Source organism: Solanum lycopersicum, chromosome 12, assembly GCF_036512215.1.
Source record: "Solanum lycopersicum chromosome 12, SLM_r2.1".
NCBI lineage: Eukaryota > Viridiplantae > Streptophyta > Magnoliopsida > Solanales > Solanaceae > Solanum > Solanum lycopersicum.
The window spans coordinates 52,276,351-52,348,439 of NC_090811.1; the positions used below are offsets into that span (position 1 = coordinate 52,276,351).

The window sequence follows — 72,089 nt, forward strand, 5'->3', positions numbered from 1 at the left end:
GAGACCCTCTTTATCTATTCTTTCATATTTTTATTTTGTTGGTTTTTGGGCCTAAGCCCTTGTCTTCCTTTATTTCTCATATTATTTATTTATTATTATATGTTTAGTTTAAGACAGATGGAAATGAGTAAAAAATCCAAAAACAGGTGGGTCCAAAATTCCAGTCAAGGCAGACAGAAAACCCAGATTTGGACCCAACTCTCTTTTTCTCTCTCTCCCTCTTTCCCTCTTTTACTTTATTTGCTTATCTGTTTTTATTTGTCGTTAGTTTAAAATTAGAAAACTCTAAATCCCCGTAGAATGCCATAGTATTTTAGTAATTTAAAATTGGACTGAGTTTAAATAGTTTTAAAATAATTTTTCAATTTATAAGTTTCGCTTAGAAAAAACCAAGAGATGCACTTTCAAGCAATTTCCAATAAATTTTATAAGTTAAGTTTTAGCCAAATTAAATTAGTTGTCGGATAACCGCAAGTAAGCAGATGTCTTAGGTGCTTTCAAAACCCTCCTAAGACGTTAATATGAATCCTCGAACCCCTTTAAAGTTTTCAAATGATTTTCTTTGTTTAAGTCTTTTGGAAACAAGGTTTTTCTTGATTTTTCTAAAAAATTAAGTGGCGACTGCCAGAAGTAAAAAATTTACAAAAATAATATTTTTCGATAAAACATTAGCTTTATCAGTTGATTTTTGGGAGTGTAGCTCATATTTAGGCCTCCCTATATAATTTTCTTTTTCACTGTCAGGGGTTGGAAAAAGTTGACTGTATTTTTGCCTCCCTATATAGTCTCCCTGTTATTGAGTTCTTTAAATTATGATTGCTGAATGATTGCCAAACTTGCCTGAATTGCATTTTGACTGTGCTTTTGCGCTAGATTAATTGATTTGTTAGTCAGATGGACCTCCTTGTCTATAGAATAGGTCCATTTAACTGTGCCACCATCAATTTCCATAAAAGCATTTACTATCAATTTCCATCAACTTCTGCTAACCTGTTGTATCTTTTATCTAATGAATATTTTTCTAATAAATCTATTAGTAGAAAAAAATATGAATTATATTTGATTATTCTGTTGAGATTAAGAATGTAGAATTACTTCAAAAATTCGATAAAAATAGGACAAGTATTGACACAATGATATTGTTTTAGACAAATTTCTCGATGAAGAGCTGAAGAACTTCTCGCTGACGAACACGATTTCTGTTGTAGCTTGTTTTACTACTTATTATTAGGTAAGGACACATTACTTTTTCTATCATTTATCCTTACTAACATGTTCTTATAGTTATACAATTGTTCGGATATGTTCAAGATCACAAGTTTTAAGAATACTTATGGTCTACTAATTACCTACAGATAAAATAAAATATATTTATTTAATTAACTTCTGGTGTATTAATTTTATTTTCCTTAGAAGTATCATCAACATTCAAAAACATTTGTTGAGGATTCAAGATCTGATTTGACATAGAAAAAGTGTCATGACTAGGTAAGAAATTTTTATCATCGCATAACACATGATTCTAACAACTTACTCCGTTACTCGTGATTTTTAAAACTTATTTGTGAAGTAGTTTATGATTGTTACTCAAATATAAAATATGATATCTTATTTTAGGAATTCATATATCTCATCCAAGGATTGGATGAATTTAGCAAGGTATAGTAAAGAGTATATCGATGGCATTGAATCATTTCTAAATTTTGCTTACTCTTATGGAGATCCTCAAGGAGAGGAAATTTAGTGTCCATGTGCAAAATGTTGTAATATTCATTGGACTCGAAGGAATGAAGTGTATGATCATCTTATATGTTATGGATTCATTAAAGGCTATACACAATTGATCAATCACAAGAAATGGGATATCAAGTTGAATGTTGACGATGATATGGATTACTCGGGTGATGATATTGATAGGGTTGTTGAATGATAAATTTAGAGATGTTGCACAGGTTGAAGGAGTTTATGATGGTCCACATGAAGATGCCAAGAAATTCTATAACTTAGTTGAAGAGGCAAGCCAAGAATTATATCCTGGTTGTACAGGATTCTCTAAATTATCATTATGACTTCGTTTATATTTGTTGAAGTGTCTACATGGATGGAGCAATTCAGAATGAAATAGTACTTACAATTCATCATGGATGCCAATTTTATTCAAAAGGATGAACTTCAGAATCGCCAAAATTCTGGAGAAATAGCTGATGTGCCATTTAGGACAGTGTTTGGAAAGAAGCAGCCTGGTCGACTAAGGTGCTATGGTAGATCATTTACAACAAGTTCTTTGAATAAAGATGAGAAAATTAACAATCTAAAACAAAAGAATGCCAATGAAATCACTTCTCTAATGGAAGAATTGAGAGAAGAAATGCAACATTTATTCACTCAATTGTTGTAAAACAACCCCGGATTGAATTTTTAAGACATACCAACGTGTGTTGGATCTGACCTTGTTTCACCTATTGATTCAAGTAGCGCACAAGCTGTAAGAGGCACAAATATTCCAGATTCTTCGGGTTCAGCTCATGATTCAGTTCTTCAAAAGGTATTCTGTATTTAAGATTCTCTTATAGTCTGCATATTGTTTTTCTTCTATTTGAGTTGGTGTTCTTGGTAAAGAAATTCTTAACTTATTTTACAATCTTGAATCTTTGAAAGTTCACTCTGTATTTTGTTTTAGTTGTATGAGTGTTGTATTGTGTTGAAGGAGGACTTTAGTGATTTTTTTTGGAAGTTGTGTACTTTTTTTCCATATTTTTTTACTGCTTTGATAGTCTGCATATTTTTTTACTGCTTTGAACTTTGAATGTGGATAGATTACTGTCAATGTGAGTGTTCTCATGCCCAACATTTTTTCAGTGGTTGATTTATTATATATTTGTGTCTCTATATTTATTGAATTATTCTTTTCGCTCCTTCTTGATTGTTGGTTCATCCTGCATAGAAAGATCAATGAAATTATTAGAAATAGGGACTATAAAATTAGTAGTTATACCTTTGTGATGAGTTTGTTGTTGCTGCAATGTTTCGTTAAAAGATTTTGGTTTGTCCATGCTATGTTGAATTGAATATTTGAAAGAGATTTGATTTTAATTTGATATGTTATTTCTGATGGTATTTATAATTAAGGTGTATTATATTGATATTGATGGTCTGCCCATGCTATGTTCCCTCTCTGCATAAAATAAAAACATTGTTGTCCAACATGTGATTTTGCCTAGAATTTTTGTGAGTAGTGGTTGACATTGGGTAAGTGATAGTCTTTGTTGTCCAACTTTGTTGTCCACCGTGTGCCATCCATATAGTGCAATGAAGTAGAATTCTAAAGGCAATGTAATGTTTTTTTATATGGTTATGTATTGTTTAATCAGTCATTGAGATCCCCCCTTAGATCAGCACAACCGGTCTTGTTGGTTGTGCTGCATTCTCCTGCTCCACTGACTAGTTTGGAACTCCCTGTTGGCTAGCCATTTAGTAGTGGATTGTAAATATTCCCATTAGGCATTGTGAATGGTTTGCGGCTCAGACTATTTTTTTGCAGCTAATTTATGTTTCACGTTATGAAATTCTGCCTCCTTTTGCAGTGGTGGGAATTCAACAATAGACTTCTCAATTATCTCTTCTTGTAGTACCTCTTGGTTTTGATCTTGTCTAGTTTGTCATTGTTGTACTATTTTCTGAGGCAATTTCTCTTGTTTTGGGCCCTCTCCTTCTCTTGTGTTGTTGCTTTAGGTTTGGATTGTTTTATACTATAATCATGTCCAACTTGTAAACATGTATTGAAGTACTATTAAACCTAATCATACCATACCTCTTGGTCAAAAACTCTTCAAGTAGGATCTTGAACTTTGACTATTTGTGTAAGAAGAATTGTGACATCCATCTCTATAATTAAGAACACTGGCATATGAGATTCTCTCCTGTTTGCTTGTACTTTTATCTGCATACACTGGAATGCCTAAGGTACTTCTTATTCTGCTAAGTGAGTCCATGCACAATCAGTTGAATGGAAGGTTTGGCAACTTGACCCACAGTGGTACAACATTTAGTACCGCATTGGCAAGATTGAAGTTGGGTTCCCACACACGCACAATTAATGGCTTAGCTTGTTTGCGAAGATATGTGGCCCTGAAAATAAGACTTCATCACTGTCTTCTTTGCTACTGAATCTAACTGTGAAGTAGTCATCAGTGTGATAATAAACTTTTGGTTTAGCTATGTATTTCCATTGACTAGCTATATATCGTCCAAATGTGCAACTTATAATTTTATTTTGAATATGCAGGAAAATATCGGTAATTGAATTTGAATTTTGGCCAAAAGTAAACTCGATCTATTGTAGTGAATGATGAAGAGTTTTTGTACTATTGTTATATACGTTTGAATGACACATTTGTTTTTTTGGAATTTATTGACATTAAAGATCTTTAAGCAATCACTTTCTAAGTTTTGGTTGTACAAGACATGTTTCTTGAAGTTTATTTGAAATATATAGCTTCGATTTAATTGTTAGTTAATATTATGCTATAGGTCAGTTCTCTCTCTCTTTCTCTCTCTATCTCTCTCTCTCTATCTTTCTATCTATCTATCTATCTATCTATCTATCTATCTATCATACATACATACATACATACATATATATATATATATATATATATATATATATATATATATATATATATACAGATATATATATCAAATGTTAAAGTTACACTTTATAAGTGTTTCTCTAGATGAGATATAAAGTTATACTTTATAAGTGTTGCTCTAGATGAGATATAAAGTTACACTTTCTAATTGTTTCTCTAGATGAGACATAAAGTTACACTTTATAAGTGTTGCTCTAGATGACCTATAAAAGGCAACACTTTGTAGGTGTTGCTCTAGATGAACGATAAAAGGCAACACTTTGTAGGTGTTGCTCTAGATGAACGATAAAAGGCAACACTTTGTAAGTGTGACCAATAACACTGCAAAGGTAACACTTTTTAAGTGTAGTCTAATAAAAATAGGTGTCGTTAATGCATCGCAACAAAGCGTGCACTTATACCTCTTTGGCTATGCTTTATAAGTGTAGCCAAAGATGTTAACATTTAAAAAGTGTTGCCTAATGTCAAAGGTTACGCTTCTTTAGGTCATCCCTTATAAAGTGTTGCTGAAAGTTCAAAAGTGTAGCCTTTTATCAAAGGCCACACTTTTTGCTAATGTAGCTACACTTTAGTGGTGTTGCGGTAGACCTAAAATGGTGTAGTGTTTCACTATGTTGGGTATTTTAGTCTTTCATTTACTTTGGGTTTTTCTACTTTTGTCCAACTCCATCTCTCCTACTTCTTTGCTTAATAGTCAGGTTTTAGGTTAGGATACCTAGCATAGTGGTTCAAGTACACACACACACATATATATCAATTTTTAAAAACTTTATATGTATATATCAAATTTTGATCTCACTAGTCCCGGTCAAAAGCTTAGCCGAGTGGTGAAGGGGGTTCAATTTTCCCAACCAACACAGAATTGAATCCATGTTTCCTCCACACACACTCTTGTCCTCTATATATGTGTAACTTTTGTCATTTTAGTTGGGATTTTTGAAAAAAGGTGATAATAAGGTTTCAAAATAAATGAGCGGTGACATAAGTCTTAGGTATTAGGTGTAGGTGAAAATTATGTGATTAATGATTGTGGAGCTGCCCTCAAGTTTATAAGTTGACAACTTGGTCCACTGAATCAAATGAAGGGTGAAAGGGTAAATTTACAAAACCTAATTCAACCAACTTTTTTGAGAATTAAATGAGGGGTAAAAGGGTAAATTTACTAAACCAGCCCTAATTTAAAATTTTTTTGTAGGAAATGGAAGCCACCATCGAGCCAAAAGGGGAAATAAAAGATCACCCCCGCCTCCAGTTGTCGTATTCGTTCTCTTTTTCTTCTGCTCTCGTCTTTGCTTGCTTGCCTGCCTTTCTTCCCGCTCTCTTCATCTTTTTCTTCTTCTTCTTCTCGTACATTGTAAGTCTTGGCTGCTAGTGCTTCAGCTTTCTTCTTCTTGAATCAGATTTAGCTAATCAATAATCAGTGGACCACATTTTGTTCTGTTTCAATTGGAATTACTTCATAAGTGATTGGGTTACACACCATTGTTTATGGTAAGTAAAATCAATAGTTATTTGAAATCATTCATTATCATCTCATCTGCGTACCTGCAAATTTTTTAATAATTAACATTCGCATATCCAACATATGGCTATATATGTTGCAACAATTGAATATTGTAACATATTATAGTCATACGTAGCAACAAAACTGTTATTTCAATCGCAATAAAATAGTTATATGTTCTTACAAATGACTGTGATGTTTTTACAAATAAATCACATATGGAAACTTGTTTATGTTATATGTAGCAACAAAAGGTTATTTCAATCGCAACATAATAGTTATACGTAGCAATATATGACTTACATTTCGCAACAAAAAATCCATATGTGGCAATATATAACATAAACATGTTATCACAAGTGACTTATTGTCACAATAGAATAGTCATATGTATCAACATATAACTTATATGTTGCCACATATGATTTATTGTCACAACAGAACATTCATGTGTATCCAAATATGACTTACATTTTGCAACAAAAAAACCATATGTGGCAACATATGATATAACATAAACATGTTGTTACATGTGATTTATTGAAACAACAGAACAATCATATGTAACAACATATGACTTACATTAAAAACCATATGTGGAAACATATGATATAATATAAAAATGTTGTCACATGTGATTTATTTGTCACAACTGAACAGTCATATGTAGCAACATATGACTTACATTTTGCAACAAAAAAACCATATGTGGCAACATATACTTATTCTTCATAATTACTAATTGTTTTTAATCAATTTCTTTAGGTAAAATGTCATTATTTGAAGGGATTAATTTTCGTGGTGAATGGATCGAGAAGAAAAATTAATTAATATGGCGTTGGGAGGATAGTAAAAAACAAGGAGTCAGTTTAGTAGGGATGTTTGTCGAAAGAAATATTTTTTTTGATGATTTCGTCAATTTAGTCGTTCAAAAGTCTGGATACAAGTGTAAACCTCAAGATCCGATCATGAGTTACATTCCCCATCAACCTAGTATGTTTGTTTATTTAGGAGAAGCAGAGAAATCACACATATTAAGAGTCGACGTGGAAGAAAATCCTATCGAGGAGGATCATAAAGTAGACGAAGGGCAACAAGATATGTTAAATGAAGAATTTGATCCTAAAGACATGAGTAATACCGATGATGAATTTGGAATAGGTTTAGGTGAAGGTGAAGTTGAAGCTAAAGGGTCGGACCTTGAGAGCACCTTTCCTCCTACACCTATGATTGGCAGCAACAATCCACGTTCTTCTCAGTATTTACGAGTGAATAATGTTCCAGATGATGAACAATTTTTTATAAGGGAATGACATTCAAGAAAAGGCAAGAATTGACAAATTCATTGAAAATTGTTTGCTTAAAAAAGATTTTAGACTAAAAAAAGTGATCAATTCTCGTAATGTGTTTTCCTTTAAATATTCATATCTGGATTGCAATTGGTGGCTGAGGGTTGTGAAATTTACAAGTAGCGACAGTTTTGCCATTAGAATCTATGAAATGTACCATACGTGTGGTTCATAGCATTTTACAAGCCATAATCCCCATGCCGTGACAAAAGTCATAGGTAAGTTCTTTGAAAATAGGTTTCCCAATGGTAAATGCCCATCCACAAGAGACATGTCAAATCAATCCGCACAGAATTGAATTGTAAGGTAACCTATTGGAAGATTTATAAAGGCATGGAGTATGTTAAGTCTAATGTCAGGGGATCACATAACCACGGGTATACAATGCTTAATGCTTACTGTTATATGCTTAAAGTTGCGAATCCAGGAAGCAAGAAGACATTGTCGCTCGATGAAAATGGTAGATTTCAATACTTCTTTGTATCATGTGTTGCTTGGATAATTGGTTTTCAAGAAATGAGAAAAGTAATAGCCGTTGATAGCACATTCTTGAGGAGCAAGTATGGAGGAGTTTTGTTATAGGTGGTGGAACAAGATGCTGAGGATCATATATTTCTAGTGGCTTTCTGTGTCGTGGACAAGGAATGTGATGCCTCATATCAATTTTTTTCAAATTATGAGAAGTTTCGTAGATGATATGATGAGTTGTGCATTATCTCTGATAGGCATCTAAGTATACGAAAAATGGCTACGAGAATCTACCCTGCATCTCATTATAGTTGTTGCATGAGACACCTCGGGGAAAATATTCGAAATAACCTTCACAATTCGAAGGTACTGTCTCTTTTTTATAAAGCAGCAATGGCATACGATAGATGTGAATTCAATGTCCATTTCATTTAAATAAAAGATTTGGTACCAAAGGTGGCTGAAGCTCTTGAACGTATTGGATTCCACACATGGAGTAGGAAATTTTTCCCGGGAAATAGGTACCATCTCATTTGAGTTTATTTTTATTTTATGTATTTTTTTATTTTTATATCTTTGTGTAGATATAACTTTATGATGTCAAAAAACATCGCAGAGTCGGTGAATGCTATTATTGATATTAGAAGAGTTGTCGCTTCATTTGATTAAATAAACAATTTGCATTGTGATTTCACTAGAGGCGTATGAAGCTGGTTCACTCTGCAAATAGATTTATTCCCTCAATTGAAAAAGATATATCGGAGTACGTCAACGCGGGCAACAAGTTGTTGGCTCATCAAATCGCTTACTACAAGTTCAGTGTTTCTAGTCATGGTGATGTTTCTACTGTGGATCTACAAAGAAGAACTTGTACTTGTAGAATTTTTGAATTGGACAAAATACCTTGTCCACATGTCATGGCAACACTTCGACCCAACATGGTACTGATTTTAAAAATCAAATTAACGAGTACTCCTCTCCATGTTATCCGGTGAAAAAATACATAATGGCATATTGTCAAGAAATTCACCCGTGCCACCTGAAGATTCTTGGATTAATCCTTTGGATATCATACATAGAGAAATACCTCCACCATATGTTGATCCAAGTAAACAAGGAAGAAGGAGATATAAGAGAGGCGTGGATTTGTGAATCATTTACAACAAGAAATAATAAGTGTTCCGTATGTAGGGCCTTTGGCCACAAAAAAATTACATGCCCAAATAAAAATTCTCCATAAGAAGTATTGTTGAATTTTAATGAATGTTCTTTCTTTTTTGAGGATGATCTCTATCTTCTTATCTTCTTTAGAATCAACTTATGTGATTTTATTTATATATAATGTCTGATTTATTTAAATATGTGTTGCTAGTTACAATAGAATGTTTTATTTGTTGCAACATATGTCATTTGTGGCAACATATGTCAATTATGTGTTGCTACTTACAACAAACTAATTCATCTGTTGCAACATATGATGATTGTGTTGCCACTTGACACAGAATATTGTATCTGTGACAACATATGTCAATTATATGTTGTCACTTAACAAAAATATTGCATTTGTGGCAACATATGTTACTTATGTGTTAGATCTTACAACATAAAATTGAATATGCCCCAACATATGTCAATTATGTCTTATAAGTACCACAAAAAATGAACATGTACCAACATATTTTTAAAAATACTTACGTGTAATGTGATGATATCACTACTGACATTGAAACAACTTTCATGAAGAAAAAAAAACTTTAATGACACGACTCTTCAAATTTTACCCTTTTTTTAAAAAAAGTACACGCATTTGAAAACTTCTCCTTGTCTATTCTCTTCTATTCTATTCTCTTCTATTCACTTCTCTTCAAACTTTTCAAATTTCACTGAATATTCAATATTAATAAGAAATCTTCAAAAATCACTATGACTAAAAAAACTTCATTGAATCCCTTCCGACGGAAATACTAATTGATACCATTCAAAGGGTTGCTCCTAATCCCTACAAGATTTAATGAGGGCAAAATTTAGGTATGTTGCATTAATCAATTTTCGCTTTTAAATTTCATTTCCTAATCATTTTATTTCATTTTTAAGCTCAAGGTTCCTCAATGAAGTAGCTAATGAACGTTCTGTATATCAGAAAGTAAATTTGCTCAGGTTTCCTTATCGTAGATGGTCGATTTTTCAACAAGACATTTCTTTCTTGGAAATCTATAGAGCATCAGGGAATTCAGAAGTCTTTTACACAAAATTCGTGATAATTTTTAATATTTTTCTACTGTATTCACTTTTTTAAAATATTACATTTTAAATGTGTTATATTTTCTGTAGTATAATTTTTTCAACCGTAGTGATTAAACTTCATTGGAAATGATTAATCAAGTAGCAGACGATGGCCACAGTGGAGCTGAGTATGTGCTTGTCATAATGTCAATCTTCAATGGCAGTTAAACCATGAATGAAGGCTTAATGCTCATTGTCAACATGAAAAAACTGAGTCGGTAATAGTGAAATGATGTCGAATTCAGTTGTGAAACATTTATGTGGAATGTATGTGCCAGTACCTCATTTGTTGGGAAGAAGACCCATTTGTTGCATTTTTCATCAATTTGAGCGAACTAGTCGCAGGAATGATTTTCCTTTGAGAATACACTATAACAAATATGATATTTGTGATTTATGTAGGTGTGATATAGAACTAGATGATCTTGTCAATGTTCTGCCTCATACGAGGAATTAATTAAATTAACATATATGACAAAATATGTAAATAATTTGCAAATTCACGGTGAAAGATGTTGCCCTTGTTAATTTTGCAATGATTTTGAATTTGATCGTTAACTCTGAATAAAGATGTGATCAATTTTGAACAAATTTATTTATGTAAACATATGACAATTATGTTTTACATTATACAAGAGAATATTGCATATGTCACAACATATTTCAATTATGTGTTAGATATTACAACAGAACGTATAAGTACCAACATATGTCAATTATGTGTTGTATATTACAACATAACGTATATGTACCAACATATGTCAATTATCTGTTAGATATTACATAGAATATTGCATATGTTGCAACATATGTCAAACACATTTTCAAAATATAATTACGCATATGTCCCAATATTTTTTACAAAATCATTACTTGTAAGTCTTGTCAACATATAATTAATCAATCAACAATTATTGTCATTGAACTAGGTTTAATGAATAAAAAAATTACGACTTTAATTTTTTACCCTGTTGTGAAAAGTCATCTCTTCTCTTGCAACTTTCCAAATTTCTTGGCATTTTATAAGAACGCAACATAAGGGAGGGAGAAGTCAAAAGTTGTCTTCTCTTCTTCTTCATTTAATTTTCTCAAAAATGATTTCAACTAGAAAAAACTACATTGAATCCATTCCGAGTGAACTAGTAATTCTTATTGTTGAAAGTGTTGCTTCCTATTCCCTACAGATTTAATGAGGGTTAAATTAAGGTATGTCTGTATTAATCAATTTTCGCCTTTTAATTTCATTTTCTAACCATTTTATTTCATTTCTCAATTCCAAGTTCCTCAATGAAGTCGTTAATGAACGTTATGTATATCAGAAGGTAAAATTGGTCAGCTTTCCTCCTGAACCTAGATAGACGATGAATCAACAAGCCATCTCTTTTATGGAAATGTGCATAGTATCGGAGAAAAGGCATGATAATTATAATATTTTTCGTATGTATTCACGTTTTCATCAATGTATTTTATATCTTAAATGTGTTATTTCTTTTGTAGTATGATATTTTTCAACCATAATGATCCAACTACTTTGGAAATTGTTGAAAAAGCAGCACGCGGTCGCCACATTGGTGCATCCTATGTGCTTTGCCTAATTTCAATCTTTGAAGGCGGTGAATCCATGAGAGAAGGCTTGATGTTCATCGCCAACATGAAAAAAACCGAGCTCAAAATAGTGAGAAAATGTCGACACCATTTGCGATACATTTTAAATCAAATGTGGGTGCCAGAATCTAATTTGTTGGGAGAAACACCTATTTGTTGCACTATTCATCAATCCCATCAAATCGCCCGCAGGAATGGTTGGCCCAGGGGAAGCGACCATGAAAACGATATTCGTTGTGAATTGTGCAGTTGTGATTTAGAACTAAATTATCTAGTTAAATTTCTTCCTCATAGATTGTGTGTGATTAAATTAATCTGTGGCAACATATGACATATCATGAAAATGTTGTCTTTTTGCCTTTTGTACGTATTTTCAAATTATGTGGCAACATATGACATATGGTGAAAATGTTGCATCTTTATCTTTTGTACTTATTTTCTAATTATGTGACAACATATGACATGGTAAAAATGTTGTATTTTTGTATTTTGTACTTATTTTTGAATTTTGTGGCAACATATGTACTTATTTTGTACTTACTTTCAAGTTAAATTTGTGGCAACATTAAGTAATTGAAAATTTTGGCATTCTTTAGAACTTTCTCTTCGTATCCATTACATTTGAATTATATTATTATTTATATGAGAAGAACACAACTTAGGTCTTTTCATATAATTATCTACAAAATGGGAAGAAAGGATAAGAAATCTTCAAAAATGACTCTGAGGAAAAAAAATTACATTGAATCCCTTCCGATGGAACTAGTAACTCTTATCGTTAAAAGGGTTCCTTCCTACTCCCTCAAAGATTTACTCAGGGTTAAATTAAGGTATGTATGTATTAAACAATTTTCGTTCTTTAATTCGACTTCGTGATCATTTGATTTGACCTTTTCAGTTCCAGGCTCCTAAATGAAATCGCTAATCAACCTTCTGTATATCGAAAGGTAAATTTGCGTAGCATTCCAATTTTATCTAGACATCTTCATTTTATCGGAGATGCACTTCTTTCATTGAACAATGTAGTCAATCGGGGAATTTAGAAGTCTTATACAGGAAAGGAGTGGTAAATTTAATGCTTTTCATAGGTATTCACATTTTCAGCAATGTATTTTGCATTTTAAATGTCTTATTTCTTCATTAGTATGATTATTTCAAGCATAGAAATTCAAATGAATTGGGAATGCTTAAGCGAGCAGTAGAAAGTGGTCATCTTTGTGCAGGATATGTGCGTGCCATAATTTTAATCTTCAAAGGGGGTAAATCCATAAGAGAAGACACACGTTTCATTGGCAATATAAGTATACCATGGCGCAGAAGATGTCAAGACTATTTCTGATATAATTTACATGGAATGTTCCCATAAAAACCTCAATAGATTGGAGAAAGAGCAATTTGTTGCACTACTCATCTATTCTCTTATGGTCGATATCATTGTGACTTATGTCGTTGTGATTCTGAATTAGATAAAATAGTTAAATCTATGGGGTACTTCCTAAATGAATAGAATTTGGTCCAACTTGATGTTTCATCTTTGCCAACATATGCAAGTTCTGTTGGCAAAATTGCAATAGACCTAACATATTTGGAAACATATACATATCATAAAATGTGTATTTTGGGGTTAATTTTATTAAATGGTCAATCATAATTTGTTAACTAGAATATCATCCCACTAGTTCATCATACAACGACCAAGTAAATCCATATGATAGTTATATAACACCCTTGTAAATCGTTGTTTTAAGGGTTATACCTTATATTTATTGCTTAATTATGGTCTAAAGTAATAAAATTCTGTCCAACCTTTCATTTTTCCATTTCTAAATCGATCAATTCGTCGATTAGTCCCTCCTTGATGTTTCATCAGTTCCAACATATGCAGATTATGTTGGAAAATTGCAACATATCTGACATATGTGACAACATATACATATCATAAAATGTGTCTTTTGGGGTTTAATTCAATTAAATGGTCACCATATTCAATATCTAACACTAATATATAGTCCTACGACATGCCTAAGTAACAAATTATGGTCCAATACAACAACCTTAATTCGATCCTATCAGTTATATTTAGAAAGACTATCATCTCACTAGTTCATCATATAATGACCAAGTAAATCCATATGATAGTTATATAGCACCCTTGTAAATCGTTTCTCCAAGTGTTATACATTATTTTTATTGATTAATTATGGTCTTAAGTAATAAAATTTGGTCCAACTTTTCATATTTTCATTCCTAAATCGATCAATTCATCGATTAGTCCCTCCTTGATGTTAAATCTGTGCCAACATATGCAGATTCTATTGGCAAAATTGCAACAAACCTGACTTATGTGGCAAAAACTTTTAAAACGTGTAAGTACTTTATAAAATTGTCCCAATCATACGCAAGCCCATTTTGTAAAACAAAAACTAAAATTGGCCCAATAGACCAATATATATATATATATATATATATATATATATATATATATATATATATATATATATATATATATATAGGTTTTCATTTTCATTTCAAGAATAGTATTTTCAATTTCTTCATCCTTGCCACATCAGTCTTGGCACTTTTTTTCTCTCTATCTATCTGATACAACCTCTCACTTCGCATGGATCTCGGATCTCTCGGGATGTAATGATATTATTTCATTTTTATCATTCTTTTATCTGTCAATCTTTTTTAATCTTTTTTTAACACACAACTAATTTGATTGGCCTTTGGTTAAATTAAATTTCAGGATTTTCCCATATCTGGTTGTGTAACAATGTGATTCTTTGAAATATAGATCTAATGAATGAGTTTTGTTTGTATTTGTTACTTTTGATATGATGTCAAATGCAATAATAAATCAAATTTGTAGTGATGAAAATGATACCATGTTGAGTGCGAAAATCTATTGCAAACATGAAACTTACTTTTAATGCAAACTTCATGGTCGAAGGACAATATAGGTCGAAGATTTTGGTCTTGTCCACGCTATCGTATATGTTCATTTTTACATATTATTCTTTTGGATACTTCAGATCTCTTTATTTTATTTTTTTTATAATTTAAATTTCTTTCTTTGTGGTGTGTATTTTAGGAGAATACATGCAACTTCTTTAGATGGAGGGTTCATGAAGATGTTGATATACGATCCAAGTTCGTTATTCTCAGATTGGCGAACAAAATTAGGGGGTTGAAAACTGATGATGAAAGTCATATTAAAAGAAGTATCGAATGGGGGATGAAGGAGAAGAAGAAGACCAAATGTTGTAGCATGTGAAAACTAATCTTTGTGTTATTTCTCTTGTATTATTAAGCATTACCAAGAAGAATACTATAGAGGATAGACAATTCTTATATAGTTGTGTACAACCATTAAAATCATCTAAAAATAATTCATTATTCCACTCTACATCAAAAATTTAGGTAGCAACTTGAAGACCGATTGTATGTATGTCAAAAATTTGGTATGTTCCATACCCTTCAGCAGACATTTATAAGCATTCATGTGACCATCGTGCAAAATTATCTCGAGAGTCACAAAATGGATATTGTTCATGTTCATGACTGTCAAAATTCTTTTTGCACCAATCCAATTCATGCCTCCAGGATATGGCCTAGTGCCCCTGACGTAGTCAATCATATCTTCATCCCATTCAAACTCATCTACTAATTGTTTAATGTTTCTACCACCAACGGTTGTTGCATCATCGCTCAGTTCTTTATATCTTTTTAGGAAGTTGGTATAGAAGTTAAGATCTAGAATTCTATTTGTGGGATCATAGTCTTCCGAGTATGTCTCATGCCTCTGATGCATGAGGTTAAGAATTTCATCAATATGCTGAAAAAAATAATATTAAAGAGTAAAGAAGAGTAGTCATTGAAAAGATAAAACAGACATGCATTATAATTTGAAGAATTACCCAGTTATCCCATCAAACTTTCATACTTGTCGTGTTCCTGAAATCTTGTCCTGTAAAAGTATACATGTCGTATTCTATTCGAATATTCTTTGCACCCGTCAGACTCAACACTTAAGTTCTTTCAGCTACACTCGCACGTTTATAAATATTCAACTTTTTGTACTTCTTCACTTCCTCTATTACGGCCCTTGGCAATTCTTCAAACATCTTCTTTTTCAGATTTTGTATTGCCTTGGCAAATGATTCTTTCCTCCTCTTAGCGTATGGAGTATATGGATGTCGAACATTCTTTGATAGAATGACCTTGACCCCCTCTTGTTTTTAAATTCATTGACAACTTGATTCAATGTTTAAAGATACATTATAGAATCTTAATTTTTGTTTCTTGCACTTCTCATAGAGAAAGCCACAACATCTTCTACAAGAGGTAGCCCATTGGTCTTGTCTAGCACCAGCACCAACACCAGCACCACACCAACGCCAATACAATAAAAACAACTAATTCATTAATAACTCTGTCTCTTTTGATGGTTGTTACTCCAGCCAATTCCATTATAACTCTATCCACAACAGGATCACATAAGGTTTAACCAACCATAGAGTAATTAGACATGGCATTTGCAATTCATTTTCTGTTAGGAAAAGTCATGGATGCACAACCTAAAATTATAAAAATGAGTCATCTGTAAGTATATTTGGGTCATATGTTGCTACAGATATGTCATATGTTGCTACAGATGGGTGATATGTTGTCACATATGTGTGATATGTTGCTATAGATGTGTGATGGTTTGACACATATGGGCATCTGTAGCAACATTTGTGTAACATATTGCCATAGACGGGTCATATGCCGCTACAGATGGGTGATATGTTGCAACATATGTGTCATGTTTCTACAAATGTGTGATAGGTTGACACAAATAGGCATCTGTAGGAACATTTCTATCACATGTTGCAACAAATTGATCATCTATAGCAACATAAGAGTCATCTGTTACAACGTAAGAGTGTAATATACTAATAACGTATTGCATCAAGAGAAGGGTTAAAGATATCTAGAATATGCCCATTTGGTAGATTTTATTTTTAATGTCTCAACCATCTCAATATCCTTGGAGATGAGATCTTTTCTTCTGCAATTAATTGATGGATCAAATGAGGAATGACTTCAAATGCCCAAGCCTATAAAAAAGGAAAACATGTCACAAATTTAATGTTGAATTATTCAATATAATATAAAAATATTAAGAACATTTAGCTTTAGCATGAAAGCCCATGAAAAAACAAACAAGTTACTGGTCTTTGCTCCTACAGGTTTAAAAGGTATTTGAGAGTTAATTCAAAGCATTCATGACCCAAGGGTAGTTATTGAAATCCTCAATATCCTGACGGAAATTCACCCATTTAAATTGTATGTTGTTGTTGAAATCTTTCGGCAAAAGTATATTATGTGTAAACCAAAGTAAGCACAACGACTCCTTATGCTTCCTTGGTGTATCCCCGTGTTCTAACAAATATATTAAGTCAGAATTTTTGAAGCTTTTGCCAACAAGGGATATCAAGTCCTGCTCCTCAGTTGATAGTGATTGTTGTCCCGCTTCTTTTTTTACTCCTCTCTTTCTTCTTCGTGATTTTTTTTTGACAATGTATTCAGGGACGGGCTCAAGAAGAGGATGACATTTAAACCCTATAACTATGACAAACTCTCTTATGTCAAAGAAGATTGGTATGCCACAATAATTAATTACATTCTCATCCTTCTTTTCAGAATTTTATAAACCATGGTCATTTAAAAATTTGGAGTTGTATCATTGGATAAATCAAGAAAATAATCGAAACAACTAGACTTAAAAAAATCTTCTAAATGACTTCTCTTGAGGATAGCCTTGAAATTGTTGAAAGGCTTTCCCAATACTGACACAATAATGTTATAACCATTAGCATTAGGTTGTAGATGCACAGGAAAAGTTTTGCATTTATAATTTTAATCTCATCATCACCAGAAGCATCGCAAACTTCATGAAGTTCTTGTTCTTCCTCATCAACTTCATTTATTTTTTCTTCTTATTGCTTAACCAACTCTTTATTTTGTCCTTCTTCTTCGTCAACTACTTCTATATTTTTTTCCTTCTTCTTCCTCAACTACTACTGCTCTTTCTCCATCATCATTAACCTCATTTTTTTTTTTTCTATTTCTTCATATTCTTTTTAAGAAAATTATAGTTCTACTTGATAAGAAGAAACTACTTCAGATGCAAGTTCTTCTAAAAGAGTGGTATTTTCATTCCTCTTTCTAGGAATTTTAGGCCTAGCCTTCTTCTGAATCTTTGTTGTGTCAGATGTATCAATTTTTCTTTTGACAGGAGTCATTATATTTGTACCCCTTGTATCAGCAACCACAAAAAAAAATATTTGAATGTCATACATGAGCTTCAATAGAACTCTTTAAAATACACAACACAGTACACAACAATAGAAACAACATATACGATGCAATGTCATACATGAACCAACAAAAAAAACCTCCCTAAACCCTATCCAACGAACAACAATGAAGTCTTTTGAAATTAGAAAATATTTCAAAAAAGAATAACTACACAACCAAAAGAGTGATAAAACCACTAAAAACACGGCAAACAAGTAAGCATGCATTTCAAACCCTAATAAAATATTACCTGAGAAGATATCAACGATAAACTAGAAATGATGAAGACAACGATGCCTTGCTGTAGAAGAGGATCGCACCAGATTATCACTGATGTTCTAGAGAATATTGCAAGAACAATAATCTGTGAAGAAAGGAATAATGAAACGAGATGAAGAGAAAAAAGGAAACAGGAGAAAAGAAAACTAATATTAGTAAAAAAATTGAAATAGGAAACGACTTTTATAGAAGAGAGGAGAAAGAGAGTGGAGAGAGGGAAAATGAAGGGACAATTGTATCAAAGTTTTTTTTGTTTTTTTTTTTACTTTTGACAATTCAAAGTGTGACATATGTTGCCACATATATATGTTTTGTTGGGTCACATACCACCTTTCTGTGTGACATATGTTATATAGTATAAAGGTGTCACATATATCCTTTATGTGACATATCTTACCACATATCTCCTTTATATGAAATATGTTACCACATGTATCCTTTTTGTTGGTACACATGCAGATAATTATGTGGCGTTCTTTTAAAACAAAAGTTATATATGTTGCCATAGAAATCACATTTTTTCCTTTCCATCATAATTGACATTTGTTCAAACAAAATCAAAATAATCATAAAAATTATTTATATTAATATTATCAAATAAAATTAACACTTCACCAATTATTTTATACAACTTATCAACAAAAAGGTAATTCACAATGATATACATAACCACCTATCTAATCAATGGTGTTAACCACAACATTTTCATTGATCTTTACTTTTGTAGGTCTAGGCCTCTATGGGTCTTCATTGTTACTAACATAGTCATTTTGAGCCTTTAAATCTCATAATTCCCTAGGAGTGAAACATATCTCATGTGAAGGGTTTCAGCACTAAGTCCACAAGATGATACTTTTAACCATCACTCAAAAACTCAGCATACACAGCGGAAAAAAGTCCACAATTTCTACATTGTATATCATTAATTAGAAAATATAATTACATCACATTTCAATATTCATAAGACAAAAAAATAATGTTTTACTTACAAACTACTGCTTTCTTGTTGGGCAATACCATTAACATTTCTGACTTCGAATGGGTGAGATTTGTTATTTCCTTGGTAACATTCAAGAACTGACAGTTGGTTCGCTTTTTTTGCTAAAAAAAATTTACTTAACTCAAGGTACTTTGGCAACATTGTAGACAACTTTTGAATCTCGAAGGACAATTTTCTGTTAGACCTAGATGAAGACATCAAATCATATACTTTTATGCACCGTTCCTTCAATGCAACTACTGCCAAGACTCAATGGAAGTCCTCATTACTATTTATAGGGACATAAACATCATAAGTCAATTGTCAAGGCAGTCAACAAGCTATACCAAACTCTTTCATAGTGCCAACGATTTTATCCTCATATTCAGGAACAACACTAGCATTGTCAATGTGTATTTTGAAAAAAAAAATAACTAGTAGTGGTATATCGATAATTATAATGACTCTGTTGCTTCGACTTTTAACTCAAATAGTAAAAAATGACATGCCCATATTGCACAGATGCATCAAAGAAGTGTATCTCTGTATTAATTTATATATATATTCATATATTAATCAAAACATAAAAGTGGACATGTTTTTACCTCATCAGGCCAGCACTTATTGGGTTGAGACATTACGTAGAACCAGTCCTTATTCCTTGAAAATGCAACTACAAAATCATATTCGGGTAACTGAATAAGTATTGATCATCCTTTTCTCTTCTGCAATTGTGTGATTATTATAAATAATTATATACTGGACAGCAAGAAGAAATACTAATAATAGTTGAACGATTTTACTTTGTTGCATGATGCTTGTAAAGACCCTCATTTATCCATTTTGAGAAGGATGACATTAGTTCAGTTGGACCCTCGCCGTCAATGGTAAAACCTTCAAATGGATATTGTCTTCACATCACAAATGACGACTTCAACTTTCTTCTCTTTCTATTTTGTTTTATCTTTTTCTTTCTACTTGTCCTTCTTATTCTACTTCTCCTTCTTCTCCTTCTCCTTCTCCTTCTCCTTCTCCTTCTTCTTATCCTTCTTCTTCTCCTCCTTCTCTTTATGCTTCTCCTTCTTCTTATCCTTCTCCTCCTTCTTATCCTTCTCCTTCTCTTTCTTTTCCTTCTTCTCCTTCTCCTCCTTTGACTTCTTCTCTTTCTCTTTCTCCTTTTCCTTCTTATCCTTCTCCTCCTTTGCCTTCTTCTCTTTCTCTTTCTTCTCACTAATTATTGAAAGTGTTTGAGAAATAGATTTTTTCAACCTCCTACACTTTAAAGGCTGTGAAATTTTAGTCGATCTTTGGACATCAATATTATGAGACATTTTCTTAAAAATATCAGTGAGTTTTTTAACACGATTAATAAAATATTCATGTTGTTGCTCACATTCTTCGCATAAGAAAAAAGAGCATTTGACGTTAGAAGAGGAAGCAAGACTAATAAAAGATTGAGTTGTTGTCATGGATGAAGCTTGTTGTATCATTGCATCTACAAGGTAAATAAAAAAAGTTGAGAGTTTACAATTCATTATAAAATAATATAAACATTATGTTGCCATAGATGGATAGTTTGTTTCCATAAATTAACATTATGTTGCTACATATGTATCTACTGTTGCCACATATAAATCTTATGTTGCCACAGATGAATCATATATTGGCACAAATGTATCTATTTTTGCCACAAATAATTTTTTTGTTGACATAGATGACCATTTTGTTGCCCTAATGCATAAGTGAGATGTTACAACATATGATGAATGTTGGACTATGCATCAACATATCATTAAGATGTGGCAACATATCATGATACATCTTTCAACAAATAAAATATATGTTGGACAATTGAACAAGACTATAATTCTAAAAGTATATCAACAAAATGGCAACAAAAAGAACAACAAAAAAGACTTTTCACTTAATTTTACTAATACATATACATTTTCTCAAAATTAGGGGTTTTTTGTGTTCGTTGATTATCTTTCAAAAAAATAAATAATAGGCACCATTACTTCATTATTCAATTTTTACATTTACAGAACGTCTTATTGTTCATTAATCCAAGAAAAAAATTAAAAATAACTCACCCATTTTAAGTTGATTACGATTTCAGTTCAGAAAGAAGAGAGAGTCACGATTGGTTTATTGTTTATTAATCCAAGAAAAAATTCAAAAATAACTTACCCATTTTAACTCGATTACGATTTCAGTTCAGAAAGAAGAGAGAGTCATGACTGGAGATAATTAGGAAAATGACGGAGATAGTCGGAGAGAAAGAGGAAGAAAATAGAAATAGTCTAGTCGGACTTTCGGATTAAAAAATGAAAAAGTAGAAAAACGAAAGAGAGAATGTTGGGAGAAGAAGAGAGAAGAGAAGGAGAACAGAATTTTTTATTTTTTTAAATGATTTGGATTGAAATATAGAATTTTTATATTTTATAAAAGATTAAGAAAGTTTCTGTAACGACCTGTTTAGTCGTTTCGAGCATTAGAATCACTATGATAAAAAAAACTGACTGTGTCGACGGAGCACACGACGGACCGTCATGGTCACGACGGATCGTCGAGGGTCTTCGTGCCAAAACACTTAAACTCTGAAATTTGGGTACGGGGAATCAACTCTCTGAACTTCGCGACGGAAGAGCAGCACGGACCATCATAGGCACGACGGACCGTCACAGAGCTCTTTAATGAATTCGACTCTTTGAACTCTGTGGCGACCCTGCAGGACGGACCGTCGCAAGCACGACGGGCCGTCACGAGCTGCGTAACCTTGACTGGGTTGGATTTCTGCTAAAGTTTTTAAGGGGCGTTTTGGACTATTTATGACAAATAGTATGAAATTAGTGGGTAAGTTTAATAACTTATTTACTTGGGGGTTAAAGGAGATAACCTTGAAATAAATAGTGGGTTACTTTTATCATCTTTTATAATTAATTATATGATAATTAGGGTAAAAGAAAAAGAGTTTGAGTAAGGAAAAATAGAAAGAACAGAGAGAAGAGGGGAGAACGAACGAGAGAGGGAGAAGTGAAGAGGAAACCAAAGGCTTTGAGAAGTAGCTTGCTTGATCACGATTCTTCGGTAGAGGTAGGTTATGGTTTATGCTATTTTATAGTAAACTCTAAATAGCGATTGATATGTATTGGTGGTATTGTAAAGTCTTCTATATGCTTAATTGTGTTGTTGCATGTTGTAATTATGTAAAAGGTGATGGATTATAATGATGATACTGTGGAATCTTAAAAACCTTAAATCCACTCTATTAATGATGATGCCTTGATATAAAAGAAGGCTTGATGAACTAAAAGAATGAGGTTAATGGATCGGGTGTCACGAACCGACACATAGTATTAGGGGATCGGGTGTCACGAACTGACACATAGTATTAGGGGATCGGGTGTCACGAACTGACACGTAGTATTAAGGGATTGGGTGTCACGAACCGACACGTAGTATTAGGGGATCGGGTGTCACGAACCGACACATAGTATTAGGGGATCGAGTGTCACGAATCGACACGTAGTATTAGAGGATCGGGTGTCACGAACCGACACGTAGTATTAGGGGATCGGAGTGTCACATCCCAACACAAGAGGAATAAAGAGAATGAATCTTGAATTATAGTAATATACTCAACTTAAAGAACCTATTTTTCCCAAATGAGTATGGTGTGGAGGCTTGAGTCCTCATGGGTGTGTTTAGTGTTGTTGTCAATGATTATCGTACTTGTTGTTGTCACCAGTTAAGTGTTGTAGTTGATTTTATACTATTGTTTAATATATATTGATTTCTATTTTGAGTTGGCCGATGATATCTACTCAGTACTTGTGCCTTGTACTGACCCCTACTTGTAATTCTCTTCTTTGTTATTTGTGGAGTGCAGCAAACGTACCATCGACTTCAACTCGTCCGCAACTCTAGCCAGTCTACAGCACACCAGATTTCAGGGTGAGCTATTACTCCTAGCTCGTGCTGGATTCTCTCCTTCACGTCGTGATGTCTTGAAGTTCGGACATGGACATTCTTTTACTTATTTTAGTTCTTGAATATTCTTAGACTTAGAAATTTGAGGATAGATGTTCTTGGTGTGATGACTTCAGATTTTGGGAATGATAAGTATTGAGTTATAGAAGTTATTTAATCGATTTTCGTTAATGAGTTTTAAGTCTTTCGCATTATATTCTGTTTATTATGGTTGAAATGTTGGGGTTCAGATTTGTTGGTTCGCTCACATAGTCGGATAAGTGTGGGTGTCACTCGCGGCTCGTTTTGGGTCATGACAGTTTTTTAAATGTTAATTTGATCTGAATTTACTTAATTACATTTTAAAGAATATTTGACCATCTCTTTATCAAATGGACACCAAAAACAAAACCAAGACTTATTTGACACCTTTCATTTAATTTTCTCCCTTTAGTTACTTGGAAACTATAAAAAGTACAACAACTTTTTACTTTTACATTTAAAAGTCCAATAGTTAACAACTTTCATTCTTTTTGTTTTTGGTTTTCGTTTTTTAAAAAAAGAACTCAACTAAAAAGTATGAATTCCTATTATTCTCAATTCTGAAAAAGCTTTGTCTTTTTCTTTGTTGAACACTTCTTGAGTCTCTCTTAATTTTCATCCCCAAAAATTTGAGCATATTTTTTTGTTGAAGAAAAATGACTATCCTTCTCTCAATTCTCGCATCAATAGTCAATATCCATCAAGTTTGTTTTACGCTCTTGATTCTAGTATTTTCTATATACATATATGATTATTGGGGTTATGTTTTATTTCTCTAACTAAAAAGATCCTTATCATTCTTAGATCAATGAAAAATTACAAATAATATTAGGTATATTTCTATGTATTCAAATTTGAAAATTATGGTTATAATTATATTGTTTAATAGTTTGTTTTTATTTGTTAAATGATGAATGAGGAGAAATCATTCATAATATTTTTTTATCTTCTTAGTTTATATTGAGACCTGATTTTTCGTTCACCTTGTTACTTAGTGTCTCATTAATTCATAAGTCACTGTAATCTTTTTCAAATATGTTGACACTGTTTATATAGTCAGATATGTATCTGGTTTGTGCTCTTAGCCTCAAAAAAGTGCATTGTCTAAATTGTAGTTTTTTGTTTCAATGATATAACTTGAGTAGAATGCTTTGACATAGTAATGTCAAGTTAAACAGATGCTATGACAATTTATTTTAGTTAAGCAATGCAAATTGCAAGATAATTTAATTGAAATTTCATTTATTTAACAATGCTTTGTTAGTTACTTTCTTATTAAAATTTTAATTTGGTAATACAAGTTGAATATCAAATGAATAGATTTTTCTCTCCTATATCCTTCAAATTGCCACAATCAAGTTCATCCGTTCAAAATGCTCCTCGAGTGGAAGAAAACTTGAACCAATTAGAAGAAACTCATCATTCCTCTAAAAGATCGAAACAAGTAGTAGATTTGAAACCTTTACCGACATATCCAAAAAAAAAAAGTACCCATTCAACACTATCATCTGAATGGACATGATGAAATTAGACGATCACATATCCAAATATGTCCTCATCAACCTCGAATTCACGAGTTTCCTCAAACTGATATTATGGGTTAAAACGTCGTTTTAATCGCAAATGATTTTAAAATATCATGATTGGTTGGAGTATAGTGTGACTGGCGATGCAACTTATTGTTTGTGTTATTTATTTCAAGATGAAAGCATTCTTCAAGGTGGATGTGAAACATTTCCAAGTATAAGGTCAAGAGTTGACACAAAAAAAATAGATATGCATATTGGTAAGTCAAACAATGCCTAAAATCAAGCAAAGAAGAAGTGTATTTGTTTTTTTAGTAAATAAATTAAGAAAATAATAGAGAAAGATTGAAGAGAAAAAATAGTGCAAAATTTTCAAAGGAAATTATTTTTTTAATAATGCAGAGACATACATTTATAGATATAAATCCTAACTAAAAATAGAAAAATATCTTGTAAAATTTAAATAACAAATAAAAGAACGAACTCCTAAATTCAAGTCACATAGGAGTCTAATAAAATAATTAAAAAAGCCTTTAAAATAACTAACGTTTTATTTTGTGCAATATCCTGAGACATATTCTCAACACTCCTGTTTGGATCAGGAATTGTAGATTGTAGTCTCATATGAAATTGACCTTGTGAACAAATTTGTCAATTCATCTTTTGCTTTGCAAGACTTGTGTGAATTTTTGTTGTATTGAAATAAGAAGCTCTTACCTTTCATCTTTGTAAAATCTCTTGCTTAGTAGGATAAAATATTCAATAATATTTGTCTCCAAATAGTAATTTAAATCCTTTTTCTATTAACTGACCAATACTAAACAAACTATTTTCAATATCATGCACATAAAGAACATCTGAAATTATTTTTGTATTTGAATTTGTTTTAATAGCAACATACCTTTTTTATTTTGTGTGAATACAATCACCATTCCCAATTTTGACTTTCTTACTTTTCATAGGAATGAACTCTTTAAAAAGATTTCTTTCATATTTCATGTGGTTTATACCACTATCAATTATTCAAAAATCAGATTTTTTGGTTGAAAACAAGTTGCCACAAATAAGTGGCATTCTTCTTCTCAGTAATGACTTTGGCAACTGTTTCATCCTTTTAAAATTTGTTTTTGCTAATCAAAGCTTCATGACCAAGTTGTGTACAGATCTTACATTGTGCATATGGTCTCTTTCAATATCTATATGGATGATGTCCATTTTCGCCACAATGCTGACAAGGTGGGTAATTCTTCAAGAATTATCCTTGCTTTGAGATTGTGGCTGGATATCAATGCTCCTTCAACCATGTCATCTTGCCTCATAAGCCTCCTTTGTTCCCCTGTCTGCAAAGAATTTAACAATTTTGCCAAGGTAATTTTGAACAAATCTTGTGTGTTTTTCAAGATTGTGATACATGTTTCATATCTTTCTGGCACTGGAACAAGAACTTCTTCAGCAATTGTTGTATGTTTAAATTCAGTGCCTAGTAATCTTACCTTGTTGACAATACCAAGCAATGTGCCACAGTATTCCACAACTATTTCTGATTCTTTTATTCTCTGCAATTTGAATTTCCTCATTAAATTTAATACATTCATTCCTCGTATTTTTTCATCTACAATATATTCTTTCTTTAGATAATTTCAAATTTCTTTTGGTGATGTGAGAGTCATGATTTTCATGAAAATAGTTGTCGAAATAGTAAAAGACAAAGTTGGTTTTGTCTTGGACATAATGATTTTCTTTTTCTTGTGACTCTTGATTTGGGTCACGGTTGAATTATTTGATAGAGGTTTAATTTCATAATCTTCTTCCACGACTTTTCAAAAATTAAGAGCCTCCAAGTAAGTTTTGATTCTCACAGCCCATAGTTGATAATTTTCACCATAAAAAATAGGAGTCATTCGTGAAAAACTATATTCGAAATCTATTATTCTACTCACAGGTCCCTCAAGAAGGAGACTCTGATACCAATTGTTAATTTTTTAAAATAAATTAAGAAAATAAAAAAGAAAGATTTAAGAGAAATTACTGTAGAATTTTCAAAGAAATTTATCTATAATTCAGAGATATAATTCCTAACAAAAAATAGAAAATATGTCATTAAAATTCAAATAACAAATAAAAGAACTAATTTATGAACTCAGGTCACATAAAACTCTAATAAAATAATTTTAAAACCTTAAAAATAACTAACTTTTTTTTCTGCAATATCATGTGACATATTCTCAACAAGTGTGAAGATCTAATGCGACAAGAACAATCAATTCAAGTCACATTTGTTAAGTTATCCAATCAACCAAGCTTGACCACAAAAATCGTTTAAAGGGTTCAAGTAAAGTGGTGAGACTTCTCTTGATCAAGGATTGACATTTTGTGGACATCATGAAGATGATCCATCTGCTAAACAAAGGCAATTTTCTTGAAATTTTTTCATGGTGTACGAAGTGGTATGATAAAATTGGTGATATAGTATTGAAAAAGGCTCCAAAAATGACCACTTGACTTTTCATAAAATTCAAAAAGATAGTATCACTGCATGTAAGCTTGAAAAATTAAAGTTGGTATGTAGGATATAGAAGGTGACTACTTTCCTTATTAAGAACTTGTTTCTAGGTATGTGCATTGCACATGTGTCCTGTGTTAATTAGTACAAAAAGAATTAAATGATATAGATGCTCTACTAGAACTAGCAAGTAGTATTGAGTAACTAAATTTTGAAAGAGAAGTATAATTGTTTGTAGTTATATACAATCAATTGAATTGGTCTATATATGTAATATTTTTCTTATATAGTTTTAATATATCTTATACTTAATACAACATAACCCTTACTTTTTAAATATTTTCACAACAAATAGTTTCTATCTAACATAAGTAACGTTGATTATGTTTGCAAGTGTTTTACACATTTTACAGTTTGTATTCTGTGTAAGAAATTGTAACCTCATTTTTATAGACACATGCATATCAAAAAGTTGTTGCCGAATAAAAATTGTATTTCATTTGTACAAATACTGATCAACATATGTTTTTTTTAAGGTGGATAATGTATTATTATAAATGTCATGTCATGAGATACACTTTTAAAAATAGTACTTATTTGCGATAGAGATAGTTAATAATTAGTAGCATTAGAAAATTTAATCGATATATAAAAATCCAATTATACTTACAACTTTCTTTGTTTGATTCAAGATTATGAGTTCTTTCATATGTAAATTTGCGTGGAAAATATTAATTAACTTATTAAGATATAAATCATATAACGGAATATAACATAATCGAGCTATGCTCACAAATAAGAAACTTGATATAAATAGTTGAAATATTTAAAATATCTTATTTAAAAATATTAAGTGTATATTTTCAAAAAACATCCACTCAAAGAAATAATAATTTTGTATGAATCTAAAGTCTATATCATTTATCCTACTAAAAAATGTCATACATATCACGATTTTTCTACAGATTACATTATTTTTTTGTGAAACGAACATCATACTTATTACTTACATGATGATGTGAATGAGAAGCGAAAAATTCAAAATCGTAAGATAAAAACCTGAAACATGAGAAAAATAAATAAGGATTAATAATTAGCAAAAACGAATCAAGAAAAAGATATATATTAAAGTAAAACAAATATAAAAAATATCTAGAACAAATACAGAGGACGAAAAATAAAGAAATGATAATAGACTAAGATATATATAGATTTAATGAAGTTAGCTATTCATATTCCTTACTAAAGAGATTCCATGCATTTGTTGTAACATTAATTTAATTTAATTAAATATATATCTAAAGAAAATCGAAAAATATCTTGATGCTTAAAAAACTGATTTTGATGCTTAGAACACCGAAAATGATTAATAGTCATGTTGGAGGAGGTGTAACTCATAACTAATGATTAAAAATTAATTTTTCTGTTGGATTAGTAGTTAATAATTATTTAATATAAATACTTTACAATATTTCAATTCAGTATAGGGATAAAAAGGTAATTCAACTTTGTACTTTAATTCTTCCCACTTTTAATAATATATGATTTGTAGCTATAGTTTAAGTGTTTATCATTTGTGGTATGTGTGTTTTATTCATATGTACTTTTAGACTCTATCAATTAATACAATTTTCATTGTGAAGCTTAAAATGTGTGACAATTTATTTTTATTTTTTAAAAAAACGCAACAAATTAGCCAACTATCACACTACAAAAAATACATGGGCGACAAGGATACAGAAAACAAAAGAACAAGGGATTGCATTTATTCGCTCTTATTTCACACTTGTATTCATTCGCTCTAAGTTCACATGTATTCACTTGCTCTAATGATCGTATCAATAGATTCAATTCACATGTATTCACTTGCTCTAATGATCGTATCAATAGATTCAATTTGATGGACACGGTTACAATAGATTGTATGTGTTCAATAGATATAATTGTATCAACGCATACAATCACGATATGTTGTACATTCTCCCTTACAAACTATAGATAGTCTCGCTCATACAACAAAAGCAATGAACTTATTCACTAATAGTTGTATCAACACACATTGTTGGCGGATAGGTTGGATGCGTTCAATTAAATGTTTGTATCAATGTTACCGTCACGATAAGTTAACATACCCCAATCATCATGGTATACATTGTATCTCATAAATTGAAAATTATCAACAATCAGAGATAGATATCTGAGAGCAAAACAGATCATTGAAATTTGGGAGAAAGAAAGGGACAAATACAAGGAAAAGAGGATGAGTTTAGACCAAAATCTGGATGCTATCACGAACCAAATCCTAGCACTACCATAACTCATTTGTAGTTCCATCTTTCTTCCACCCTAAATCAAACTGGAAAACTGAAGTGGGGTCAATTTACAATAAGAGGAGGGTGGAGGCAGAGGCAGAAAAGACAATGGAGAAAGAGGCAGACATTGGTTAAAGAGGAAGTGATAATGGATGACAAAGGAGTAATGGGTTGTAAAATTGTAGCATGACAAGAAATAAAATAGATGAAACTGGGATTCTAGTACAAGAATTGTGTCAAAAATAGAGGAAGACCAGTGATTCATTTGAGGGTGAGCAGTGATCATCCAGGAGATACCACAACATGCAACCCTTAAATCAAAAGAAGGGATATTTAACAGAATACGCAAGCAGCATCTTTCAACATTCAGACTATAGTAACAGGACCAACAAAAACTGAGTAAAGTCTCAAGTTGTTATAACCTCCAGGGGTCTGTACAAGAGAAGCTAATTAGAATAAAGCTTATACTAATAACACTGTTGTTCACCTACAGCTGCTTAAATTCTCAGAGCTGCCCCCATCTACAAATTCTAGTAAATCTACAAATAATTCAACTTCACCAAAATCCTGGACACCATGTTTACTGAAACATGCCAATCTGAAGTACCCCAGACCTGGCTAAAGCAATTACGATTACCTTCACAATTCTGTGAGATAAAGCAATTAACACTGAACACTAACTTTATACAGTCATCTCCTAATACATAGGAGATATATTTTTTCTACCAGCGGCAAAAATGACGCCAACAGGTCTTCTCTCCCTCCCTACAAACTTGACACAAAATGAATCATATTTCTTGATAAGGCATAAGTGGCCAACACGTTGAACATTGGACAGCTTACATTACATTTGATGTGACAGCTTAGTGCCCATCAATTTCTGTTCCTATTGCCACCATATTTAGCACCAAAACTTCTTAGGAAGTAGAGCTAGTGGATTTACCACCAAATCACGGGGAAAATCACTTCATTTGTGATCATAGTGAAAGACACTGTACCATGTTAGGGATATTTTTTGGCATCGGAAGTGCAGTAACATATCTTGTTAAAGGTTTATGGCTACGTGCATCTAATGAATATGATGTATCAACACCATCAGATTGCACCCGACCATGGAACTTCGCAAGCCGAGACATGACCGAGAACTTCTCAATTTCCTGGCCTTCCACCATCACATCTAATATTGATGCTCTCTTGTCCAGTCTGCAGCAGAGGAAAAGGAATAACAAAGCTTATTACGTGGATTTACCTTGTAGATTGTCAGGTAGAAACTGAAGTTAGTAAAGAAGATAGATCCTAAAGACAGCTGTAACATGTAAATAATGAAACGGAGGCTGAGGAATTAACAGAAACCCAATACGGAGCAACCCAATATGGAGCAGCTATAAAAGTCTATTCAGTATAAATATTTTCTGAAACAAATCAAGTACTGCTTGCTTTTATCTGAAACATCGGCATTAGCGCTTCTATCCTCAGATTTTCAGCATAGGAAATGATGATTGAAGTTACTTTTATAACAACATACCCAGTTTAATCCCACAAGTGGTGAATGATTAAAGACCTTTAAGCTTTGAATATTCCAATATGTGCTAAAGAAGAAGCTAAGACCATATCAGAATCCGAATGAAGCCCAGGAGTTTCCCAATAAAACCATATTTTGTTTATCACAGAACTGATTCCGCAGATCCAGGGTTAAAATTTAGCAGTACATATTATTTCCCTGTAACTTGGCAGACTCATTCTAACATACTGATATTACTAAGGCAGAAGACATTAGAAAATGGAACATTACTTTGCAGAAGAGATGAAGCTCCAGATAGTAATCCACAAAGGGAAGATCACACATGACAGAACTAACCAAAGCAACCAAAGATCTGATCTACTTCTATAACACAGGAGAAGTGATTGTATTCAGACCTGAACCTTCCATTACTGGTATTGATATAAAAGCAGATAAGTTAACCTATTTAACTACTGCAAGGCACGACATATCCATTTTCCTCAGACTTCACTTTTTGTCCAACAAGTTTACTTAAATTCCCCAACAGCCCCCCAAAAGTAAAATACAAGAGGGCCCATGGGTCAAATGTATAATATACAAGCTCATAAGTTGAAGTGGTGTAAGCCGATCGAGAAGCGTTACCTTAAAAAGTCACTTTCCAGTCTCCTTGCTCTTACCATCAACTCTTCCACAGCTTTGGCAAACATATGGTTGTCATATCTTTCTGATTTGTTTTGCTTGTCATGAAATCTATGAGAATAGATTAAACACACTGTTAGGGCTATTTAACATGTAGATCTGATTGGAACATATCAAGCAACAACTAGCAAACTTACAGTTCGTTGCTGGTGCGAGGTGAATCGGAATCAACATATGAGCACGAGACCATGCTGCACGCATCCCCCAAGGCCAATCTAGAAGTGGAGTAAGCCACATTCTCATACTCTGAGTTAGCATCAGAAAAAAGAATTGTGGAAGGAGGAGGGCGAAATAATTGCTGCATAAGCTGAGTGGTCAAAATAAGCCTTCTTTTAACTTTAAGTCTCAGAGGCCCATGTTCAATCAGATCAATGTCTTCTTCAACCTGTTATTATAAGAACATGGACTATTAAAACTGATGAAGCAGACAAATTTTAAGAAGAAAAATACAATATTACAATAACCAAATCATGATACCTTTTCAACAAGCCTATTAGTTGATTTGGCCCACTCTGTTTCTGCCAAGCTGCAGATAGACAAATTAACAAATATCATTAAACCTGAGCTGGAACTAAGACAATCCAAATGAAAACAAATTGGAATAAAAGAAAGCAGCAAAAAAGCATGAAAGCAAAGGAGTTTACTAAAAGTACTGCAAAATATGAACCTGATTGTCTGCTTGCCCCGCGAATCCAGTGAAACTTCTTTGCACCAAGGAGTAAGTTCAGATGTAAGACGTTTCCGCTTCATGGGTTTCAGCAATTGGTGATGCTGTCCAACATTCAGTGGCAATGTCTGTGGAGAAGAAAAATCTTCAATGGCAGCAGAGCCAGCAGATGAACTTTGCCCAAGATTACTTCTATCAGCATTTGTAGGGATTACTCTCTGTATGGAATCAAATGTCTGCAACACATTGAAAGACTTCCCAGGGGTGAAAGGTTGATCAGTCGTCTTCTTGGAGGCAGCTCTGTTTGCTTCATACATCTGTAACATCTGAGCATTTTTAAAGGTCCCATACTGATTAAACCAAGATGGTGCCATCTGAGGACTAATCTGAGTATGCTCAGGTTTAAAAGAATTTGTACTGTTGTTCTGAAAGCTGCTCTGAGCATCATCATGATGAGATGCCAGTACGTCCTGAGGAGTCACATTTCCTCCTAGTTGCAATGATACGCTTCCTTGTAAATTTTCCCGCCCAGAGAAGCTTAGGATTCTAGAATCGGCAGAAAGAATTTGCTGAACACCTGTATGGCTGTCTGATACCCTCATTCTTTTCAAGGACCTTTCACTAGGATCAGTTTCCACATCTTTCATCACCTGCATTTGGTTTAGTAAGGAATAACTTGGTTGAGGAAAGCTATTTGGTTTGAGAGTTCGACCAAAAGCTTCAATATCTCTCTGCATTGATGTAGAATTAGCAGGAGATCCCTCTGAGAGATTCGTAACAGGCTCTTTATCCTGTGTATCATTCATCTGAACCAGTTCAACTTGTCGAGAAGCACTTTCTATAACTCGTTCTTCTTCCCCCTCAACAGAACCCAAAATGTTCACTGTGCTTGTACCAACCTCAGATGTGAACTTCCATCCTTTATTTGCATCTACATCACCTTGCCTCTCTGCAGCAGACAGTGATGACTCCATATTATTCAACTGATGTGACTGGTGAATGTGAGAAGGCTCCTTGGTGGATTGAGCAACAAAAGGGGGCTGCCGTGGTGGAAAATTGGTCCACATATTAGAGAACATTTTTGAATATGCACCCTGCTGTGTGGTGCCAGACGTTGAAATAGGCTGAGAAACTGATCGTGGCTCTTTCGATGAAACTTGATTTGCAGAGATCCTTTGATGGGGACCATTCACATTACTTAAATGAGACTTACCGGCAGAGATTGAAGGGTTATCCTGTTTATCATCACCAGTCCCTTTGGGGATGGAAGACTGTACAGGTTGACCACTTCCAGGCCCTCTGTGAGAATCACCTTTTTCTGCAGAAGAGGGACCATGTCTATCGAAGGATACATTTATGGAATGATTTGTTGACAGTTGCCCAGTAGCTCTAACCACAGGTGGATTTTGAAGTGGGCTTCCCAAGTAAGGAAAACCAGAATCAAATGCAGAAGAAAACTTTCCAGGAATCGTATACAAAGAAGCTTCATTATATGTACTCCCTGGAACTCCAGATCTGTTATTCTTCAACTCCTCCATAGAATGTTCAGCAGGAGGCAATGATTGACCCTGATGAGGAGGGCACATCTGTCCCCGACTCTTCTCTCCGGTCTCCTCAGTAGCATGAGAGTGTGAAGACCTAACTGTGTGGGTACTCAGAGATGACAAGGAATGGTTTGGGATTGATATCCGTTGAGATGGAGGGCCAAGTTGTAGACCAAAGCCTTGAGAGGCAGAAGACTGACTTTGCTGGAGATGACCAACGGATCCATCAGAATTTTCTGCTTCAGGCATCTCAGATGATACTTTCTGTTCAGAATTACTTAACTGAGTCATAGAACCGTGCACACTTGATTGGTCTACCTTCTGAAGAAGCTGGAGCATGTTTGGACTACAACGGAAATACAATCAAACCATATTACACAAACAGCATTGGGAAGAAGTTTTTACAGGAGAACATGAAAGTCAACAAGGCTACCAAAGAAATATGCAGAATAATGAACAGAAGAATTAGGCCTCATTCATTTTTGTTAAGCTTAAGACATCTGAATGTGGATGAACATCTGAATATTAAGATGTGCATTAAGATTTGGAGGTATGAATCTGAGTAGAGATATAAATATTCAGATGTTGCATTAATATTTGAATACTAAATAGTTGATGCTGTATTTTCAAAATCTGAATGTATCAATTGTCTTGTTTAAAAAATAATAAATACAAATTCAAAAAAAAAATACTAAATTGATCTAATATTATATTAATGAAATATTTTTGAATTTTTTTTTTTTTTGAGAAGGTAACATTGTGTATATTCATTGAAACCAGTGCTTAGGTTGCACTAAACCATATTTACAGCTTTTCAAAAAGTAAGAAAACTGAATCTGAATCTTAACAGGAACCTAGGATATCTATAATGGATTCAGTGTCCTAAATAAATTTGCTTGCACCAGCCTGATACAATTTAGTTTGATCTTTTGAAATTTTGCATAGCAATTGGTGGAGGTGATGACTAATGATGGTGATTGTGTATGTCGATTTGGAATGGTGTTGACTGATGATGGTGGTTGTAACTTGTAGTATCTTATGGTATATTGGTTGACACTAGTGATTAACCATGGTTGTTGGTGATGGCAGCTGATAATTAGTAGTGGGATGATATGGATAGCTAATGATGGTGGTGAGTGATGTGGTGGTTAATGATACATAATTCTGACTGATGGTGGAAATTATTAGTAATAATGTTTTCTGGTGATGATTGCAATTGATGGTTAATGGTGATAACAATTGATTCTGGTAATTAGCGGTACTGATGGTTGTGGTTGGACTGAGGATGGTGGTTGTGAAAGGTAGGTAGTAGTGATTGACGGTGGTGATAGTTGTGGCTGAAATGGTGGTTGTGGGTGGTAGGTGGTGGGTGAAAGTAGATTGAGTAGCGGTAACTGTCATTTATAGAAATTCTTAAATAAACATCTTGATGATATTAAATCTTTGTTATAGATCTTAATAGTTAATACTCATTAGGTGATTGTGCAAAAAGAAAACAAATGCACTTAATAATTAAGATTTAGACTGTGAAAGCAAACACACCGAATGACTGTTAAGATTAAGACCTTCACTAAGTGCAAAGAAATGAGGCCCAACTCTTCTAAAATTCTAAGAGCATGAATGAGTAGTGTGAAAAAATTAATTACCTAGTTTGTGCAGCTTTATTTGGTGCATTTAAGTCTGATTTATTGAAGGGGCCAGGCATACTAGATCCACCACTATGAAAGCTGCTTTGCAAATGCACCTCAGTAAAGCCTTTGCCATCTCTCACAACATCATACCGCTTTCCCTATAGATAAAGGAATATTATCTTTTATTAATGACCAATGTGTAAGACACAAATAATGTATTACGTGAAACACATATATTACCTCTTCCAATTCTTCCCGACTCTTAGGAACCTGACCAAATACTTCTGACTGGCCATGATTGGCATTCTGCAACAGCATAGACTGAGAATGACTAGGGTCTTTCCTGTCATACGGAGGATCTAAACCCTCATCCATGTTTCCCATGGGATGATACTGAAACTTGCGATGCCAAGAAGCTTTCTGGCCAACTTGATCAGATGACTTCTGCTTCCCAGTGGGAAGAGACCTTGAATCTCCAGCATCTGACAAGATATTTTCCCTCATATTAGAAGCAGGTGAATGAGGAAACAAATTAGAGCGGTAGCTGTTATTTGAGTTCTTATTATCACTGTTCTGCATGTCATGTATTTTAGCTTCTACATTACTAATGGCCCTGTGCAACACCTGATTGTCTTTGGTAACATGACGCTGCAAAACTCCCAAGCCTTCGCTTACCGTAGACTTGACAAAGGGATCAGTGTTCTTCCGATAATCAGAATGATAATTATTTTGAAGTTGACTGGTTTCCTCACCCCTAATGGTACTTGAGTTGGGTACACATGCAGAACTCTGCAAGTTAAAGACCTCCGAATTCACTTGGTGATTAGCGATAGATGATCCCACATGCTCCATATCAACTGCAGAGTTAGAGTTCCACATCACACCACGATGAACAACTTCAGCTTGGATGGATTTCTTCCGCTTGTCATCTAGGGAACAATTTGATGAGTTCTCACTCGAAACTCTTAAAGATGCGTCTCCAGAAGGCACTGCAAATCCTACAGCACTCCAACCAGCTGTTTTGTCCCATAGTTGTCTAGCTCCACCATGCTCAGATGTCAAAGTACCAGAACTCTTTCTCATATTTACTTCTCTGTTAATAGGATGAGAACTGCTCCCAGACATCACTTGGTTTACTTCGGCAGCTGACTTCTGCTGTGCACCAGAATTTGACCGCTTGTTTCCTTCCTCCGATGACTGGACAAGTCTTTGAAAAGATTTTGCATGCAAACTCTGGCCTGGCTCATATGGAAGCATATGGCCCTGGACATTGGAGTAGTTGTTGTTCATATTGGTACCGTCAGAATGCCGAAGGGAAACAGAATTCAAGGATGAGTTTGGGGGTAAATTCTCTTCAGCAGAAGATCTTTCATGTCTCCCAGTGTTATACATCAAATTCTGAGTTCCTGGAGGAATTTCAGTACTGTGAAAATTTAAACCACTCCACTCCTCCTGTACCCCAAGGTCACTGCTAGAAGTTTCTGCAACAGCAGAATTCATAAGCGCACTCCAAGTACCACTTTGGATAGAAGAAAGCCCATTCATTAATCCTTCACCCTCAAATGGATTACCACCTTCCCCATTCATATTAGGGCTCTTGGCAAAGGCCGACCATATGTTATCCTCTGAACCAAACAATATTCTTTCTTCTGCAGGATCTAAGCCAACTTCATTCTGTGAGGAAGAAGCATGTGTCCCTGCTTTCTCCTGGGAGTTTTCTGAAGGAACAGCTAGACCCTGTCTGCCAGAGAAGTCCTGGAAAACTGAATTTCTCTGCATAGTATTTGTCTGCTGAGGGTTCTCCATATTTATTGCATTAGTAAGAGATTGACTTGGAGCATGTCCAAAAAAGTTGCCGTCTAGGGATCTCTGTCTAGGAATGAAAGTCCCATCCTGCATAGTGGCTTGATCCTGCAGTCCAGCATACTGATTAACCGGAAATGAACTATCAATGTTTGGCATTGGCTGCTTTGTGGTCTTATCAGCTATTCCTTGTGAGAATGGGTTCACACTTCCTCTAGAACCAGAAACAGGAACTCCATATAGAGATTGGTCAGCCGATAGAGGAATTATGTGTTGTGCCTGTCCAATGTTTGTCGGATTCAGTCCATTGGGACATCCCTGAATGATTGGAGAGCCATGTTGCAACCAATTTGTGTTGCCAAGATCACTTGACCAAGAAAAATTTAATGCACCAGAATTTGTAGTGTCATGAGACAATGTTGGGGGATGGTTACCAGATGCCACCTTAGATAAGGTGGAAACCTGATCTAGTGTATCTTGCTGCCTGGTATCTAATTGCTGAAGTTGGTGCTGCCTCTGAAGTTCCTGCATCTTCAACATGATTTGAGCTTGATGCATCTCACTATGCCCAGACTGCTGCCGCTGCAGAGACTGCATCATGTTTGATTGCTGACGGTTCATTTGCTGACCACCAAAAAGATCAAAACTAGCAGGACTCTCAGAAGGGCCTGACCTAACCAGTACTCTTGTCTGTTGCTCTGGACCCACTCCTTGATGTGATGCATAAGGAGATAAGCCTCCTGAGGCTAGACTACGTTGATCATAATCTGTATCAACAGCCAGAAATTTGGATTCATCCTGCCTTGTCTGGTATAACTGATTACCATACATGTAGTCATTCAAATTTGTCTGCTGATTTTGTGACTGACCATTTCCAAACTCAGGGCTTTGGGTGGATTGCATATAATTCAAGCCATGCTGTCTGGTAAAAGGATAACTGCTCAGCCCTTTCACGCTATCTGCAAATGCAGGAAATATAAGAGAACAACTATCATGAAGTAAATAGCTACTAAATAATAGTTTAGAGAACGTGCTACATGTCAAATTACCAGAGTTCTGTAAATTGTAATTCTTTGTGTTGGAAGTCAGAGCACCTATCTGTCTCTGACTTCCAACCCACAGATTGTTAGTATGAGCTGGCCAATTTCCGTCCACTACTGCGGAATTGTGCTGCTCTTGTGACAAGCTGTCTTGTGCAAAGAAGTTGTGAACCCTATCTCCAACGTCGTTGCCAGGCATAGATGATGTCACTCTGAAGTCTGACTGTTGAATGTTGCTACGTGGTTATTAGCACAGAAAGATAACAATGAACATCAAATAATGAACAACCTCACATCACAACAGATGTGCAACCTAGCATTTAGACATAGTCGTCTGGTGCCACTCTTCTCTTGAAAGCTAAGAATCACTGCCTCAAACTCCTGCAAGATCATTCTAGTGTAGTTAGGTAAAGTTGAAAACAACCATAGCACTTTTTGCTATCAACAAAGCTAAACAATAGTTGCCAATGTTGAGTTACCAGAAAGTGGCATGCATTAACAATTGGGGTCTCACAATTTGATGGAACTACTTTAATGGACAGTATGAAAGAAGGGCATGATCCTTATCAAAACAAAGATATGAGAGAGGGCATAACGAATTGTTTATAGATGTTTACAATCAATGGGAAGTTAAGGAACTGATGCTCTAATTTTTGTCTTCGCAGCTATCACAATTTCAATGGTGGACACAGTGAACATAATATAAAATATAGAGCACACGACCTTAGGATGTGCACATAAAAGGTGTTTGGTCCAGTAAATAAAATAAAATCTTACTGGTGATGTAGTTTTCTTATTTTCACTTTGCTCAGTACCAAATATTCCTGCTAAACTAAATAACATAGAACCATAACCCATTGAGCCAAATTGCTGCATTCTACAATCAATCACTAATCACAATCCCCATATTACAGTATACTCTACCACAATCATAGCATAACCACTTCATGAGAACCCCAATAAAGCATTTCTTGCAGGCTCTTCAACTATCTTACATGTGTCTCACTCAAGCCCAGTATTCTACACTTGGATTAGACTCCTAAGCACCAAAGTTTCCTTGGAGCAGACATTTTTGTATTAATGTATTGTAATGCTTATCAAAACTACATCAACTTCTTACTACATGGCTAAATTGGTACTTCCTCCATCTCATTCTACGCGATGGTATTTAACTGGGCACAAAGTTTAAAATAAAGAATAAGCACTTTTAGTACTTAGGGTCTACGACAAGTCATAGACATTTGTGTGTTGTAAATCATCTCATTAGGAGTAAATAGAAAGTTTATTGTTAAATTGTGTCTAAACATAGAAATGATCTCGGGATAGACTAAAAAGGAAAGTATCTCATCTAAACTGGAATAAAGGAAGTAGAAGTTAGAATATTTTCTACCGGTTTCCATACTAATAGCTCAACAGAGAAATGAGTCTGGGGATAGACTAAAAAGGAAGTATCTCATAGTAACTGGAACAAAGGAAGTAGAAGTTAGATTGTTGCAGACAAGGCAGTTAAATTGGATCCAACAAATAGTTGTTATATTAGCAACCAAAACAGAATCATGTGGGGTCCTTATTCCACCCTGTCACACTGGAGACAGTCATCAAATAGTACTGTGCAGGATATTTCTTCTTTTTTTGACTATGTAGAATATTTCTATTGATTATGTCATTGCTAAAAACCTGAGTATCAACGAATTTCGTCACAGTAGAAAGTCAACAGAGCAATTAAAATGTTGGGTAGAATATTCTTAATGTTTCGGATGAAGTAAGGCAAATTTATAGATGGCCTGTAAAGAAGATGCAAAAAGTACAAAAGATCACCAAAAATAATCAAAAACTTCCCTTATTCATGTAGCTTCATAACTTCTTTAAATGGAGTCCTTTGTTTGTTGTCACTGACCAAATTCACATATTTATTTTCCTTTTTTTTTTCACTTTTTTCATATGGTATCAAAGGTAATCCCGTACAGATTTACGTACTTTCCCTGTAAATGATTGCCTCATACTTTACCTGATTGGTCAAAAAGTTTTCTTTCTTTTCGTAGTTTACGTACTTTTTTCTATTTGTAGAGCCCATTGCAACACTAAATTTGCTGATCATATTTGCTAACCTGTCAAGGGAAAGAGTCAGCGTCTGTCTAAAGCTAATAATGGTATTGGTTTGCATCAACTAACCACTCAAGTCAGGGCTCTATATTTGTTTACTGATCAATCTATTTCAGCTACCCACTCAAGTTGTCATTTGTATGATTATATCAATTGATGACATGTTACGTCAGCAATGCAATTCGTTCCCCATTAGCTTCATGTCATTGTCGAACCATTACTAAGTCAGCAATGTGGAATGCTAGCAAACTTGTCACACTGGCATCTTGTTTGTCATTTTTTTTGGTAACCTATCTTGTTTGTCATTATCAACGTAGGCATGTTCACAACACGTAATTATGTTCTGATGGATTCACAGCAACACCAAGGCCAACGCATTACGCGTTGCCAATTAATTCTTCAAGTTTCTATCAAGATGCAAAAAAAAAGAAAAAACATGATCTTTGCTAATGGATTCTTCAAAGTTTATATCCACAAGAATCTAGGGACCTCTTTTTCCTATCAGTTCTGCCCAACCATGAAGCTTAAATCTACACACTACAAAAAAAATTGGAATTCATGGGGATTGGCGGTGACACACACAATAGAGAAGCTTGACTATAAAATAACAAATGTATCAAGTCCTCACACAACAAACTAAGTGATCTAGCTACTAACTCCACCTCTGGACTTATTTGTCTAGCTACTAATCTTCTTCTTTTTCAAACCATTCGATACTAAGACAACATCTGAGAATTCTAAAATCGAACACATTCTGCTCCAAGAATGATTAAATCCAAAGAAAAATCAACACCAAATTAATTAAAACATAAAAGATAGATTCCAAAAAAATGCCACAAGATCAATATAAATGGAGCCGAAAGCAGATAAGCACCCTTTATATAGTAAGGGGCAACATATCGAAAATCACATTCTCTCAAAAACCTAATTATTTTAGCAGTAATTTTTTTTCCTTTTGGGAAGAGCAATTAGATTAAAAAGACAACCATTTTTACGACGACATCTTTGGAAAACCTTACATGAATCAACACATTCGGATTTACTTAAGCATCCAAGGGTGTGGTCTATCGGTGAATAAAATTAAAAACATGGAGAGAAGGTTCAAATTCTAACAAAAACAAAAAAAGAAAGGTGCTTATTTACATCTGTGTAGCCGTGTAATCCAACCGGGTGCAAGTTCGGCCAAACACCACCGTTAAGAAAGAACTGATCAAACCATCGAGAACAAAACGGTACTATAGCTGCAAAACTACTGTACAATAGGCTTACAACACCAAAACCCTCCACAAAGAGTGTTCATCGAATGCACAACATTTTGCGCATGCGTAGAGAAAACTAGGGTTTATAACAGTAAATTCATAAAGAAAACTCACACAATTGTTGAAGCTGACACCAATGGAGCTCGGATCCTTCAAGTATTCGAATTCTAGGGTTTTGAATCGACGGTAGAAAATGGTAGCACCGAACAGTGAGAGAGAGCAGAAGAGAGAGAAAATAGAAATAAGCTGATTACAAAGATATAGAGAGAGAGAGAGATAAAGTGATCGAAATAGTGCGAAATTTTCAACGAACTACTGTAGAGCGAGGCTAGGTTCGGAATTCGTACGGAGCCTTAGGTTCGACCCAATCCTGAGCCTCGGAGTCAGTGTTTCAATTGGTACAATTTCAGAAGGGTCATGAATAAAACTGGGAACTCTTCCAATTAAATAGTGACACGTAGTAAGAAAAAGTCGGTGGAGCCTACCTTATATTATACTACTATTTTTTGTAAATTTAAATTTGTGAACAAATCGAATGGTATCGTTATAGGAATAATTGTTTGGTCTTTTAAAATTTTCCCTCCAAAATTATGGTTTACGTGATCATAAACGTGGACAAATAGAGAAAAATAGCTTACCTTTTTTCTTTTTTTATAACCTTACTTTTTTCTTTTAATGATGTAATGTATATGGAATATTCATGGAGGGTTACTCATTTTCATGCAACTATACAAATGTTTTGTGACATGTGACCATATCTATCACACCAAATATTTAACTACTAAATTGTCCATTTAAATATGTCAATAGTTTCATTCTATGATATGTTAATATATTTATTTATATTAATACTATAGATACATAGATACCAACTAGTTGAAAGATTAAAAAAATATGAATAAAAGTTGCATCTAGCAATTACATGCTAGTTAGTTTTCACGAGTTAATTATGATTGACATATTAAATGAATTATAAAGTATAATTAAGCATAAAGTTAATTATATTAAAATCAAATTGAAGAATTATATCACAATTACTACTATGAGTTGTTAACTTTAAAATGTTGAGAATAGATCATTGATTTAATGCAAAAAGTTGAAGTAATGTTCTACTTCTATCATGACAAATTAATTTATTTGGAAATAGCTTATTCAAAATACATATTTATAATGTTAATATATTAACCTAATTAACTTAACAATGTCTTATTATAGACAATATGTTGAAATTAGAAATACAGAGATTAGTTATTTTTATTATTTGTTACTAATATTATTTATCAATCATTTGAGTTGGTATACTAAAATAACAGGCATTGCATGAATTTATTTAAAATTTTATATGTTCATAAAAATACTCTTCACGATCTTTAGCTTTGTACACTTTCATGAGTAATTGTGTCTTTAACCATGCTTATACATGTATTACAAACTCTTGTATTGATAATAACGTGGTTCGCTATGTATACATAGAATAATATTAAATAAAATGTATATATTTTACATAGGTTAAAAATATATACCAAATAAGAAATTAGTAATATCAAAACTAATCATACATTATTTTCTTTAATACATTTTAACAAATGACCCTTTAAGATTTGGAGGTCATGGCGAGGCAGTCAACTATGACACTATCACATTATATTACACTAAATTTGTCATGGCCCGTGCTGAGCACGAGCCAACAAACTTGAATTTTATGCAACTTTTTACTGTTATAATATGACTTCAACAAAATAAACTATATATTTAAATGCGTATGTAACTTCACCAACCTGGCATGTTTCTTATACATGAGCGGGAGAGAAAATTTTATATACATTTGAATGTGATTGTGTTATTACCTTAAGCATGGATCAAGACAGATAAAATCAAACATTGAAGATAGAAGTTTTTTTATATTAGATTCTCTCTCCACTCTAGACATATATCAATAAGTACTCAATGTTATCCACCAACTAAAATAGTCAGCATGTTACAAACAATAAATTATATGATTGTTTTTTGCTATACCATTTGTTACACGTCAATTATCATAGAAAATCTACTATTTCAAACTTGTGAAAATAAGTGAAAGATAAAAACCTACATTTTACTACCTTCAAAATTGGCATATGATCAAAATATCAAAAGATAGATTAAAGATCTAGATGAAATTTTACTACCTTCAAAATTTCTTATGTTTCTCCTCTGCTTTTCTTAAATATGTTATCTTGTCTAAGTATAAGGTATAGAAATCTTGTTTAGGAATTATCTTTTTGGCTGTTTTGACCTTTTTATGAAAGTTATACACCTTTTACTATATACACATGTGTAACATAATTTTTTTAAAAGATAAATAATCTTTTCCAATCACTTTTGTATTTGTATTAAAATAGACAGTTTTAGCATATAAACCTTGTTGAAAAACTGAGGAAGAGTCTCGCATCTTAAGCACTATCTCATGTCATATTGTTATGTCAAACACGGCTAAAAGATCAAGATTTTCATGAAGATCACATCTCACCAAACGAACAATGAGCTTTCTTATTTTTGTGTAAATTGTTCGACAATAAAAGTAGAAAATAAAACTCACACTTAAAGATAAAGAGAAACGAAATACCCCAACTAAAAAAATATGAAGAATCTAATATCTTGCATGAATTAATATAGTTAACCCTTTTCAAATACCAACTATCTTATTAAGTTGATTAATTCAAACACCGAAAATTATTAAGCAGACTCTCAAATGGTTAATTCCAAAAATTATTTGTAAGTTCATGAATAATGACGCAATATTGTAATAATATTTAAAGAATAATTTTGTAATGTAATAAAACTCACTTTCTAAATTTTAAATGTACTTCTCAATTGACTTTTTCAAAATTGCAAAGGGAAGATAGTAAAAGTAAAATAAAGAACAAAATAGATACAAAAATAAGCTAAGTCTTATAAAGAAAGTTCATATTATTATAATAAGAAGAAGAAGAAGACAAAAAGTATAAGATAGAGGAGAGAACTTTTCTTATTCAAGTGTGTCTTTCAAATGGTGAGTGGTTCTCTATTTATAGTGTTGAGATATCACTTCAAAAGTCATATAATTAATAGATTCATAGTTATCTTGGAAGTTCTTATCACCTTGGAAGCACCTATACATGAATCCAATTAATAGTAGATAAATCTAATGGATAATCCACATATACTATACAATGGCTTTATAACACTCCCCTTTGGATATCCATAGATTATGTGCCTCGTTAAAACCTTACTAGAAAAAATTCAGTGGGAAATATCCTAGTAAATGAAAAAGAGTACACATATCTCATAATACGCTTTGAATGTTGCCTCGTTAAAAATCTTACCAAGAAAATTCAACTTGGGACAAACCATAGTTAAGAAAAAGAGTACAACGCATATTTCACTTCACTTGATATCTCAGAGATCGTGCATTTCAATCTTGTATCTCAACTTCTCAAATGTTGATGTTGGCAATGTCTTATTGAATAAATCAGCAAGATTATCACTTGAACAGATTTGTTGAACTTCTATTTCACCATTTTGTTAAAGATTATGCGTGAAAAAGAACTTTGGTGAAATATGCTTTGATGTATCCTCCTTTGGTGAACTTTGGTGAAATGTATCCTCCTTTCAATTGAGCTATACATGCAGCATTATCTTCGTACATTGTGGTTGGTATATTCTTTTTCAAAGAAAAACTACACATTTCCTGAATATGATGGGCCATTGATCTCAACCAAATTCACTTTCGACTTGCTTCATAGATGACTATTGATTCTGCATATTTGAAGAAGTGGCTACCAGGGATTGCTTCATTGATCTCCAAGATATTTTCGTGTCTCCACATGTAAACAAATAACATGTTTATGATCCAGCTTTATGTAGATCATATAAATACCCTGCATCTGCGTAATCAATCAATTCTGACTTGAATTCATTGAAATAGAATAAACTCATGTTCATGGTCCCCCGAAGATATCAAAGTACGTGTTTAACACCATTCCAATGTCTTCTTGTTGGAGAAGAACTGAATCTTGCCAGTAGACTTACTGCAAAATAGATATCTGGTCGAGTATTGTTAGCAAGGTACATTAGTGCCCCGACTGCAATAAGGTAAGGAGTTTCATCAAAAAGAAGCTCTTCATCCTTCTCTTGAGGTTGAAATGGATATGTATTGATGTCGAGTAATCTTACCACCATTGGAATACTCAATGGATGTGAGTTATCCATGTAAAAACGCTTTAGTATCTTTTCTGTGTATGTTGATTGATGAATAAGTATTTCATTTGACAAATTCTCAATATATAGGCCAAGACAAAATTTTGTCTTGCTGAGCTCTTTCATTTTAAATTCTCTTTTCAGTCACTCAACAACTTCTAAAAGCTCTTTACGAGTGTCAATAATGTTCAAATCATCAACATACACTGCTATTATAACAAATTCAGACTCCGATCGTTTAATGAAAATGCAGGGACAAATCAGATCATTTTTGTACCTTTTCTTCAATAAATATTCACTCAGATGATTGTACCACATCCTTCCGGATTGTTTCAATCCATACAGAGATTTATGAAGCTTTATTGAACAAGTTTCTCTTGAATCTTCATATGCTTCAGGCACTTTAAATGCTTCAGAAACTTTCATAAAAATGTCGTGGTCCAATGAGTCATATACATAGGTTGTGACAACGTCCATTAGACACATTTCAATTTTTTCATGAACTGCCAGATTTATGAGATATCTGAAGGTGATTGCATCTACCACAAGAAAATATGTCTTCATTAATCAATGTCAGGTCTTTGAGAAAAATCTTGAGTAACAAGTCGGGTTTTATATCTCACGACTTCACCTTTCTCATTTCTTTTTCGTACAAAAACCCATTTGTACCCCCTGGCTTGATACATTCAGGTGTTCTAATTATTGGTCCAAAAACTTCACATTTTTCTAGTGAAGTTAATTCTGCTTGAATTACATCATTCCATTTTGGCCAATCAATCTCTGTCTACATTCTTGAACAGATTTTGGCTCAAAATTTTCGTCTTGTTGCATTATGTCAATAGCAACATTATAGGCAAATATGTTGTCAATCACAATATTATTTCGGTTCCACAACTTTCTCGTCGAGACATAGTTCATTGAAATTTCATTGTTTTCAGAAGTTTGAACCTCTTCGGATACTTCATCATGTGTTATGACTTGGGTCTCATCTTGAGAAATTTCTTTCAACCCATGATCATCTTGATCATTTATTACTTTTCTCTTTTGAGGATTTTTATTCTTGGAACCAATTGGTCTATCACATTTTAAATGTGGTCTAGACTCTTTTGAATTTATTGTATTAATTTCATTTCCTACTCGCGGTATGCTCTTGATTTGTCTTAACAATTTGTTCCGTCGGGACATCAACTCGAACTAGAGCATTAGGAGCTGGAATATGCAATTTTGTAATTCTTTGAAGATTAGTAAAAGCATCGGCAGCTGATTGGCAATATTGTGTAAATAAATTATTCTTTGAACTTCTTGTTCACATTGATTTGTTCGAGGATCCAGATGAGATAGAGATGATAAATTTCAATCTATCTATTTTTCCAACTGCTTATGTTCTTCCCCTAATGTTTGGTATATTGATTCATCAAAATGACAATCAGCAAATCTTGTCTTAAATAAATTTTCAGTCATAGGCTCCAAATATTTTATGATTGAAGGAGCTTCATACCCAACATATATTCCCAACCTTCTTTGGGGCCTCATCTTTGTGCTTTGTGTTGGAGCGATTCAGACATACACCGCACATCCAAAAATTTTAAGATGGGAATGTTTGGCTCTTGACCAAAAGCCAATTGTAATGGGGAGAATTCATAATAATTTGTCGGTCTTATGCGCACAAGTGTTGCTGCATGCAAAATAGCATGCCCCCACATAGACATAGAAAACTTTGTTCTCCTTAGCAATGGCCTATCTATCAATTGCCGATGTTTAATCAATGATTCTTCTAGACCGTTCTGAGTATGAACATGCGTAACTGGATGTTCAATTGTTATACTAGTAGATATACAATAATCATTAAATGTCTAAGATGTAAACTCACCAGCATTATCTAGACGGATTGTCTTTGTTGTATAGTCTGAAAATTGTGCTTTCAATTTTATTATTTGAGCCAACAATCTCGCAAAATTCATGTTGCGAGTTGATAATAAGCACACATTAGACAATCTTGTAGAAGCATCTATCAAGACCATATAATATTTAAAGGGTCCACTGTTTTATCGAAAATAGGCTTCATTTTCGAAGAAAATATTTTCTTATTAAGTTTTCGACTTCTTTTTAGAATCGCCACTTAATTTTTTGAGAAAAATTAAGAAAATCTTTATTTTCAAAAAACTTAAACTGATAAAATCATTTGAAAATATTTAAAAGGGTTCGGAGATTCTTATTAACGTCTTAGGAAGAATTTGAAAGCACCCATGACGTCCGCTAACTCGCGATTATCCAACAACTAATTTGTTTGGCTAAATTTGAAAGTGCAATAAAAATATTTTCAGAGTTGTTTGAGAAATAAAACCCTTAAGCTACTTACTTGATTTGATCGGGTCATTAAAACCAAAGTGACGTTTTGCGGGGAATCGGATTTTCTAACCTTAAGACTAACGATAATCAAACAAATAACTAAAAGCAGCGTAAAGAGGGAGGGAGAGAGAGAGAGAGAGAGAGAGAGAGGGAGAGAGATATTTGGATCCAAACCCGAGTTTTTTGTGCGCCATGGACCGAAATTTTGACCCACATGTTTTGGGTTTTTGACCCATTAATTTTGTTTTGGGCCTAAAGTCCCAATTTCCTTGCATCTGTCCTAGTTTAGGGATACAATAAACAAAATAATAAAGGGGTTTAGTCCCAAAAACAACAAAATACGAATCTTTTAAAATAAAAACAAATTGGGCCTTGAATACACCATTCTTCCACTCTTCGCCTAGGTCTTTCATGTATTCTCCAATTTTGGGATCTGTTCTCCTTTTCTAGTAGTTGCTCGACTCGATGGAAGGAAATCGACAAAAGCATGCCACTATTTTTGCTAAAATTAGACAGGAGAACAAAGAGATAGATTTAATTTTTATCTATTTTTACCATTACTCCAACCTCGAGCAAAGATGAAAGCAATCCAAGGCAACAAAAGGAACAATAACATAATATCATCTTTGATAAAGTCATCGGACCTCCAAGCTCTAACCGGAACACACGAGTCATATTAATATCAATCAATTCATATAGTCAGAGATCAAAATTGGGTGTCAACATCCACATGCAGGTTATATTGGTCCACATATATCACCCTGTATGCGTTCCAGAAACACAGTGGATTCAATTCCAACCTTAATTGTTGATGGTTTAATGATCAACTTTCCTTGAGAACAAGCATCACGAGAGAATTCCTTTGATTGAAGGATATTTGGGCTCTTTAAGGTGTACTCATGTGAATCCTCAATGATTTTGCGCATCATATTAAATTCGGGATGACCCAACCGGTCATGCCAAATGATAAAATTATTAAAATTAGTAAACCTTTTGTTTACTATGGCATGTGATTCAACTGTACTTATACTTTTATAGTACAACCTAGAAGAAAATGCAAGTAATTTTTCATGCACAATTTTCTTTTCTACGTTAATTGTAGTAATGTTAAGGTATTCAACCTTTCCTTCATTGTCTGTCTCAACATGATAGTCATTTTGGCGAATAACTTTGAAACTTAATAAGTTTCTTTTAGACTTACTACAATATAATGCATTATCAATGTCCAATATTGTCCCTCCAGGTAGTAATATGATCGCTCTTCTAGAGCCCTCAATTAATTTTGTACTACTTAATATTGTGTTGACATATGTCATTTTCATAACCAAATTATAGAAGTATTTCTTTTCTTTTAATATTGTATGCGTTGTGGCACTATCAAGAAGGCATACATCTCTATTAATCATCTTGAATCCAACTGACAATTGGGATTTCTATTAATTTTTATCAAAATAAAAATACATTAAAAGAAGTACGAAACAAAACTAACAACGGAAATTTAAATACTTCAACATGAAGAACATGATAACTAAAAAACACATAAGTAAAATATGAACAGACTTCATTCCCCAGCTAAAAGATCAAACATCAGTTTCGATCTCCAAAGAAGTCATCAACTTCCATATGAGTAACGTCACCAAGGCCATCAAAAACATCATTCTTTAAAGCCAAATTTGCTTCAATATCCTTATCATATTTCTGAGATGTTCCCGGCTTATCATCATCTTTAAGAGTCATATGTGACTCAACTCGAGCATTGGAAGAGGAAACACCACTTTTATTTTCTTTCTTTGAAAAGGAATTTTGGTAGAGCTTAAAATGCTCATGTGTGTGACATTCATTATTCTAATGGCCTTTCATGCCACAACGATGACAATTACTTTTTGAGGGGTTATTTTGAGAACTCTTGTTCTCCCTTTTATTATGATCACTACCTCAACGATTGGTGTATCGCCTCTTTTCTTTGCCATGTCGCCGTATATTATTTTAGTCCCGATGATCATCTCTATTTACTTCAGATTGATCACGTGCTTCCACAACATTTGCTTCCGGTAGTGGAGCAGTTCCAGTGGATGAGCTTCATGATTTTTCATTAAAAGAGCATTATGTTGCTCATCCACCAGGAGACATGATATCAATTCAGAGTATTTTTGAAAACCCTTTTCACGATATTGTTGTTGCAATATCACATTTGAGGCATGGAAAGTAGTAAATGTCTTTTTCAACATGTCCTCATCTTTTATAATCTCCCCACATAATTTCAATTGGGAGGTTATCCTGAATACAACATAATTGTATTCAATTATGGTCTTAAATTCTTGAAACCGTAAATGCATCCTCTCATAACGAGCTCTTGACAACACTATTGTCTTTAGGTGATCATATCTCCCCTTTAAAGCAGTCCACAATTCAAGTGGATCTTTTACCGTTAGATATTCAATCTTCAGGCCCTCATCAAGATGACGACGAAATCATAGGTTTCGCCTTATCTTGGCTCGATGCTTCATTTCCATGAGTAGTGGTGGCATCAAGACCTTTAGCAGCTAAGTGAATCTCAGCATCGAGTACCCATGAAAGATAATTCTTTCCAGAAATATCTAATGCCACAAACTCAAGTTTAGATAAATTCGACATAATGAATTATGAGAGAATATGTGAATTAAATAAAAATATATTGACATAATACCTTGCAAGTAACAACTTCATGCTGATAACGTATTATAAAGAAAGTTCAGAATATTATAATAATAATAAGAAGAAGACAAGAAGTATGAGATAGAGGAGAGAACTTTTCTTATTCAAGTGTGTCTTCCAAATGGTGAGTGATTCTCTATAATTAATAGATTCATAGTTATCTCGAAAGTTCTTATAACCTTGGAAGCGTCTATACATGAATCCAATTAATAGTAGATAAATCTAATTGATAATCCACATATAATATACAATGGATTTATAATTTATTAATTTTAAATAGTTAAAAGAATACACAATTATCTTGAAACAAAAAGAAAAAATTCATAAACAATATACAATTAGTCAGCCGGAAAAATGTAATTTTTTCATGCTTATTTAGATAGTTTAAAAAATGACGTATAATTAGCAAGAACTTGCTATCCTTGAAGAATTTTATTATTGAACACATATAAAAGAATAAAAAAACAGACAAAGTCACATGTGGATAAAAATATGAAATACTATCCTTAGTAGGCATTAGAACATCTCATATTTGATTTCTAATAATTTTAAAAAAAGAAAGAAAAAAATGAAAAAAAGAAAGAAATTAGAAGAGAACATTGATATGGATTCCGTAAAAATGTGAAAAATGACTTAAATGTAAATTTGGAGGGGTAGGGGGCCATGGCCCGTCCTTAACGTTATAATAGTTGAAATGATAAATGCTTAATTAAGTGCTTAAGTTAACACAAGAAAATATAGAATTTTCTTCATTATTAGTTAAAACAAATAGACACCATCAATGCCTAAAGTTGGCTTATCTAATCCTTAGATTCTAAATGTAGGTAAAAATCTGTTTAAAAAAACTATTCAACATAGGCAACTAGATGGACATAAGCAGACCCAACATCTTATATTTTTGTTTAGTTAATTTTTTGAAGTGAAAAATAAATAGAGTTTTTGACTGAATAAGTATCTATAGAATTTATGAACATAAAGCTAACATGCTTATCTATGTGTCTTGATTTGAGAAGATATTAGATATGTGAATGTGTGCGTGGTAGAGGCCATTAAAAGAGAACAAAGAATAACATTAAATGAATAAATTATGAAAAATGACTATGTAACATTCAAATTGATATAATTCACTGACGATTAAACAACAAAATAATATATTTGTAGTGATTTTTTTCAGAAAAAATTAAATAATACTCAATATTAAAAAAATGATATTAACAAATCTCCATGTTAAACTGATTGGTGGATCTCCCTGCTCCGTCTGCTTGTATATCAGACTTATGAATAACATTAAGCTTTCTTCAAAAGCGTCTCCATTTGATAGCTATTAAAACGTAAAATAGTTTACCATTTGATAGACACTTAAAGTCATATGGACAATATGAAAGAGGTGTAATGAAAAATTTTAACGTGTGCATAAAATTTCTAATCATAATTTCCAGGTTTCAGTTCTTTATGTGGCAAGTCCTGTGAAACAGATAATTATTCAATAGTTATTTAAATTGAAATGCAATTATGAATTCTGTTATTATGATTTATGATATATCAAAATGGCAATTACATAATTGAAGGACTCAATTTTTATGAATAAAAATTATGCACTCTTCACTAAATTGAATGCTACAAAAATATGAGCTTTACATCTTCTTTTCATAATAAGTCCAGATTTTTGATGTATTCAGATTAGTAAAGGTCATGCCATGACCTCAATAAATATTTTAAAAAAAAGATATTTGTGGACGACCTTTTAATATAAGCCTATATGTAAAGTTATATAAGATAAGAGTTGACATGGTAAAACAACCTCCAAGCCCCCCAATAATAGGAGCGCCTCTTCGTCATTGAAACATGTGGAAGACCATTTCTAAATCAATTTCTTTCTTAGCAACCTATAGTTTCATTGTTGAAAATCAAAAGTCTTCTTAATTGAATTATTGTTGAAATAGTCCATTAATATTTAATATTTAAATGATGTGCAAGTAAAAGGAATAGTTAATTAAATCTTAGACGAAGATCTTTTTGTAAGATTAAATACTTTATAAACTAATATCAAGATCTTAAACACGATAATCTTACATAAAGATCGTTAGGAGCACATACCTGATGAGGAAGACATCATCAGAGAGAAAAGCGGAAGCGTTAGTTGTAAATTGATTTCTACCTCCTTGCCCTAACTTTATGTTATCACAACCGTCAGCGATGGAATTATTGTAGAGAATATGTGATAACCTTAATGAGTGGAGGGAGGACCAATTTATAGAGGTAATGATTTAATCTGGTACGTCCATCAAGTAACCAACATACGGACGAGATCTATTCCTTATTAAATACTATTTGTGGTATTACTGGGGTTACAAGTAAACTTGGGCTAGAAGTAAGAAATAATTAATAAATAATTCTTAAATTCTCCAACTTAGCCCAATGACCATATATCATTAATATTTAATAAATATTAGTTGTGCATACAATAAATCTCTTCTATAATGTCCATCATACATACCATAGTATAACGAACTACTAATGTGATTTATGGCGGTTGTACGTAAATTTTAAGCTACATACTTCCTTCCATATACTGTTACATTAGCAACTTATCATACTAGGCTCATAAGCTATAAAAACACATAACATTATGTTCCACAATAATGTCTCATAGAGACTCATATTGTAATTTATCAAAACAATAATGTGTACATTATGAGAAACAAGATGTTCATTAATGTATATAAAAAACACATGATTTGAGCTTAGAGTGTAAAACATCATAAATGTATCAATCATAAGTACAACCAAGACCCATTCTTTGAACAAGTTCTTTAAATGTCTTTGGTTGTAAGCCTTTTGTTAACAGATATGCAATCATGAGATTAGTTCTAATATTCTTAAGTAACACTCTTTGTTTTCGAATTTCTTCCTTGACAGTAAAGTATTTTAATTCCATATGTTTGACATATTTGGAGTACTTATCATTTTTAGAGAAGAATATTGTTGCAACATTATCAGAATAAATTTTCAGCAGCTTGATAATGGTGTCGACAACCCCAAGTCCTGAAATAAAGTTTCGCAGCCATAATGTATGAATTGTGGCTTCATAACGTGCCATAAACTTTTTTTCAGGTTTTCTTCCAAGGATACATTGATATCTTCCTAGTATTTTTTACCACAAAGCTAATATACGGTCTTGTGCAAGTTTTAACATGCATCAAACTTTCAACAATAGAAGACTAAGGAATTGAGATCATTTCTTTCGGTCTACATCATTCTTTGGGCATAACATGAGATTAAATTTGTTCATTTTTTTAATTTTAAAATAGGAACTATTTTTGCTGAACAATTGTTCACATTAAATCTCTCTAGAACTTTTTTGATATAGCCATTTTAAGACAGTCCCAATAATTTTTGTGATCTATCATGGAATATTTCTTCCCTACTATCATGGAATATATTTATCCCTATCATATAAGATGTCTCACTCATATCTTTCATTTCAAAGTTCATAGAGAAAAAATCATCTGTCTCACGCAATTATGTCTATCATTAGCAACAAGTAAAATGTCATCAACCTATAGGACTAAAAATGTAAACTTACTCCCATTGATATTTTTGTATATACACCGATCAACGATAATTTTCTTAAATTCAAAGATGTTATGGTATCATTAAATTTTATAGACCATTTTCATGAGGCTTGCTTGAGTCCATATGTTGACTTCTTTAGTTTACACACTATTTGATATTTTTTTTTAATTTGAAAATCCTTTGGTTGGTCCGTATAAACATCCTCATTCGAGGTCTCCATTAAGAAAGACAGTTTTCACATCTATTTGATGTAACTCTAAATCATAATTAGCTACCAAAGTCAAAACAATTCTTAATGAATATTTCTTTGAGACCTGTGAAAAGGTCTCTTTATAATCAATGCCTCCTTTTTTAGTGTATCCCTTGGCAACAAGTCTGGCTTTGTATCATTCAATATTACCATTAAAATCGTGTTTGGTCTTGAAAACCCATCTACACCCGATCCTTTTAGAACTTTCTGGTAATTGAACAAGATCTCAGGCTTTATTGTATTCCATGAATTTTAACTCTTCATTCATGGCATTAGTCCAGACTCATTGCTTTTTATGGCATGTGAAAATGAAATCGGATCTTTATTAATTTCAATGTCAAAATCTGACTCTTGCAAATAAATCACATAATCATCTGAAATGACCGATTTTCTTTCTCTTTGAGATTTTCTTAATGACACTGTTTGTGGTTTCTTTGAATCAGATGTTTGTGAGTTAGTTCCTTCTTGAAGTGTTTCACCCAAAAACTGTTCAACATTGTTAAAGTGTTCTTCAACAGGAGGAACAACATTTGTTGTTGGTGTGAAAATAGGTACATTTATGAATAATGAAATATTTACCCTTACCTTATTAATTTTCATACTTTGTCATTCGACACTCTCACTAACTTCACCATTCTCAATAAATTTTGCATTACCGGTTTCAAAAATTCTCGAACTATGATTTGGACCGTTAAATCTATACCCTTTAGATTTTTCTGTATAACCAATAAAGTATCCACTTAGCGTCGAGAATCTAATTTCTTTTCATGTGGATTATAAACTCTAGCTTTCGCTTGACAACCCCAAACATGCAGGTGTCTTAAACTTGGCTTCCTTCCCGTCCACAAGTCAAAAGGGGTTTTTGGAACTGCCTTATTAGGATTCCTGTTTAATAAATATACAACGATTTTAAGCGCATACATCCACAATGATTTAGATAATGACGAATTACTTTTCCTGTTTAATAAATATACAACGATTTTAAGAGCATACATCCATAATTATTTGGATAATGACGAATTACTTATCATACTCCTAACCATATCCATAAATGTTCGATTATGGCTTTCTGCAACACCATTTTGTTGAGGTGTTTCTGGCATAATATATTGTGCACATATGTCATGTTCTTCAAGGAATTTCACAAATGGACCTGGACATTGTCCTAATTCATTACATTTTTCATAATATTCAACACCTCTATCTGACCTAATGATTTTCATTTTTTTTAATCTAATTGTCTTTCAACCTCATTAACGTACAATTAGAGAGTGTCCGCTGCTTGAGATTTTTCTTTCAATAAATAGATAAATTTATAACGTGAAAAATCATCGATAAAGGTGATAAAACATTTTTCTCCACTTAAAGATGGAACATCAAAGGGTCCGCAAATATCAGTGTGTATAATTTCAATAAGCTGAGTGCTCCTTGTGTCACCTTTCTTGGTATGTTTTGTTTGCTTTCCTTTAATGCAATCAAAACATATATCAAGATCAGCAAAATTCAAATTCGAAATTTTTTTTTTACTAATCTTTTTAATCGTTCTTTGGATACATGACCCAAACGTTTATGCCACAAATAAGCAGAACTTTCATTTAGTGAATTACGTTTAATTCCAATATTTTGATGAACAGTAAGTAGGGATTCAAAAAAATTATTATCGAGTTTCAATCTATGTAAACCATTAATAAGAACACCAAAACCATAAAAAATAGTATTTTTATATATATTGAAACATCCATGTCCAAACGTTAAATCAAATCCAGAAACATCAAGTCTTAAAAAGGAAATCAAATTTCTAGAAATTGAAGTAACATAAAGAATTCGTAATAGATCAAGGTGATGTCCAGTCTCGAAGATCAATTGATATGTCCTTATGCCTTCAATTTGAGCCTTCATGCGATTTCCCATAAACATGAATTATTTGGATTTGTGATTTGGATCGTAATAAATCTCTGCAACACAGTGGATACATGAGTAGTTACACCAGAATCAAGCCACCAAGCATTATTAGGAACTTCTACTAAATTTAATTCGAAACATATAAAAGCACTAAATGTGCCTTTCTTTTCAAATCAAGATTTATGTTTCAGGCAATCTTTCTGATGGCGTCCTTCCTTTTTACAGGAATAACACACATCAGCTTTGAGTTCCTTATGAGCATCTTGTGGAATTTTAGCAGGTGCTTTCTTTTTTTTAAACTTGTTGGTATTCACTTTAAGTCCTTTACTAGCTCCTTGACCCATAGATTAATGAAATGACCACCTTGTTTCTTAAGTCTTAATTCCTCTTGAGTAAGCATATTGGACATTTCACTAACATCCCACTTATTCTTAATATTGTTATAGTTAATTTGAAATGGTTTATACTCAAGAGTCAATGAGTTCCAAATGAACTGAACGAAGAAGGTGTCATCCATATCCCTAAGGTTCGAAGTCATGCTGCATTGTTAGTCATCTCGATGATATGATTTTGCATACTACGCGAACCATCAAACTTCATGGTCTTGATTTCAGCCATTAGCGTACTAGCGAGAGACTTATCAACAAAACAAAACGTTCTTCCACAAACTTCAGTATTCCTTGAAACTTTCTGTTTGTGAAATAGTACTCTTAATATTGTTAGCAACAGTCATTCGGATTAACATAAGACTCAATCTGTTAGAGCGTTCCCATGATTTATGAAAAGACTTCTCATCGTCACTACTCTTATCAGTAATGGTGGTGGGTTTATCATTCAACAAAGCCAAGTCAAGATCCATTACACCTAAGTGGAACTGGACTTGTTCATTCCGTTCAGAGAAGTTCAATCCATTGAACATAGTAATAGACGAAGCATGCGAATAAAAAGGAATAACTGCAAAATAGATATACATGCTCACAAATTAGAAAATAATGTGAATTTAGTAAAACTATAAAAATATATCATAATTCTCCTATGGGTAGATACCACGACACATTATCGTAATTTAAATGTCAATTTTATCTTTAATAGGAAATTGAATATTTTTAATCAAATATATACGACATCTTTGGATTTACAATATATATTTGACTAAAAATATTGATTTACCTCATAATCTTCACCATTCTTTGAATGATAGCTTCACTTTTAGGTAAATTCTTAAGTTCTAGTCATAGTGAAAGTCAATTTATCTATTTATTTTTCAATATTGACATTTAATTATTCTTTATAGATAAATGACAATTTTTATGAATACATATTTTTCTTAAACATACTAGTTTGGCCACTTTGGTGACTAACAAGTTATATGAATATAAATACATAAATAATATCATAAAATTTTTGTGCATGTGAATAATTTCATACATTTTAGTTTGACCACTTTGGTGACTAACAAACTATAATAACATAATATATACATCAAATGATCATAAACATTATATGTAAAAACATTAATTTCTCTACTTTGGCACTTTGGTGACTAACAAACTATATAAATACAAAGCACACATATTATTTATTGTTTAGTATAATTACCACTTTAATTTGTTGCATAATTGGTTATTACCACATGAACTAAAAGAATAATAACATTATTTTAATAATGAACCGATAAATTATGCAATAAAACCAAATTGTTCATTGTATTTATTGATAGCATCAATTCACTCAACATCAAATGATGAAAGACTTCAAATTAAGTTCATCCATTAATATTATTCTTTCTACTATAGTAGAAAAGGATAGTTCAACATGCTTGCTTCATTGTTTAGGGACATTTTTGTCTTTTCAATTTTTTCTAATGGCTAGGTGTCATCTTGTTGCTTAATAAATTTTGTCCCTTTCAATTTCCTATTGCAACGTGTCTTTCGATGGTGATATGAATGTATGCATGTATTCTTCTATGTCTTCCTTCTATTCTCCCTCTACTGATATCACTATTTTCACATCAAAGTTCACAACACATACTAGGTAAGATTAAGCATGTTTTAATTGAGCTTTTTTCAGTGATCTTTCTTTTCATCAAAGTTGAAGTTCCAAATTTGATTTGGCTGTGCGAATGTTCTCTTATTTTCCCATTTGAGATTCTTATTGATGTTGGATTATCCTTTTGGTTGGGTGATTAAGTTTGATTTAGGTGTGTGAATATATAAAATTTGATTTGGGTATGTGTTGTATGGAGGTTTATAAGAGATGGATTAGAAGGAATAAAGGTTTTGTACGTCAATTGGATTCTATTGTCAATGTAAGAACAATTTTTTTAATTTTTTTAAAAGTTCTCTGCTTGTTTATTGTGTGAAAACAAGAATGTAATGGGATTTCATTTTTAATATAGAAATGGTGGATAGGTGTAGTTTATAAATTTCATTTCTGTGCTTAAATGGGTTTTTTGTTTCCCTTTCAAAGTTTGTATCTTTGATTAGTTTTGTGTTTGTTTGAGCCTCTGTTCATATATGAAAAAATCATATATTTTCAGATGCAATAGATTTTGGTTGTCTTTTGTTACATGTATATTTTGATTTTCTTTTCAACTTCCTCTGTTCATATATGGGTTTTCCCCATTTGAATTAATTTTCTGGATTTTTGTGATGTTTGATTTTTCTTGTGTTTGGAGTCTTTTTTGATTCTGAAGCTCATCTCTCATCTCACATGGCTGAATTCAAAGAATTCTACCACTTATTAATACATATGGAATCTCCGTAATGCGATTCTATTTACTGTTTCAACCCAGGATGAGGTAGTTTTACTCAAGATAAGTCAACCCAAATTGCTCCTAAGCCTATTCATGTAACCCTTTTGTTTATTTGTATTTTTCTTTCTTGGATTGTTGGCATACAAATTGAAGAGTTTCTGTGTATTTCTTATTGGTTCTGATAAGGAAAAAAAAGAATGACAAGTCACGTTGTCAAAGAGGAGTTTCTCTTCTCTATTTCTTTTTTCCTATTTTGTTGTTTTCCACTTTAATTTGTTTTGTACGATTACTTTGTTGTTATGTTGTTTCTTTTCTCACCTCTCTTTCTACCGTTTATATTTTCGCCTCATTTTCCATATTTCTTTTCTGGTAAACTTTTGTTTATCAGAATTCCTAACAACTATTGTTTGATGAATGCAAATTACAAAAAATACTAAATTCATTCTACAATTATTTCACGATGCAGGGTGAAGTTAAAATTTGCAGTTATTACAATTAAAGCTTCGGCTACAGGTATGTCCTTTCCTATCCGTTTATTATGATTTCTTTTTCTCTCATTCCTCATTTTATCTCATTCTTTAGTGTCTGTCCAGTCACACTGTTCTGCTCTATTTTGATTGATAGAAGATTTGGGTGTGTCTGAGAGAGTTTAAGGATAAAAAGTTATTGTTTTGCTACTGATGAAGAGGAAAATTACTAGAAAATTAACAGAATGTATCTAGACAAAGTAAGAAACAATAAAAAGCTGGTATAAATGGAAACATGATCTTACAGCCATAGTTATATCACTTAAATGAATTGGATGTTTAATATAATTTTTCCAATCAAACTTCTTACTTTCGCAATGTGGATTAGACATTTCTTGATTTTTGGATGGGCTGAAATTTCGCAAATCATTGATGTATTGTTCGTACTAGAAGTAGTGATAGTATTATCACAATCTAATACATACTTTTCATGTGTGTCTATTATATTTAAGTGTCTTAACATATATGTATATGTATATATGTGTGTGCGTGTAGATATAGATTATAGATTATAGTATAGTAAATAGTAAGTAACATTAGAGATGAAATTGCATTAAATAAGATTTCTGGAAAAGTATGATTAGTGCATATAAATGAAATGTTGAAAGTAACTGGTTATGACTGGTATTAAGATGACAAATATTTTCAGCAGAAAAAAACCTCTTGAGGAACTCTATTACCTAGATAAGTAAGAATTTCTCATGTCCATGGCTACAAAACCATTCTTCCAAACTTGGTAGGGGTCTATCAGTATGTACACACATACATCATCCACCACTCCAATCCCCACTTCTTATTTTCTTTTATAAAAAAAAATATTGCTACTTATCGAATTAGCTTTACACATATTTCAATTATTTCACATTATTACTTACAATATGAATTTTATTGATTATCTAAAGAGCAAAGCAGAAAAACGAGTTTAAATATTGATATTATAGGCAATATGGCAAATTGTGTTTATGACTTGATAAAAATTTAAGAAAATATAATTTGTACATTGCCACTGTTATTTTCTCCCAACTTTTAAAACAAGACTAGTATCCTGATTAGAGAACTTCTATCAACTATGCTATAAGCAACTATACTTATCTGAGCTCATAGAAACTGCAATATGTTAACAATGTCATTATGATTTGTCGCATGACACTTATATTTCCATTTGAGTATTTAAACCTAATAAGTTTGTTGTTTTGTTTGTCTAAGCTTCCATATACTCATATGGATATGCGCTAATTTCATACATTTAAGGTGAACTATTAGATATGATATTTGATCGATACAAATTGTAGAAAATACTAAATTCATTTTACAATTATTAAATTGTATGTTCTTAAACAAGTATAATTATTAGGAATTAAGAGTTATTTGGATTGGAATACTCAGGTTGGGTGTCTAAGTTAGTAATACAATTTGTATCTTTGTGCTAAATAGATCAAGTGATCAACTTGATAACTCTACTATGAATGCGCTAGAAAGCTTGGTTCAGTTTATCCTACTTTTGAGGAATTTTCTTCTGAGTCCTTTTCAGTTACTACTACGTACAAATAAAACAAAGGGAAAAGGAAAACTTATCACCACAATATAGGAATCGATTTCGAGAAAAAGTTTAACCAATAAGCATAAGACATCTAAAAGAAAACTATATGAGGTAATTACCATTTATCGTACTATGAATGCGCCAGAAAGCTTGGTTCAATTTATCCTACTTTTGAGGAATTTTCTTCTGAGTCCTTTTCAGTTACTACTACGTACAAATAAAACAAAGGGAAAAGGAAAACTTATCACCACAATATAGGAATCGATTTCGAGAAAAAGTTTAACCAATAAGCATAAGACATCTAAAAGAAAACTATATGAGGTAATTACCATTTATCGTGCCCTTAAATTGTCCAATTTATTTGTCCAGCAACATAGCCCCATATTGATTGAAAGGTGTGTGGGATAACATTTTAGTCATTTCTTCTACTTTCATTTCTTGATTTTTTTCAAGAAACAGGAAAGTTATGATATAGTCTTCTAAAAAATAATGCCTTAGATTCTTAATTTTTAAATGTCTTCTTCTTTTCAGTCGTTAAGAAATCATGAATGAGATTGTGAAAGATGCATTTGAATTATGTGAACCTGCTTTTCAGGGTAAGAGTAATGACATGAGTAAGAGGAAAATTAAGAGAAAGAGTACGGAAACAAGCTTATATTCCCTGATCCAGTCACTTGATACTATTGATTGTAAGGATTTACATTACTTTTGATTTAACTGTATACATTGATTTAACTATTTAGTTGAGTTAATGTACTTTCTTGCAGTAAATCCTTCATACAACTAATGGTGATCATTTCATTTATAAGGCAAATCTCGTGTTAGATATTCAGCTTGGTAATTTTTTATTAGTTGAGCTTGTCATTTTCAATCACTAATTTTCTATTGAGATCAGTAACTTTGTTGCCTTAAATATTTTGTCTTCTTCTTAGCTTATTCTCAATACTAAAAAGAATTCAACTGGAGTACTTTAAGAAGGGTCGTTGAATGAGCTAAAACTTTGATGAACCTATATACTTTTGGCTGAATAATTCTTGAAGGTTTGTTATCTCCTCAAGTATTTCTATTAGTTGTATGATTTTGTGGAGTTTAAGTTGAGTTTCATTGTTGTGAGTTGCTTAATCTTTGTATCTTAGGTAGGTTAGGAAACTTGATGCCAAACCCCTACAGATAATCAATGACTATCCTGTCTACAAGCACATTCTTATTTCTTATCCTTGATTGGTAAGGTGCGTGTTAAAGTCATTCATGTATATTGAATTTGTTGCATCAGCAGAGAACTCTAGGGTAATTAACAGGGGAAAAAGTTAGATTTGGTGAATTCATAGCAAAGAAAGAAAACAAAGGGTCATACTTGATATACATTTGTAGTAAAAAAACTTGAATGGAAATAGAGGACGTTGTTACCACTTTAATCATCCTTAGTCTTTCTTCTTGGCTTCGGAGTCAATAAGATATTCCTGAGATTGTAAGTTTAAAAAACGAAACAAATGAGAATATAGTTGAGATAGCAAAGTTGAAACTCAATGTGGATATAACTGTTATATATACTTAAACAGTGACCTAGCGTTGAAATATTAACGGTAACAAGTCTTATTATCTAAATGAAAACAGTCTCTCCAGAGTATATGAAAAAGAGGATTTGCTGTATTTAGCATCAGTGCTCAATGAACTATTTAGGTAGTTGAAACATTAAAGCTTGCGTTAATACCTGCAAGTTGCCAACTTATAGCATAAGCAACGATCTTGAGATATCGTTCAGACAATAGGTTTTCTCATTCATTTGTAAAAACTTATAAATTTCGCGTAGCGGTATGTGGCAAAGAGAATGCAACTTTGGGAGCACCATAACTATTCATTCACACTTTCAGCAGTACTGAGATATTGACCCATTTTTCTTACTTTTAGTCGCCTTTGTCGAGGAATGCTCTACAATATTCATTACGTATTGATAGTTTCTATCAAGTTGTTGTTAGCTTGAGCTATCCAAGTTGCTTCAGACTAAATGTTTGGATGATACAAGGTAAAATCTTGCAGCTATACCGTTGATACAAGAGGCTAACTGTTTGAATGACACAAGGTAAAAATGATGCAATTATACTATTGGTATGAGCTACAAAGTCTTACATCAAATATTGCAGATAGCCATGAAAATTTATCTTTTCACCTTGCACAAGCTTGGGAGGATATTGCTCTTTTGAGTACTCTTGGTGCACATTATAGTGAACTTTTATATGTTGGTGAAATCATTATTCCATCATAACTAAGAAAGATTTACAAAAGGGTAGTAATTCAGTTGGCATCTACTAATTATAGGATTCACTCTTATCTTAAAAACATGATGTGGGTGAATTACTCGCTTGCATTTTCTCCTTCACAAATTGGAGATGAATATTTCCTCTAGATAAGGTCTATATATACTTGTTTAATTCTACCACAATGACTTTGATAGAATGATGGCAAACTTATATTTATTCTTTCTAATTCTATGTTGTAGTGAGCTCTGTCTTTCTTTTGTTATGTTCTTTTTTCCCACTTTTGAATTGACAAGTTCTTCGACCTTCTTGATTTTATCCTTGGTATTACAGAGTTTGTTGAGTTGTAACAGCCAAACTTATTATGTATATGACTCATTGCTTATTGATTGTAAAGAGTTTGTTTGATAAGGAGCCTAAAAAGGTGTAGCTCAAATGTGAAATCTACTTGTACTGTCATATAAGACTTAAGAAGAAAAGGACTATTTTCACTTATATTTTTTGTAAAATAATGAAATTATACAAGACATTTGTTAGTATTTTGAAGGTCTATTTACCTCATAAAGATAGTTTACAAATTTGACAACAAGTAAAATCACTCCATAAAGTTGTTAGGCCCGTGTCTACACGGGCAAAACTTACCTAGTTTTAATAATAAAGTCAATAAGTGACGCTGAAAAGGTTAAAAAATAATTCTCCAAAATTATGTTGCATCCGTATGACCATCTTTTAATTATTTTACTTTATTAATTTAAACAATTAACTATTAAGTTTTCTATGAAAATGTCCAATTAAATTATTCAAAAGAAAACGATGATTGTTCATATCTATCTCAAATATCGCACAATTTTATTTTATGTTTTAATTCCAAATTATGAACCATGGTATAATTTTTGGAAAAGGGTCTAAAATATCCTCAAAGTATTGAAAATGGTACAAAATTACCCTCCATCCTTCTATTGGCTTCAAAATACCCTTTCCACCCACCTATTGGGTCCAAAATACCCTTGTCATCCACCTTTTGGTTCAAAACTGACCACTTATTTAACGGTTTTATATTTAAACTATTTAAATATTTTTTAAAATACGTGGTGCTAACTATTTGTTATAATTTAACTTATTAGAGTAATTTATATATCAATCCATTACCCACCCATTACTAATTAAATTCCTCTTAATAAACCCGTCACATTATTAATGCAAGCTACTACCAATTGAGTATTTTTAAAAATTATAGAAGTAAATTATCATACATTCAAGTGGCTAAATAAAAATTATCGATAAACTTAAAAGTCTGACTATATTGATCTTAATTATTCTTACTTCTCAATTATGTGATGTTACTTCATAGGTAACTTTTTTTCAAAATAATATATTAAAGGTTTTAAAATAAATCATAAATATTTATAAAATTATATTTAAAAAAAGTGCATGAATTAATTCGGGATGTATTACTTGTTTACCTTTAATCATAAATTTCTAATTCAATTTTGAAAGAAAGTGTCCTCCTAAATAAGCGGCTCAACCTAAATTTAATTGGGGTTTCTATTTGGACTCGAATAATTTTGGATGTCATTTTCAGGAATCTAAAATTTCATCGTGTTTTAGTAGTGTTTATGACGATTTTTATATTATAATTGGATCATTAATTGAGTGGGGTTTAGTTAGTAATGAGTGGGTAGTGGGTTGGTTTATAAATTATATTGATAAATTTAAATTATAATCAATAGTTAAACGCCAAGTATTTTAAAAACTATTTAAAGAGTTAAATTTTAAAACAATTAAAAAAGTGGTCAATTTTGAACCCAAAGGTGGATGACAAGGGTATTTTGGAGCCAATAGGTGGATGAAAAGGGCATTTTGGAGACAATAGGTGGATGGAGGGTAATTTTGTACCATTTTCAATACTTCAAGGGTATCTTAGGCCCATTTCCGTATAATTTCACATAATAAATATCATGTAAATTTCTATTATATAGAAGAGTGAAGCCTAGGACGACCAATGATAAAACTGTAATTTTATACTAATAAAAATCTATTAAGAAAGAATCAAGAGAAACAAATAATTCTAGAAATATCACTTTGTATATGAAGTGAATGATGATCAAGGGTAAAAATGTATTTTCATACTAACAAAAATTCACCAAGAATAATAACAAGAAACTAAATAATTCTAGAAACATCTTTGATTAATGTTATTTCTATCAACTCATTTGTTATCACTTCACATTTTTTACGAGTAATTGTGATATCTAATCATTACTCTATTTAATTATTACTTTAATTAATTTTATTTTTGTATTCATAATGCTTACTAAAAAGAGCAACTTTCATATATAGCAAATAAAAAATTCATATTTGTATGCCATAACAAAGTTTGCATAATTACGCTCCATAGCAAACATAGAAACTGTATAATTCGCTATACATATACAGTTGAAGCAAATTATATAAAATGAAGTATATAAAACAAGAAAGAGAAAGACACTTGGACGGAGAACTGTATAAAAATGAAGTGTATAAAATGAATTATATTATTATAAGTGTATAGAATGATTATATACAATTTGAATTTGTATAGAATAAGAAAGAGAGAAAGACAAAAGAGACTTGACAAGGAATATACAATTGAATCGAATTGTATAAAATGAGAAAGAGAGAAATTAGATACAATTTGAAAATTGTATAAAACGAGAAAGAGAGAAAGACAAAAGAAACTGGATAGGGGAGTATTTTAATTGTATAATTATAAGTGTATAGGACGAAAATATATATACTTGCATGTGTATATACAATTCTCTCACGTTTTATACAAACAGAAACACAATTTATACATTTCGCTTCTATTTATATAAGTGAGAAAGGCAAAGGTGGCGAGCGAGATCTGGAAGAGGGGAGAGAAGAAAACAAAAATATATGTATTTATACAATTTTCTCTGCCTTATATAATTAGAAACAATTTTTATACACTTGAGGAAGTGAGCGAGAGATTAGAGGAGAGTGGTGAGCAAGATATTTGGGAGAGAGACGCCTGACAATTTTTTTGCAAACGTTTGCTATGGAGCACAATTAAATCAAACCCTAGCTGCTCCATTTATTTTTAGGTTATTAGTTTGGTGTTATATACAATTTTCCCTACTAAAAATGCCTACTTTAACATAAAAATTCATTACTTAGAAATATAGTTAATTATTTTCACATTTGTTTTGACTATAATTAATATACCTGGAAAAAAAGAAGTATGATAAAATTAATATATATTAGATTGAAATTGAACAATAAATAAAATTAATTTTAATATTTTTAAAAATATAATTTAAAAGATGTTAAAAAGTAACTTTACAAATAAAATGAATAGTATGATATATTTATACTTAAAGTAAAATTTTTTTTTTACTAAATTATAAAAGTGGTTCTTCACTAAAATATATAATCAAGTTTGTGTTTTTACTTGATTTCAAACATATTAATCTAAATATGTGAACTGATGTAAGTTTGATTTAAAAAGTTTAGAACGATCTAGGCTAATATGATCATTTGATATATATTTTATTTTAAAAACTATAAGTTGTATTTTTAAACTTTATTAAATTTTTTTTTTCAAGTGTTAAATTTTCTCCGCAAGTTACATGACTTTTGTAAAAACTATAAATTATAAGATTTTTGTAGAATTAAGTCTATGACACAAATAAATAGATATTAACTCATTCTTCATTTCATTCACTCCTCAATTCTCTCCCCTCTTATTTCTTAAACCAATAATTTCTCGCCCTTTATTTTTTATTTGCGTCTTAAATAATATACACTCTAGTATAGATTCTTATTAGGAAAACCAATAATGCAGTTTTTTTTTTCAAGAACTACATTTCAATCAATTCTCTATATAATGACCCTATGTACTTTTGTAAAATAATTACAAGGCAAAATTAAAATTTACTATTTCTTAGTGGACACATCACTTCAGAGACTTGTCCATATTGTCATTTTCAGAAAAATTCAACTGCTCCACACTTTTCAAACACACTAATGAATGAGTTAACATGTTGAATTCAAATCATTCACAATTACTTTTCTTAAAATGCTTAATTCAAAAGGAATGCAATCAGTGAGCAAATTTTTCAAGAAAATTTTGTTCAACAATTTCAGAAGCGTGTTATGTTCTTTCTTTTGGTTCTCTTCAGATTTTTCAATTTCATGGCGTTGTGTTCGTCTTTTTTATTGTGGAGATAATTTTTAAAGTATGTAATTTACTTGATTTTTCTTTTTATGTATAATCTCAAAATTTCACGTAACATAGATGTCATTATATAATTTATTGAAAAACATATATTTATTTATCATAGTTAAAATCATTTTAAATAAGTTATATAAATTATTATACTAACTACAACATCTTAAGTTATGCAATATATCTTTTTGATATTTTTTAAATCCTCTATTTGAGATAACATATTTATTCATTATGTTTATTAATTACTTTAGATTTATTTTCTTTATTATATAAAATTGTTCTCCTAATTTTAATAAATATTAAGACCAAAGTCAATTTTTTCCATCCTTTTATTACTTTGTAAAAAAAATGAGATGCTTCATTATAATTTTCATTAAGTAGGTCATTATTTTGTTTGTTAAAAAACTATTATGTTATATTGTTATTTCCTATCATGTTTATTTGAAAGTATCGTAGTACTTTTTTTAAATAAAAAATTAACCAAATTTTTATTATAAGATTGTAATATTGAGTCCGTAAACGGGCCTTCATTATCCAATATTATCTATTTCTATTATATAGAAGAGTCATGATTAGGACGACCAATGACAATATTGTAATTTTAAACATTATTTATGGGCAAAGTTATAACTTTATAATTGCATAATTAGTGGTCCAAATAATTTTCTAGAAGAATCTTATAATCTTTTTCAAGAGTCACAAAATTTTTTATTTCATGTGTGACTCCACATAATTATTTAATTTAATTTTTAAAAATTATTTTGTATTTGTTTGATTATAATAATGTAAAAAGTATTTATACAATTTAAATAGTTCATATGTGTTTATTGCTACAATAACATATTCAATATAACCTACCATCTTCCATGATGTAATTTCCTTTTAAATTATATACAATATTTTAAACATAAGTATTCATTTAGTTTTAACAGACAAGGGTAAAAAATGTCCTTAAGCTATCCGAAATAGTTTATATTTATCCTTAAATTATATTTCGATTCAAAACTCTTCTCCCCGTCAAACTATTGGTCAAAAGTGCAATTCTTACTAATGAAAGTTGCTAAATGTCATGTGAATGTGACATTGCACGCCATAGGGTTCCACTGCCACATAGACTAAAAGAAAATGGGTAAAAAAATACCTTTAATCTATGTGAAATAGCTCATATATAACCTTAAACTATATTTCAGCTCAAACTATCTTTTCCGTCAAACTACTGGGTCAAAAGTGCCCCTCTTATTAATGGAAGTTGTTAATGCCATGTGAATTCCACATCGCACGCAAATAGGGTTCCACTGTCACATAGACTAAATCCCTAAATCTTTATTACTCTTTCCCCCCCTCATTTCATTATTTTTCAGAAATAATTTTACTCCTTCTCCTCATTTCGCGACTAAGAGTTCCAAAGTTTTCTTCGTCGTTGGGTTTCAAAGTGGATCTTCGTGGTTGTAGGTTAGTAAATCTTTTTTCTTATTTAATCTCCAAAATAATATTCATTTTATCTTAAAAAATTGTGACTTAAATAAGAAAACAAAAACAAAAAAAACACAATTCTAAAGAGATAAAAAATAGAGTTGATAATGTAAGAATAAAAAAATGACAAAATAATGAGTGCATAGTTTTAATTTAATAAAACACATAACTAATTAACGGGACAAATTTTGAAATTATATAAATATATGAAACAAAAATTAATTTGGCATAAAATTATATATCATATACATATGAATCTTCCACAATTTAGTCTTGATTTCTACTTCTTCCAATCTCGAATTATTATAAATTAGTGACATTCGTTGAGAGTATGGAGCACATTAATATTAGATGATGAATGCTTTACAACTTAAAAATAAATGTTTTCTCAATTGATATCAACACTTGATCGATTTCAAAATTAAAATACTTTATATCCTATTTAAATTAATTTTTTAGATTATTATCAATAAAATATTGATAAAAAATAAAAAAAATTACAAATTATTTTCATATTAAATTTTGTGAAAAGGCAAAATAGCTACAAAAACTTAAATTTTATAAATATAAAATTTCGATTTATATAACTTTAATTCAACTTAACATGAAGATTCTTTTAAAAGAAAAAAAAAAACAGTTTTAAAACTCGTGATCTAAAACAAATCATATATGTTCATATAACTATAAATCATCTTACTAAGAATGAAATGAATATTTTAAAGTCAAAATATTATTAAAATATATTATACATCATTCTTTTGAAACTGACTAAAAAAAATGTCTCATAAATTAAAATATAATTTTCATAAATTTTCATACATTTTCATAGTGTAAAGAGTTAATTACATTATATCCCTACTTTCTTCAAATTACAAAATTTTCTTAGAATTAAATAATTTCAGATAAATCAGTAGACATGGTGATACATCGATCGATACATTGCTATTGAGGAAACGTGCAGACACATAGCTCATGGATGAATCTAAGAGGGGAGGATTGTATTCGAGAGAGAATATAAACGTATCCGAAAGGGGAGAAACGTATCTAAGTTCAAGATGGGATGAGAGGATAGGAATGTATCCGAGAGGAGATACTGATGTGTCTGACAGAGGATAGGAATGTATTTGAGAGAAATTTTTTGTAATTTTTTTAAATAGTAGAAAAATTTAAAAACTATAATAAAATAAGATTTTAATATGAATAATTATTTTAAACTTAAAATTAAAAAAATAATTAATTAATTGGGTCCGTAAACAGACCTTCAATTATCTAATATTATTCATCAAGATGCAAGATATGCAAAGATGATCGTTCAAACAATCCATGCTCTGACGTCACATGTAAGATTAAATACTTTATAACATAATATCAGGATCTTGAACACGATATACTTACATAAAGATCGCTAGGAGCACATACTTGATGAGGAAGACATCATCATAAAGAAAAGCGAAAGCGTTAGGTGTAAATTGATTTCTACCTCCTTGCCCTAACTTTATGTTATTACAACCGTCATCGATAAAATTATTGTAGAGAATATGTAATAACTCTAATGGGTGAAGGGATGACCAATTTATAGAGATTATGATTTAATCTGGTACTTCAATCAAGTAACCAATGTACGTACAAAATCTATTCATATTCCTTATTAAATACTATTTATGATATTACTTGTATTACAAGTAAACTTGGGCTATAAGTAAAAAATAATTAATAATAATGAAATAATAATTCTTACATTTCTATCCAAAGGTGTAAAATAAATGTAGACCACAAAGAGAAAAGTACATCAATTATACCTTGAACACTAATATGACAAATTTTGTAACCACAAAAGAATTCCTATATTTTTTTTAACCGAAAATAAGATTTCATTCTTTACCTTTCAAATATGAGCTACTCGCAGATCTTCATAGCAGTTTCTTTGTCATTCTCTTTCAATTGAACTCCAAAGAGCTCCTATTTGCATTTGATTTTTTTTTTTTTTGATTATTTGCTTTATCAATAAAATGAGACATTGATTTCACCCAACGACCCCAATACAAAATCTTGGAAAAAAATCTCTATGAAATTACTAAAAGAATTTTACACACGATACTTCAACAAAATAAAGAAATAATATTAAAAAAAGCTCAAAAGAGGAGGGGCGACGGAGAGTAAGAGAAGAAGGAACCTCCCCATCAAATCATAGATCAAGTACATGATTCTTGCTATTTTATCTTTTATGTCTTTCTTAATGTAAATACTAAATAT

At 32.0% G+C, this 72,089-nt stretch overlaps 1 protein-coding gene and 3 long non-coding RNA genes across 5 annotated transcripts; 3 read left to right on the forward strand and 1 right to left on the reverse strand.

Moving 5' to 3' along the window:
- Positions 1 to 14,560: 14,560 nt before the first annotated feature.
- LOC109119139 (uncharacterized) lies at positions 14,561 to 15,413 on the forward strand. Its single transcript, XR_002026355.1, has 2 exons — positions 14,561 to 14,851; positions 14,953 to 15,413. It is a non-coding gene; the product is annotated as an uncharacterized lncRNA (long non-coding RNA).
- A 14,802-nt stretch (positions 15,414 to 30,215) lies between these two features.
- LOC101247194 (uncharacterized) lies at positions 30,216 to 42,445 on the reverse strand. 2 transcript variants are annotated; one of them, XM_004252399.5, is made up of 9 exons: positions 42,181 to 42,445; positions 38,714 to 39,085; positions 36,102 to 38,623; positions 35,877 to 36,019; positions 32,687 to 34,576; positions 32,497 to 32,545; positions 32,157 to 32,404; positions 31,963 to 32,070; positions 30,216 to 31,022 (listed from the first exon to the last, which is right to left on the reverse strand). In XM_004252399.5, the coding sequence occupies exons 2-9, from the start codon at positions 38,901 to 38,903 to the stop codon at positions 30,797 to 30,799; spliced, it is 5,376 nt and encodes a 1,791-aa protein (XP_004252447.2). In that variant the 5' UTR covers positions 38,904 to 39,085; positions 42,181 to 42,445; the 3' UTR covers positions 30,216 to 30,796. The 2 variants fall into 2 exon arrangements, with proteins under 2 accessions (XP_004252447.2, XP_010314209.2); XM_010315907.4 differs by having other exon boundaries at positions 41,951 to 42,318.
- A 16,534-nt stretch (positions 42,446 to 58,979) lies between these two features.
- LOC104644989 (uncharacterized) lies at positions 58,980 to 63,091 on the forward strand. The gene is made up of 6 exons (XR_003244761.2): positions 58,980 to 59,089; positions 60,277 to 60,323; positions 62,473 to 62,566; positions 62,645 to 62,714; positions 62,810 to 62,917; positions 63,014 to 63,091. It is a non-coding gene; the product is annotated as an uncharacterized lncRNA (long non-coding RNA).
- Positions 63,092 to 63,846: 755 nt separating this feature from the next.
- Positions 63,847 to 64,438, forward strand: LOC138340655 (uncharacterized). Its single transcript, XR_011213376.1, has 2 exons — positions 63,847 to 63,957; positions 64,019 to 64,438. It is a non-coding gene; the product is annotated as an uncharacterized lncRNA (long non-coding RNA).
- The last annotated feature ends 7,651 nt before the right edge of the window (positions 64,439 to 72,089 follow it).

Coding starts and splice junctions, on each gene's coding strand:
- LOC101247194 (XM_004252399.5), bottom strand. CDS start 38,903: ATGCCTGGCAACGACGTTGGAGATAGGGTTCACAACTTCTTTGCACAA. Junction 36,020..36,101: donor GTCGGGAAGAATTGGAAGAG/GTAATATATGTG, acceptor CTTTATCTATAG/GGAAAGCGGTATGATGTTGT. Junction 32,405..32,496: donor CTAATAGGCTTGTTGAAAAG/GTATCATGATTT, acceptor TTATAATAACAG/GTTGAAGAAGACATTGATCT.